Genomic DNA, 72,089 nt, shown 5'->3' with positions numbered 1-72,089 from the left:
GAGAAAACTTGACTGCTACTGGTAAACCCAGGACAATAATCTTCTGTTATCAGCAACCACACTGATATATAATGAAGAATAAAAACCTCCTATCAGGGGGCATGTTTTGAAATCTAAACATATTCATCAAAAATTTAAATTTGCAGGAAGCTCCTAAATCTGTTCCCCCAACTGGCAATCAGCCATTTCATACATTATGTTACCGACCGACATACTTTAATTAGGTCTAATTCACACATTATAATCACTGTCTAAATAATTTCTGATGCACTTCTTATGAAAGACCTTTGCATCTTTATTAAAAAGCAGTTGCTTTAATCTTGCAGAATTCACTAATACAACAAAAATCTCATGTCATGAATTATGGCATATCTGCCTTCCAACTGAGCACTTGGGTTTTTTGAAAGCCACCTGCAAACTAGTAGCCAATAGCTAAAGTATTAAAATCTCTCTTCATTGAATACAATAAAGAAAAAAGGAAGAAATAATACATTTACTGTAAGGACTGGTATTTTCATTTTTTTTAAATACACTTCAACACGATGCAGAAACTAATCTTGGTTCTTTCGAAAAATCCTCTGAGCATACACTTCTACCTTTCTGTTCCCAAAGACATTTGAAACTCTGACTTGTAGGAGTCTGTCTATCGCTGGGAGTCAGTGATATCTAGGCTCTTCCATATGAGACAGACAGCCTGGGAGTGCTTAACTACAATACGCAGTATCACTGATTCTGAAAAGGCAGGAATTTAAAATTGAAATTAAAGATTAACACCCTTTACAATAGCGACACAGGCGTTGGTATTATTAAAGTTCAGATCTCATTACTATACATTCTTCAACATCCGTACCTGATTTCTTCGCATTGTTCCAGGCAGATTTAATACAGTCCAGTTATAATATGCGGAGTTTTATGAATTTGCTGCATCTGATAGGTGTCGTGGTTTAAGCCCAGCTGGTAACTCAGAACCACACAGCAGCTCGCTCACTCCCCACCTCCCCCCCTCTTCTTCCTTCCCCACTCCCAGAGGAATGGGAGGAGTATAGAAAGAATGTAACTCCCACGGGTTGAGATAAGAACAGTTTAGTAACTAAGGTATAACACAAACTACTACTGCTGCCACCAGTAATGATAATGATAAGGGAAATAACAAGGGAAGAGAATACAACCACTTACCACCCACCGATACCCAGCCCGATCCGAGCAGTGACCTAGCCCTTCCGGGTAACTGCCCCCCGTTCATATGCTGAGCATGACATGCTGTGGTATAGAATACCCCTTTGGTTAGTTTGGGTCAGATGTCCTGTCTCTGCTTCCTGCTGGCTTCTCCTCCTCCCTAGCAGAGCATGAGACTTCAAAAGTCCTTGATCAGAGTAAACATTACTTAGCAACAACTAAAAACATTGATATTATCAGTGTTGTCCCCAGGCTGAAAGTCAAAAACACAGCACTGCACTAGCTACTAAGGAGAAAAATGACTGATACTGCTGAACCCAGGACATATCCACCCCTTATTGAATACCATTCACATCATGCTCAGATCCCGCATTTTTCAATATTCCATCATTCGTCTCATATATATATATATATATATACACACACATCCACACATATATATAGAGAGAGATATTCTTTAGTGCATGGACCAATCCCTATGAAGCTGCTGAGTTCATCTGGCTACATCTCTTGTAACAGTCGTTCAGAGCAGGAGAGAGAGTATGCAGTGTTCTATCACTGCCTGCTGATGACACCTCAGAGCTCATCTGGTTACTGCTGAGCTCATCTGGTTTCATCAAAGTTCATTCTTCCTTGGGATGATGGTCAGGGAAGTCAGGGCCAGCCACTGGTGACCTGAAGACATCTAGTTGGTGGGCTATGAAAGTGCTACATAGCAGGCAACAGCATACAATTGAGTTCATTGGCTGTTTTCCCCTAAAATCAAATCCCCTTGAGGTATACATTGGACTTCCTCATCTTCCCAAATTACCCACCAAGTATATTCAGCTCCCTGAGCAAAAGCAATCCCACGAGTGGGTTTGCCTTTACCTGAAGCAGGAATAACCCAGCAAATTCTTTATGTGCACCACAGGAACCTTATTCCCCTCTACAGTATATAAAAGTTCTGACTGGGCTGGGCCAGCCCTGCTGGCAGATCCTCTGGAGCTGACCAACTAGGTGGCTTTTGGCAAACGTGTGTCCCAGTGTTTGAAAGTCCCACCACCCATTGCTCTCAGTGTATTTTTTAACAGCACATTGTGCCATTCAATTTTCCTAGAGGCTGGTGCATGGTAGGGGATGTAATATATCCACTTGGTGCCATGTTCTTTGCCCCAAGGATCTATAAGGTTGTTCCATAAATGAGGCAGTATACAGATAAATTACTGGACACTTTTTTCATTCAGCAATGTCCGAGGACAGCTGGATGGCTTTCACCTCAGCAAAATGACTCGATTCACCCTCTCCTTCAGCAGTTTCTGCAGCCTGTCGTAGCGGACTCCACACAGCTGACTTCCACCTCCAATGCTTCCAAAACACTAGAGGGACCCACTGGACTAGATACTTGCCCATACTATCCCACACACCCTGCCAGTCATGACTGTCCAGCCTCTTGATACTCCTATATTGTCATCTAACCCTAGACAAGACCCAAACCCAACTCTGCTTAACTTTCAAGATCAGACGAGATGATCATAGATAAAATACACTGTGTATGAGTGCTAACATGGTGATCCCCATCACAATCAGCAGGCAGGTCTCAAGGGTACCCAAAGGCCATTCAAAACCCTCAGAAGTCTCAAATGATGCTGTCCATAGTCTGGTAGGGGAGCTGGGAGTGTAAGGGAATGTCTTCTTCATAGGTTGACCATCCAAGGAGAGAAAATAAGATGTGTAATTGCTAAACAATTCCATTATATACCTCCCAAAGTATGGAGGTGATGACCATACTGGGAACGCAAGGCAGATCAGCTTCATGATCAATGAGTCTGTTGTATTACAAGTCATTATCATAAAGTACAATGAAACTAAGAACCTTAGCCCAAGCCAATAAACACTAGAACAGCAAATACTGGCTATAAGTAAGGTATGACATGCCGAAACTCTGAGATCAAGAGCAACAACTTTGAGAGCCAATAATTCAGCATTGTGACTAGAGACTCTTACCCAAAACAATGAATGCTTATCACAGCTACAATTAGACACACTCTGGTCAGATCTATTGTTACCTCAAACTACTGTGCCCCACGTTGGGCACCACAAAGTGGTTTAAGCCCAGCCTGTAACTCAGAACCACACAGCAGCTCGCTCACTCCCCACCTCCCCCCCTCTTCTTCCTTCCCCACTCCCAGAGGAATGGGAGGAGTATAGAAAGAATGCAACTCCCATGGGTTGAGATAAGAACAGTTTAGTAACTAAGGTATAACACAAACCACTACTGCTGCCACCAATAATGATAATGATAAGGGAAATAACAAGGGAAGAGAATACAACTGCTCACCACCTGCAAACTGATACCCATCCTGATCCGAGCAGTGACCTAGCCCTTCCGGGTAACTGCCCCCCATTCATATGCTGGGCATGACATGCTGTGGTATAGAATACCCCTTTGGTTAGTTTGGGTCAGGTGTCCTGTCTCTGCTTCCTTCTGGTTTCTCCTCCTCCCTGGCAGAGCATGAGACTTCGGAAGTCCTTGATCAGAGTAAACATTACTGAGCAGCAACTAAAAACACTGGTGTTATCAGTGTTGTTCCTAGGCTGAAAGTCAAAAACACAGCACTGCACCAGCTACTAAGAAGGAGAAAAATGGCTGCTACTGCTGAACCCAGGACATAGGTGAACCATAATTTCCCTTAAGTAGTAAGAATAAAAAGCAAGCCTGGTGCAGGTGAATAAAAGCTAAAGGAATAGTCAGCACAAAAACTTGAGAAGAAAATCTTTTGAATCACAACCTATTTTTCTCAACAGACCGGCACTACAATGGCTTTATTTGCTGCAGTGCACTTCAAACACAGGTGCTGCTCACTCTGGGTGCTTAGCTGTCAAAAAAATAATAATAATAAAACAGTCAGAATTGCACCTGATCCCTAAGCAAAAGATATAATCTATCTATGGCCTTATTTCACTAACATACCTTTTTGTGCAGAGGCATAAATCCACATTATACCCTAGTTGTTTCCTCTTCTGTGGAAGCCTCATTTGAAAAACTCCATAAAAAAAGATATTTCAATTATTTGCTTACAGAAACTCAGATTTCATGACAATGATTGATTTTCACCAGTCAAGCATCACCAAATATGCACACAAGGGTACTGCAGTCTGGACAATAAGTGACATGTTCAAGGATGACAAGACAAGTGCAAATGCAGGTGCCAGGCACAGCTTTGTGTATGATGCCACATGTAAAAGGCTTATAAGGAGGAAAAGGGAGACAAACAACAACTGATCTGTGCTGAACTCCATGCCTGTCTGCTGCATGCTCTATTTAGTGGCTGTGCACAGGCACAGCACCCAAAAACCTCACTAATCCTGTGCGGCAAGAGCAGCTGAAATGGAGGCAGAACGTGCCCCTCAGTGTAGGAGGAAAATGAATGGTGAGCAGAAAAGCAGTCCCCACACTCATGCCATCAGTTAAGTTTCACCAGTATGTGACCTTTGTTTGCCATCAAATCATCTCCCTAGCAGTCAAATCATATGTTTGTCTATTCATCAGATCCTCTGAGCATTCAAAGCACCTGTTCACAGACACAAAGGCTGTTCGAATTCTTCCTGCCCTCTATTGTGGTAGCTCAATAACTAACACAGAGAGCTCCCAGCTGGGTGTGAGCAGCAGAGAAACACTGCACAGCCAGTGGGGAATGAGATGTCACCAGTGCACAGTAAGAAAAAAAATTAGAGTCTGGAAACTCAGTGATGGGTCATCCCTTTTCTTGTGAGAGTCATAAAAGAAAGATGCTCAGAATAATTGCTACAATAGCAATGTTAAATGTTAATTTGTACAGTACTCCATGTAGCATGCAGTTCTGATTGACATTTTGGCTAGAAAAGGAACATTATTTAACAGTCTCTGTTTGCTGAATTAAAGCACTAATAGAGGCAGTTTGATGAAAATGATGTCACCCTCTTTGAAACCAAGCCAAATGAATTTTTTTTTATGGTTTTGCTCCTGCAACTCAACAGTGATATTTAAACACAGAGATATCCAGGAACTCAGTATGGGTGGATTTAATTCCTCAGAATTAAATATTAAAAACTGGAGGAAATCCCTACAAAATTGTAGCAGCAAAACTGCCCCAGATGAACTTGTGCTGTGCTGTCTGCAGAAACAGCAATGGGTCAGGTATTTGATTTCATCACACAGACAAACATCCACTTAGCTGGTCCACATCTATCACCCTGACCACCTCACCCAGTTGTAGCTGCTTAAAATTAAGCCTCTCATTTAAATTGGTAGTGGTCATCTAAGTCCTTCAGAGGTAAGAGAGAAATAGAGGGACCTCCAATGGGTACTTACCTTGTCCATGTATAGGTGTCTAATGTAAGTCAGAATAATTCACCAGTGGAGGTAATCCTTTTTCTCTGCTCTTTAAATGAGACAAACAGATCACTTAAGGCAGCTAAAATTAGGTGATACAAATCTCAGCATACATGTCTCTGCTATTAATGAATGTATCTTTAAGGTAAGGGAAATAATATCCCTGTATTACTAATGGGTGAGTAGGTTGGTTCTTAAGACACTGAAGGTTATACCTTAAAGGAATTTGAAGTCCATCTGTATGGAATTTAGAAATTTAAACTCTAAAACTATGACCCTGAAAAACCTCTGTGGCAGACACGCAAAGTGTAGAAGGTCTTACTTCTTACCACAGCATTTCCCCAGCAATGAGAGGTGTCCAGAAATGAGTCAGTCTCATGGATGAGCAGCTCAGTGCCCAAACAGTGTATAATCCCTGTTTAAATGCACAAACCTAAAGCGTCCTTGCTCTAAATCCCTATTTAGAAATTAAGCTGTGAGCACACACATAAAAAAAAAAAAAAAAAATCAGAAAGACTTGAAGGTGCTCGGGATCTCCAGACTTAAGGCCACATGGTCTAGAAGAAGGAGTATGGTTAAGGGATAAAGGGTGTGTGTTGCAGAGTGGTGAAAAATAGCTGAGATTGCAAGAAGTCTGCAAAATCTAGGCCCACAATATTTCGAACTGAGCATCAAAAATATTCAGTTTGGTTTATTTAATTCTTAAATGTACTCTCCCGTATTCATTGATGTCTCCATTTCTGTCATCAGGCACAATTACTACAGTGACATCTGCATCAGGATAGCTTGCAGAAGTCCTCATTAAGGAGCATGATTGCCTTGCACGTGATACAAGTTAGAGTAACTTCTACAGAAACATCACAGACAGCCTGTATCTCTGCAAGGATCTAGCCATCTAAGAATAAAAAGAAATGCGTAGAGTAGAAATAAAAATCAAAAGAGGAGAACTGGAAGAAACACTAAGATAGTAACAAACAGCATAAAAAAAGATCACAGCTCATCAATGCTTGTTAAGTGCTTCATGCTTTTACATCACAGAACAGCTCATTCTTAGGGAAACACTGGAATAAGACTCTCATTCTGAAAGAGTGTTTTTCCCACACAGAAATAACATTGAAAAGCATAAGAGCAAAGGTGATGGTGCTCGTGGGAAATGCTGACTCAAGTTCAAAAGAAGGGGACATCACTACAGGAAGGCAGGCAAGAGCCAGCTCTCTAGAGCTCCCAGGACTCACTGGCTGGGCTGAGGCAAGCTGGGATCTGAAACCAGGCATGAGCACCCTGTGTTTGATGTGATGATGAGTAGGCAGATGTGGGCAAGGACAAAACGAAGGAGAGCCTCCAACAGCAGAACAGCTGTTACAGGTCATGCAGAAACACTCATGGGGAAATGCACCATTCTCTCCGCGCATTTGCTCCACACAGTGTAGAGAGGAAGGTCACAGCCAAGAGAGAACCATCACAAAACCTTACCTAAGTGCTCTCTGTAAGGCAGGAGGTAGACACCCCATGGGGTAACAGCACATCACCCCGTAACACTGTGTTGGAAAAACTGAAATTACACAAGCCATCTTGATACTTCTCTCCCTATGACATGAGAAGAGTGCACAGATTGCCAGTTCTTGCAGTCTGAGGGAAAACAGCTTTTGGGATATACTCAGCACAACCCAGACTATACTCCATTCAATATCCAGACACTAACACTTTCATGTTTCACAGACTTGAGCTACTTAGACTGTGTTTATTCTTAGATGGCACTAGTGTTAGTGTCAGATTGTATTTTTATACTTAGGTTGAAGTCTGCTGCTTCCATTTCAGGCGCAGAAAAAGGTTTCTATACCTAGAAGTTTATCTAATTGTTTCTAGTTATAGATGCAAGTCCACAAAATATGTTTTTCTAAGTGCCTGGAACTATTACAGCCATAAGGAAACTACACAATATGGGAAGATACTGAATTTCGTGTCTTCATTTTGAGATTGCCCAAAATGAAGAAAAATGAAGCTACAGTATCATTTAGTCCTCAGATATACACACCATACCCAGAAGACCTATATCCGCAAACCTCTAAGTATTACTCATTTTTAACTACTATATACAACTAGGTACAGAATTTTGAACACAGAGAAATCATCTCGCTCACTCCACTACTCAACTCCACAGGAATTAAAATGAAACAAGAAACATGCTCCAGTACACTAAAAAGAAATTCCTGACACAGAACCAAACACTATACAAAAAAAAACCTAAAACACTGCCAAAATAATTCGATAACAAACAAAACAAGGAAAACAAAAATGTAATTAACATGATAGAAACACCTACTGCCAGCAACAAATTGACCTGGAAACCTTATTAAAGCAGCATCAGATTGGACACAAATTTGGAGCAAAGTCCATAAAAAGGCTATTTCTTGAACAGCAGGCAGCTAATAAAAACTCAGGCCTTTTCAACTTTCAATATTTTTGTGAACCCTAAGTTTTTTCATTAAGCTAATCCCATTATCTCATGATCAACAGGTAACTAACACAGCTGCCAGCTCTTGATACAGGATACAGCATTTGGCAACCTGTGGCAGTAATTTACCTTCTCCTCTGCCAAGTAAATAACTATTAATCTCAAAATGATCTAGTATGTAAGGCTCCATCACTAAGATGAGAAAGAAGCCCCAGAAGCTGTGTGAACTGTATTGTTGCAGAGGTGGCACTTGCTCAAAGGCAAAGCCCCTCTGCCCCAGCCACCTCCACAATCCTTCCCTGTACATGTACATGACTTTTCATACCCTATTGGCATCCAGGGAAGACACACATTAACAGGCAGCTTTTCTAAGAGAAAGGAGAGATGTCTATAAATAAAAAGCATTATACATAGACAAAATACCAGCACATTTGTCTATTGTGCTTCTCTCCACCTGTACAGCATTAGAAATCAGCATATTTTTTTTTAATTTGGTTGAAGAAATGCCTACAAGGTCAGAACCAATCTCCTGCTTTCTATGGATTACGTTACCTAACACCACTGCCAATCACAGTTTAATAGTTCCAAATATAGCCCCTGTATTTCTTTTTCTGAAGTCTCTCAGTGAAGTGCTGGACACAAATTTGGTTGTCCCTGTTCCCAAAACCAATTATGTTCAGTGGCACATCCCTTCCCATACATTCCCTTGCCACCCCTCTCCACTCCCCCAGCCTTCTGTTAGCAGCAAAGAAACAAGAAAAGTGGAGATGACAACTAACATTAGGCACTTTTCAACTGAAGCTTGTTGTAGCATTTTGCCATGAATCTATCAGTTATTTTCTAACACTTATTCATGTCTTCACATCCAGAGAAGAGCCTGTGTCACAAACGGTGCACAAAACCGACAGACAACTGCAAAAGGTGTCAAGTCTAACCGGCTTTGGTTTTGCAGAACAGTGCAAGGGTACACTGGTGAGTGAAAGATCAATCTGATGTTACCTTTGACAGGCTTTAGACATTAAAGGTTGATACACACAAAAGATGCTAGCTCCATCTCAAATGCTGCTTTCTTTTCTGTAAAGAAACAATGTGTCTGCATAGAATCATTTAGGTTGGAAAAGACCCTTAAAATTATCAAGCCCACCTGGTAACCTAGCACTGCCAAGTCCACCAAAGACTGGCATGAGTACAAGTGACTTAAAATTATATCTTAACTGGCTTTAGATAAATTAATGCCGGCGTCTCGGAGGATACATTGAAGCAGCTCTGACTGCAAGATTGTTGTAAGAGGCGCCGTATCCACACATTGACTCCTCTCTGCTCACCCCGAGGGGGCTCTGTCTCAGACAGCAGAGCTGCAGGGGCTGGCACGGGACAGCCGTCTGCCACTGTGGTGCTCCCAGGTGCCTCCCAACCCCTGCATCTTCTCACCGTGCACAGAAATGGTCTCATTAGTGACGCATCATAACCTATTTTTTCTTGACTAAGGCTCATCTTCTTTTCAGTAAGAATGCAGTAATCAGTTAATGAGGAAGAACTGGCACTGTTAAAAGACTGAGTTGTAACACAAGAACTCAATTGGCATAAATGTAAGTGGAACCATATGATCTGTTGTTTAACAGGAGACTTTACAGCTCTTGTCACACTGAAATTTCTGCATTTGCATTTGATGTTACAGAGTTCTTACATTTCTTCGCCTGCCCTTCCTCCCCAGTAATACACACCTCTAAAGGAAGAAAGAAGAAGGGATCCAGTTTCAAAGACAGGTGGAAATTGAATTCTACAAGTACAGAGGAATTGTGAATAGAGTATTTTTACCTAGGTAATATTTGTAAGCCAGAACACTGACAAGGACATATTGTAAACTGGATTAAAAAAAAACTAAAACTAAAAAAAATATTTAGTCCAGTTCTAAAATAGAAGCAGCACTATTTAATTACTTCACTGTTTTCTCTTATGGCAAGAACATCTGCTAAGTAAATAAAATATTTCAGTGTAGAGCTGTGATTCCTTATGGCTCTGGCTTTGGCCAGGGTGACAAACAAAACTAGCATAAACCTCAAAACCTAGGAGGCAAACAGTTATCTCATTAAAGTGCAGCACATTAACTTGCAGCCATCAGCTTTGCTGCATGCTGTGCTGTGAATAAATTGTGAATTCAGAAGAATTTTGGCTGGCTGCGTCTGACAAGCTTTATTATTGTGCACATACCAGCAATCATCTACCCAATTTTGCAGGGAAAAAGCATTAAGGAGGCAAGAGCAAGAGAGTCCAAGTTTATCTTCTCTGGCAGTGGAGTGGCTAAATCTGTAGTGCCAGAGATTGCCTCACATAAATGCTTTGATGGCACATACACAGTTGGAACCAATCTTTTGGACAACCACCAGTGAAGCAGATATTTTTGTGACCTACCATTAGCAGCTTCTCCTTGGAGCCATTCCTACTGAGTGGCTGCTGCTTATGCAAACATAGTCTGTGCTAACTCTAGCAGAAATGTAATCTGAGGAGCACTGACTATGTCGGGGTTTGGCTCATCAGGCACATATCACAGAATAATGTATTGTCCTGAGGCAGAAGGAAATATTTCTATATGTCCTTCAGTCCTCTGTCACTACTTCTTGTGCTCCTTTATCCTGGTAGCATAAAGAGGTTATAACATGTTAGTTGTTTTCACCCATTTGAAATGAAACAATGTTTGACTGAAAAAAAACAAGGATTAACATTTCTTTTCCATTATACTTTGTTAAGTTTTATCCCACTAAAGAAATCAGGATCTGTGACTATCATTCTTTATTTCCAAACACAGACATAATAGAAATTCATGTATTTTAATTAGGCAAAACTATCAGACAACCAAAAGACAATTGAGGGCAAAAGCGAGATAACCATCACTCTAGCTGGCTCAGGTCTTCCAAGCCACAAGCACAAAAGCAAGTGTTCAAGACTAAAGCCATAGCAGATCAGTAATCCAGGATAAAAAAGGAACACAAATGTACACCAACAAGTTTTACATCTCTGCTTACAGGATATGGTTGTTCAGATGGACTCAGTATTTATTTATTAATATTATATGGCCTGAGGCACAAACTCTATAAGATGTTACGTCTGGATTAGCTCAATGGAAGCAGCATTATCTGACTGCAGACAAAGAATATGCAACAGTGAAATTTCAAACAATGGAAGCAGCATTATCTGACTGCAGACAAAGAATATGCAAGTGAAATTTCAAACACTGGCATAACTATAAACAGAAGCACATGACAAGAAAGAAAGACATTGAGGTGCTGGAGTGGGTTCAAAGAAGGGCACCAAAGTTGGTGAAGGGTCTGGAACACAGTTTTATGGAGAAATGACTGAGGGAACTGGGGATGTTTAGTCTGGAGAAAAGGAGTCTGAGGAGACACTTTGTCACTCCTTACAACTACCTGAACAGAGATTGTAGTGAAGTGGAGGTCAGTATTTTCTCCCAAGGAACAAGTGATAGGACAAGAGGTAAGAGCTTCAAACTGCACCAGGGGAGGTTTAGATTGAATATTAGGATTCCTTCACAGAAGGAGTTGTCAAGCATTAGAATAGGTTGCCCAGGGAAGTGGTGGAGTCACTGTCCCTGCGTGTATTTAAAAGGTGTGTAGATTTGGCACTTGGGGACATGGCTTAGTGCTGAACTTGGCAGCTAGATTAATTATTGGACTCAGTGACCTTAAAGGTCTTTTCCAACCTAATTGATTCTATGATTTTCTTCTATTAAACCTAACACCTTGGCCTTTGGCAAAGTAAAATCCTGGAGCTCCATGTTTATTTAAATATGCAGACGTATTAAACCACATAATGTCAAAGCATCTTGGACAAAAGTACGCTGAATTTCAATTAGTTCAGATTGACGGAGAATTAAAAATTAACCTTTTATTCATCAATATTTCAAAGCCCTTTTAGATTCCATTCAGTAGAGAATGTCCTTAGCAGCATCCTACTGTCACAGCAAATCTGGGGGGGATGACAAGTACTTAATTGAAGAAATTAGAAGGACACAGAATTTGCCTAAAGCCTCTGCAGGCAGTGCCCATTTCACTGTCAAGTTTAATTCTACATCTCTATTCCACAATTTGAAAAACAGCCTTACCTCTCATGAATCCTAGCAAACAAGGTTCCTGTGTCCACCTTATTCAGTCTACAGATGGAAGAATTTAATTTCAAAAGCAGAATCATAGTGAAATTAACTGGGATTCCTCCTCAATCCAACTGTTGACATGTGCAGTTACAGAGATAGCATCTATTTCAGCTTGAAATTGTGGTACATATATCCTTTGTAGACTTCTGACTGGCACACAACATACATGATAGTGTCCTTGACTTCTTTGTTCATAACCATCCCATTTCTGAAGCCGTTTAAAGCCACCAGAACACTAAAACTGGAAACAAACTTTGGTATCAGGTGAACATAGTTAACCTGACTGCATCATCTCACAAATTCCAATCTCATTGTAGCAGCTCTCTGAATTGCTTTTAACTTTTACTCCATGCCTCTTTTCTTAAGAGGGGAGTTGAAATAGCTCTGAGTCTGTCTAGAGAAAGTAGACATGCTGCTGTCCACACACAGACACATGTTTGACAAAGGCACACTTTAGCTACCAAGGAGGCTTTGATGTAAGGAAATTGCACTTGACCTGTGGTACCATATCCTGTAGTTTCATAACCCAAGGAGAAGTATCAACACTGAGTTATTTGCAGGGAACATGCTTCAACACAGGGCTACTGAGCTTAAGTGTCATCTTGCAAGTATGTAAGATCAAAGTATGGGCCTTCTATAAGTGCCTGGTAGCTACCTGTAGCGGAAAGGTGGGCTGCCACTCTCATGAAGAGGAGCTGGGGAATTAGGCAGATTATGTACACATGTTGGGAGAAAAAAATGAATTGAGAGAGAGGAAAGAATTGCAATGTATCTTTTAAAAACCTAGGAGATATCTAGACACTACAGCAGGGTGCCTGTGAAAGGATCTGGTAATTGAATCTAAATTCTCTGCAGTAGTTCATATCTTTACCTCTTGTAAACGTAAGCATCCGATAAATAAAAATAATTTGCATTGACAAATACACTCAATTTCTTTGTCAAACAGTACAATAACCACTATTATAAGTGCTTGAACAAACACAATTCATGTATGCTCTCCGAGAGTTCACACATGGCTTCTTGTTAGAGCAAGTCAGGTACTGCTGCTCAACTGCTTCTGCACCACAATGTGGAATGCTTGTGTGCTCAGCACTGCCGCACACATAGAGAACAGAAGAACTGAGAATCTGAGAATACAGTGGTAATGTCTACTCTGAAAAAGGACTGTTTAGCTTCTGAGGGTTTCCTGCAAAGACAGAAGAACTTTCCAAACAAGTTTTGCTTTCCTAGATTGCGCCTCTATAACATTATTTACTTCGTGCAGCTTGCAAAGGAAATTCTAATTTCATCCCTTATGAACTTTCAACAGGGAGGTGTCACCTGAATGAACTAGTGCAGAAAAATATATGTACACATACACAAACAGACGTACCCACATATGTGTTGGAGTCAATGCAATGATTAATGCATGTCCAAGTTATAGTTATTAACCAAGTGATTACTTTAGCATCATATGAAACCTAGATCTTTATTCTTTGCAAAGGTAATCTTTTTCCCTGGAGACAAAAAGTTTTTCAAAAGGCAGACTCCAAAACAATCAGGATTTGGCCCATGATAGTTCTTCAGTTTCTGAGACCTTTACTCTCTCTACACACTCATCAAAGCAGCCCAGCAGCCACTGCAAGATCAAATGTGGTCTTTTATCCTGCTTTTGGAGTTTAGTTTGATTTTGTTTCAGAGTTTTGTTTCTTTTAAAGAATTTGGGATTCTATAAAATTACCCCTGCACATAACTTAAACATACTAAGCCATGGGCAGCTTCTGGCCTGGACGTTGTGCAATCTAAAACAGGCATAAGAGATGGCCAGAAAAAAATGTGCAAAGGAATAAAAAGACAAATCGGTGTAACACTACTGATGGCAGTCATGAATGGAGAGAAAACTAATTTTTCAAATCTCCGTTTATGTTTGTGTCAGGCTTGCATACCTGTTCCCAGGAAATGTAACATGTTTATTGCCAGTGACACTCTCTCCTCTCCCACTTGGGGGGCTGGTCTAACAAAGACCTGACTCACCAAAGTAACACTGTATTTGTCACTAGGAAGCATTTGATGATGAAGCTGTCCCTGCTCATTGCAGGACAGTTAGACAAGATGACCTTTAAAGGTCCCTTCCAACTCAAACTAATCTATGATTCTATATAACTGTACAAATTCAAACAGATTAGGAATAACATGCATCATAACTATTCTTTTCAGCTTATAAGGCCTGTGCCCAAGTCCAGTGCAGAGAAAGCCCAGGCTCTTTATTCTTCAAGCCCTTTGAGTATGCACAGCAGGGAGAGGGACAGGTTGGTCACACCTGCCCCTGGAAGCCCATTTTTAACAATGTGTTTCAAAAAGCTAACTTCCAGCAACTAAGAAGAAACCCCTGTCACTACAGCATCCCTCTGGAGGAAAGGTGAGTGCTTAGTCTTCAAGTCCAGATACAAGTGATACTACCACCTTCATTCAGCTTTGATGAGGTAAGTTAGCTACAAAGCCCTGAGTTCAGCTGGTTACAATATCTGATGAAGAGAAGGTAGTCTTTCAGGTAATAAACACCTCTCAAATCAGTGACACAGCTGGTGTCTAGCACAGAGGTAAGGACACTGAACGTTGCCAGCTCCAACATACCAATTAAGCAGTGATAAATTTTAAGCAGAGAAGTCATACTGTGATTTTAGCTCTTTACCCTGAAGAAAGAGATTATTGAGAAGATCGTTGTAGGTGAAAGCCTAGCTCACCAGCTGAAAAAAACCATGAATGGACAAATTATGTATATATACACATATATAAATATACATACACACATACATATACACAAAGATAAGGTTTTATTCATATATACACATACAAATGAATGAAAGTGCTCATGAATTATTTGAATGAGAGCCTAAAGAGTTATTGCATGTACAGCCACCTTTAAAAGGCTGTGATAGATCCTTGCAGTCATTTGTTACATCCTAATCCTACTCACTGTGCTTTCCAGGAAATTCAAGAATATGTAGTGAAAACAGCACACCCAGTGACAGACAGTAGGGAATGTTAGGAAACATGGTAATGTAAAAGGGACACTGACAAAATGCCTTGAAAACATTAAAAAAAAACCAACTTTGTCCTCAGGGCAACACACATGCATTTACTTAAGGTTCAAATGGGCCATCTTAGGGCAACACATATACAGACCATAGCACTGACCTACTTCTGATTTTTAGAGCATGGTTTCATAAAATCCAGGTGCATTTGAAAATTCACAGTCAAAATTTTACCAGTTCCCATGAGAGTAAATTCATATACACACGTTACCTAAGGAAGTGTCAGCAAGAATTCAAAACTGGCAGGTATGCAGTGTTAAGTAAATTAAATACCACAGAAAAATATTTGCATTCTGTAAATCTCCCCCTGAAGTAAATACCTGGAAGCTTAAAAAATATTTACAGATATAATTTGCTTCTTGGGAGTCCAGTACTTCTGTCAAAAACAAGTAATTAAAAAGCATTTTCATGCACATTACCTCGACCTTTTGTTGATCTCCTGTTCAGAAGGTTCACTGCCTTTGTGTGGCTTACACTTTCCCCCCAATATCTTGCAGCTCAGCTGTTCATGCATCTAGTCTTTACACATTCCCAGCATACAGATTCACGCTTTATATCATGTAGCTTAGTCCACAGGTTGCTTTGAAACCATCTGTTTAACTGGGACTAATAATAGTGTTTTGCAGCTTATTTATCAGTCAGATTCATCACTTTATTCTCCTATGAGTACTGCTGAGTAAACTCCCTCAAATTAGTTTCCCACGCATAATTGCTGCTTGTAAGAAAGGTTATGTGAGTGTTGCTCAGGAAAGTTCACTGGGTCACTGCATTAAGTAGTACCTTTTCGTGCTTTTTATTCACTATATTCTTAATGCTTTTAACCTGCTGAACTGAGATCAGATTCTGACTATTCACATTCTGACTTTTTCCGTTTTGAGGATATGAGTAGGCTTTTAGAATTTGACCTTTTATAAAACATCGAGTACAAAGTTCAACCTAAGCAAGTCTTATTCTGGTAGGGTTATACTTTAGTCAGAAAAGCTGAACAAATACAATTTATAGATGAAAACATGTTTTTCATTGCCACACCCTGCTCTGTCTACCCCAATCCACCCCAAGACAGACTATGCTTATAAATTCGTTCTTAACTGTTAATACTTGAGATCTTATTCTGCTGCGGGGAAGATAAACATCCAAAGGAAAACCCTTACTAAACATTACTTTTTCTGAAAAAAAAAAAAAAAATGAAGACAAAAGAAGCTACCTTATTTCAGTACTACAAAATAATGGTTTGGTTTTTAAAAGATTGAAGCTGAAACATTTTATAACATTTCATAATGTCAGAGACATTCAGAGTAAGGAAAACAAAAATCCTACCAGTCAATGGTATTGCACCATCTGTTAAGTCAACTAATGACCATGAAGAAAGAATTAAAGTGAGGAAAAAAATCTAGTTATAAGAATTTGTTGTAGTCATGATTAAATGCCCTTGATTAACAGCATCACAATTATCAATCCTTGTTCAATCTGGAGAGCAATACTTTGTCAGCCCATGTATTGTCTGCATATCTGAGATATTTCAGACATTGCTGCCTGTTTCTGGCTCTTAAAACCCACATTTCTGCTCCTAAAAGACTAAAAAAAGAGACTGTCCTTCAAGGAAGATACAAGTAGATCAGTCATTTAGCTATCCAGGTAAATTTACTCCTGAAACAGACAGCAAAATCGGTGTTGCAGTGGAATATTGTTCCCTAACCTTGTCAGAAGTAGCCTCTGCCTCTTGACTAGTTTTGATTTTGATTGTGGGGTTTTTAAAAATAAAAAAAAAAGAAAAATAAGTGGTAAGGGGTTGGTTTCTGACAGAGTTCTCAGAAGACTCTGCGAAGTGGTAATACGACCACATTTCCTAGGTCTTGCAAGTAATAGGAAAATAACTATTTCTGTTAGACCTAGATGGACACGTCAATTTCATAAAGTATTTTATCTTACTTAAATCTGTAAGACGTAACTCTAATCAATCAAGCCTTACACATTTTATTATTCAAAAATGCCTGCAAGGTATTATTTTAGAAGAAAGTAATCTTACATAGATGCTTTACAGAACAGAAATACCCAAGGGAATTAACAGACAATATCTACAGATTCACACCAAAATCATATTAGAACTAGACATAGGCTGTTAAACAAAAAACGGCCTACAACAGCCAGCTCCACAAGAGAAGTGGATTTAAGACACTGGAGGCAGAAACTTATTTAGTTCTTGAGTTCCTGCTCATCTTGACTCTTTGCCAAGTTTTTCCATCCTACAAGTCCTACTTCTGATCTAAGTCCACACTCACCCAAACTTGAAATATCTGACATAAGTGACTTAAAAAAAAAAACAAAAAAAAACACCACCCCCCCCAAAAAAAAACAAAAAAAGCCCCCCCAAAAAAAACAAAAAACAACAAACCTAGATTACAGATTTTATAGAAAGGGAAGCTTTCAACAAGAAATCTGCTCAATTTCTTACAATGGCTTTAAAATAGGAGCTTAATATGTGCAGTTTTTGTTAAGTACAGCATTCTGTACAGGGGCATTCAGCTCCCTGCAAATGGATCCTTTACAAAAAATGTCCCAGTTGTAAAATGACCCAGACAGAAGTTACAAAACCATCGAGATCTTCAAAACTTCACAGAATATGAAGCTACCTTGACCTTAGAGGTTTTCAGAACAGAACTAGCTGAACATTTTTTATGGTCTTGAAAAAGCGTGCACCTCTCCATCCAGCATCACCAAAAGATTTAGAAGATTCACAAGTATTCCCATGAAACAAAAGAAAGTTTATGTCACTTTTAGTAGCTGGAAACTGCAAAAGTTCACAAGGGGAGTATCAGATCTGTTTGCCCCTGTTCTTGCTCTTCCTTACAACTCTGCATACAGACACTGCTGGAGGGCAGGACAATGGGGAGAATGCAGTACAGGTTTTTATATGGTGATTTAAACATAGTATCTTGGTTTGAAATAAATCCTTTGGGATTTAGATATCTTTTCATTACTGTGCTCATAAATCTAAATTGGCTCATGACTGAAATAAAACTTTTGTTTTGAATGAGGAAATGCCTATTTTTCCATCCCAAATAAAGTATTGGGGTTTTGTTTGTTTTTGTCAACTGCTAATGAAAAAAAGCATGTGTTACTTTCCAACTTCTGTTCTGATAATATAGAATTTACTGGAAAATAGGCAATGACAGTCTTGTGGAATTTCAGATCATGGTCTTTTTACAGACCTCGAAGTTCAGAATAGGTAATGGTTATTTATGCTGGACTGTTGCATAGCACTGAAGAAACCAGCTCAAGCCACAGAATAATTCCATGCAACAGACTTCACAGCAAACCTGAAACCTCATGCTGGGATGGAGTCCTTTTTCTAGAAAGGACTCTAATCTCACTTTAACAGATTACAGTTCTCAATCTATCAGTTGAGCTAGCAGTCTCGTTGGTAAAAATGCACAGTTTAATTCCAAGCTGAATATACATGGAGTAAAAATTACACTTATATTTCACTTCTGACTACCCCCCTAGAGCAAGCTGTGATAGCTATGTTGCTACTGGAGAGCCATCCTGAAGAAACATTGCTCATATTCTTTAATAAGACTCAGAAGCATTTAATCAGAAACATTTTCATACCATGTAGGAAGAGACAGTTCCATCAGAAATACGAATCTCACAGGCCTCTAACACCAACCTTCTTCATGGTGTTGATGTAGCAAATGGTCTCCTCAGGATTTCGTAATTTCTAGTGTCAGAATAAAATGCATCATTAAAAGCTTTAAAAGGGCAGCTCATGGAGTGATCTATGGGACATCATCTTCAAATGATCCCCAAGGATACTGAGACTGAAATGTATAGAAGCAGCAAAGATTTCAGCCTCTTCTCCTGATATCACCAGCTTCCCTGTCCTCCCTTTGGGTGAGGTAAGGGATTCCTCACCATGTACTTCAGGCTTGTATCTCCTACTCCAATATATTATACAGCAATACCCTTTTCCTAGGCAACCAGAGAATTATGATTATGTAGCACAGCACAGACAGAAACACACTTCTATACAGAACAACACTGCTGCATACCTGAACCTCAAATACTCTTTGAAAGGCATAATGCCTTTATGAGGATAAAAAGAGAATCTTAATAGGGTACCTCAAAGTGTATTAGGAAGGACTGTCCAAATAGTATGAACAGAGTAATAGATACTGCAGTAATAGCATGGGGTTTGTCTTATTTCTTTCTCTCCTTTGCAGATACAGGGACAGCTCAGAAAATTAGCTTTACCCTCTAAAGGAGAAGAAGGTAATTTGATATAATGTGGACTCCTTGCTAGGTATCACAGCATCTGAACACGTACATTCTGGAACTATGTAAATTAAGACTAACAGGATTCTTTTAAAGTATGCATATCTACAAGATAAGCTTCATAAAGGAGACACTACTCATTTTCTTTCCACATCACCAAACCTCCAGTTTGCCTTCAATTTATGGAATTATTTCTTCAACACAGGACATGATAAGTGCCCCAGAACCACACAAGGAGAAGCCACCTTTTCTTTGTGCCTGGATCTTGAAGATATTCTTCCATGTGATTAAGGCTAAAATGCAGGTAGAGCAGTAAGGACAGTGTAGGCAGAAGCCAAAAATAATGGTTCAGTCTACCTAGCTCAAGACTGATAGGAAGCAAGCTGAAGGCAGCATTGCTATCAAGGAATTGCCCTGGTACAGTATTTGGTCAGGTCTGTCCCCATGGCTCAGGGAAAGCTAACTTCAAAGTATTCCTGTACCTTGGAAAGTAATATTGTATTTAATTATTAATATATTTTCTCACAGCTTCCTGCTTTAGATTTTCTTCTAAGACAGAATGTGCTTTGACTCAAACAAATCATTAAGGCATGAATTTCATTACCCTCTGAATTACATCCGACTAGTTAAGGCTAAATGGTGGTTGTCATCCTCCAGCTTGTAAAAGGTTTCTTAAGGTGTAAGCAGTCCTACCAGTGGGTTTCACATAAAAAAATTCACTGGCAAGAGAAAACTATCCAGAACTTGCTTCTTTATAAGGAGTGATCTCTGCATTATTACCAGGCTGTAATTCAATTGGCGAGGCTCTGCCACACACAGCTGTCTAGAGAGAGGCTCCAAGGTCACAGATGGAGCTCTCAGCTCCATCTCTTTACTCAGAAGGAGCTTCTCAGCACAAAACTGAAAAGTCACTGAAAAGGAGTACTGCATTTCAGCTGAGTATAAGAAGCCCCTGCAGAAAAGAGCTCAGCAGGTTGAGCCATGCAGGAATAATCCAGCCCTCCAGTACTTGCCCAGACTTTTTATACAGCATGGCAAAAACAACCTTACCTAGATATTAGCTGTGTCAGTTTTTACAGAGCAACTGTTCCAGTAACTCACCCACAGTCTGCCCTAGCAGCAAACTCTCTGGATTTGCTGTCTAGTAGAACTATAAAAGCACCTTAATTGTTACTCTCTACACTACTTCTCCCAAATATTTCTTGGTAGAAGGTTGTCGTGGTTTAAACCCAGTCAGGTAACTCGTTCACTCACTCCCCCCCCTTCTTTCCCTCCCCCTACTCCCGGAGGGACAGAGAGGAGAGTCGAAAAGAATGCAACTCCCACAGGTTGAGATAAGAACAGTTTAGTAACTAAGGTATAACACAAATCACTACTGCTACCACCAATGATAATAATGATAAAGGAAATAACAAGGGAAGAGAATACAACACCTCAGCACCAGCCGACCGATAACTCGCCCCCTCAGCCCGACCAAGCACCGACCGATACCTCCTCCAACCCTGCAGACTCCCAGCCCTTCCGGCTAACTCCCAGTTACATCCTGGGCATGACGTGCTGTGGTATGGAATACCTCTTTGGTCAGTTTGGGTCAGGTGTCCTGTCTCTGCTTCCTCCTGGCTTCCCCTCCTCCCTGGCAGAGCATGAGGCTCACAAAGTCCTTGGCCAAACCAAAACATCGCTATCAGCTCTGTTCCCGAGCTGAAAGTCAAAACACTGCACTGCACCAGCTACCAAGGAGGAGAAACATGACTGCTACTGCTGAACCCAGGACAAAGGTGATCTCAATTGAAGAGAAATCAATGAGAAATTGATAAACATTTTTTGTCTCTTAAGATTAATTTCCTTGTGTTTCTAGGAGTTTTCATGTAAGGTTCCCTCATGAGTAAGCCAACACTGACATGCTGTCAACCTGCAGCAGAAAGTCACATGCACAGCTGATGACCATATAATCCATCTGATGCTATCCACATGCAGAGTAACTTCTTCAAGAGGCCTGACCATTAAAGCTGCTGGAAGAGAAGGAAGATCAGAAGATAGTTATAGGTGATGGTGAAGATGTGCCAAGCTGCAGCTTCAAGAAGATTGCATAAGCTTCATCCCTCAGAAGCCGTCAAGTTTTTACACATGAACTAATGTGATTTATTGCTCATTACTACAACCAACTCTGGTTGAAAAATACATTTCAACTTAGGTTTACCGAAGATGTGTAAAGGGTGGGAAGAGAAGGTTTTTGAGGTCAGGCAGGACACCCACCTATTAATGTGGTGACTTTTTGTTTCACATTGAGGCACTCTTTTCAATCCATGAGTAAAAGAGCTCAAAGGGATCATACCTTATTCCTTTTTTTTTTTTGAATCACGTGTAAAGTTAATCCACCATCAATACATTCTTTCCAGTTGCTATCACCTCATGCTGCTCTCAGCCTGATTTCCTGCTTTACTACTCCTCACACTGACACACTACCTCAAAGGGCTTTGTACTTCACTTCTAGCTTCCATTTCTGCCTGTATTTCCAGTAACAAAGAGTACCATACCTCATTTACACCCACATCAGACTACCATCTCCATGCTACTCACTGTGCTTCAGAACGTGTGGCTGAAGCATGCAGTGGTGTTTTCTTCCCAGCTGCCTTATCTGTCCAAATTCCAGCCACTGTTACCCTCCAGGTCTCCTCCTGAATTATCATATTTTAAACCCTCCTTCTAAAAAAAAACAGCTGCCTGTTGAATATTTTTACAATTCAGCCCCAGCCTATCAGTTTATTTTTATCCAAATGAAGTTCATTTCACTGTGGTGCAATATGAGCTGCTGTTTTCCTCATGTGTTTCTTTCAATTGTCATTACTCACTTATTTCCATAATGAGCTGGTTCTCATCTAGGTTGTTAATGAAAAACATTAAATGAAACAGGACCCAAACACTGCAGCAGTGAAAAAACACCCTGCTAAGAATCTAGTTTTACCAATTCAATGGAGTCTTCACCTGATATCCATCAAGATTGATTGGATGCTAGCAGTACTACCAAGATCTTATTTTCTTTCGAGCATGCATCATACACAACAGGACAACAGTAAACTAATTTTAACCTGTGGTTATGCCAAAGTCATTCATCAGCTTATTTCTCTGAAGTCTACATGAATTCACCGTGAAGGAGAGCAGCAAGAAACATGTAACAGCAGGCACAGGCCTACTGGCAAATATCATTTTAGGCCCTCAACAATTCCATATCTCAATTCAAATTTGGCACCCTAGAAGTCTTTCATCAACAGTTTTCAATTTAAATACTCTAGCTTGGCACTCCTGGAAAATTTCAATACTGCAAAGTAGCTCAGCGCTGAATAGTCACAACACAACCCCATTCTGCTGGGAGCTCACAGAAACTTTTTTTCTGCATGGTTTACCATCCCTTTAGTTTAAACTTCTCCACAACAAATTCTGTTACTTTCACTATTTTTTTAAAGAAACACCAGGGCCGCAGTGGTATGAAGACAACTCTTTCCTTTCTTTTGAGGAGTTATTTCCCTCCTCAAGAGGTCTTGAGGTCAAAATTTAATAGATAGGGGTATCACAGAGATACATATTTTCAGAACTTACATCAGAAAGACAGAAGTAAAGCAGTCTTTTCAGAGCCTACAGATAAAATTAGCAGCTGGTAAAGTGCATGCATATATCCTCTTATTTAATAGAAAAATGTGGGTTTGCTATTTTAACTTATTTTCCCAAAAGCAGTGTAATACCTAGGCCCACTTCTTCTGCACACCCATTTTCCTTTATTTTTGCTCAAGCCTTAGAAGCGAAATATGTCAGAAAACCACTCTCGGGCTGCACTCTAGGTGCTTTCTGAAGCAATGTTTTGAAAAGAGATGGAGCTAAATCTGGCAGCACTCACCTCCCTAATATACAGGCAAAAATTTTTGGTAGTATCCTAAATGGCTTGTACTCACCTCTCCGTACTTCAGTGTATATATTCCCCTTTTAACTTACTGTATTCTCTGTCTTGCATGATTTTGGGTGAATGCATGAAACTACCAGTGCCTTCAAGCTTTCAAACTGTGCTAAAGGAGACTTCTGGGTCTCACACCTTGTCCCTGCTGCCAGCTAGCATATTAAAGATTATGATGGTATGGAACTGGCTCAATGATTCGTCACTTCAGAAAACAAATCCCACACTCTGATTTTTTGTCACTAAATTAAGACCTATAAAACATGGGTTTACTTCCTACTCCTGTCTCTGCCTCCCCCATTTTAAGCAAGCCATTTAGTTTTCTGGTCCATGAAACATGGAAAACATCCTGTCATAACAAAGAATATGACTCGTTTACAATTTCTGTTTAGGACAGAGGCTATGGAGGTGGTTAAATGATGCACTGCTTTCCATGCTCCGAGTATTTCTCTTAGACAAGCTTTATGTACATGTCTTTGACTCTAAGTCACTTTACTGAATCTGATCTCACATATCCCCCTGCAAGCACCAGCCAAAGCCAGGAGGCCTGTCATAAAACATCCATATTACTGACCATTTTACACACCAATATGGAGATGTGTCTTCTGCATGTGATCTGGGCTAATATCAAAGTCACCCTATCTGGTTACTTGCATGATCTCTCAAGGATCTCCAGCTGTACTGCTCTTCTCAGCACCCAGGCCAGGCATCAAAAATTCTATAAATCCTAACCTTTAATCTGATGCGCAAGTCCATGCAGTGTTTCTGACAGCTGCTTTTCTGTTCTCCCCTTTCACCTAAATATTATTTGAACTACTTGTTTTCAAACTACCCCACAGTTAGCAGCATGACATGAAAATCCAGGCAAGAACAGAGACCAAAGCAAGAGGATTGGTCTTTTGTGAGGTGTTCAACAGTGATATTCAGAAAAGGGACCGATACTGCTGTAATGAAACAACTATTCATAGCATCAAATAAAAAACAGACATTTTTAAACCTTTTCTTTAAGACTGTTTTCTAATTCTACACATAGCTCAATTCCATAGTAATTCCAGGAACAGATTGCTACATTTGAACTGGAAGATTAAAACCAAAAATTACAACCTTCACTTGTCCCACGAGTTCTCCAGAATTCAGTTTGTTCTGAAGAGTTCTTCAGAACATCTTAAAAGATATGTTAAGACCTTGAAAATAAGCTAGCTTGGTTTTGAAATACTTCTGCCTAAATATTAAACCATATTATTATAAATAGATGTTAACACATTTGAAAGACTCATATTTTAATTTTACAGTAAAAAAGAACAAGTCTGTGAACAGCCAGCTGGCTTCAGTATCATTAGAATGCAGCCCAAAATCAAAATATTACTTCGTGGTATTTCAGTAGTGCACTGCCTCAAAAAAAGATTATATGCTATTTCTTCCTCTTTTGTATGTTCACTACAATAACAAACTAAAGGCCTGATCCAGCACTATTAGTCATCACAGTGTCAATTGACTTCAACCTCTAATAGGTGAAATCCAAAAATCATACTTTCTCTATTTTTTTCCCTAATTTATATCAAACATAATGGATTTCTTCGATAAGGCTAAATTGTAAATCTTGTGATCTTGGAATTGAGTCTGTCTTGGATTAGGTTTTGATGAATAAATTGCTCTGATCAACTGAAGAAAGCAATGGTGATAGAATGATGGACTTAAATGTGGCCCCCTAAAGTACCCAATGCAACCCATTTGTCGGAAGGATGAGTGCAAGCTTATGTTGCTTCTACTACATAGCTACGTGAAACAAAAAATAATTGTCCTGGGTTCAGCAGTAGCAGTCATGTTTTTTCCTTTGTGTTAGCTGGTGCAGTGCTGTGTTTTGACTTCTGGTTTGAGAGCAGCGTTGGTGAAGCCGATGTTTTCGGTTGTTGCTAAGTGATGTTTACCCTGACCAAGGACTCTGTGAGGCTCATGCTCTGCCAGGGAGGAGGGGAAGCTGTGAGGAGGCAGAGACGGGGCGCTTGACGCGGGCTGGCCGGGGAGATATTCCATACCACAGCACGTCATGCCCGGGGTGGGGGGTAACTGGGAGTTACCCGGAAGGACAGGAGCTTCCGGGTGGAACTCGTTTTCTTGGCCGGTGGTATCGTATTCTCTTCCCTTGTTATTTTCCCTTATCATTGTTTTAGCTGATAGTAGCGGTGGTGATTTGTTGCTGGACTGTTCTTGTCTCAACCCGTAGGAGTTGCACTCTCTCGATCCTCCTCCCCGTTCCTCCGGGAGCGGGGAAGGGGAGAGCCCCGGTGCAGGGGGGGGGGGAGATGGACACGGACCTTGATTGTTGTCAGCTCGGCACCACTCACTGGGAGTGAGTGAACAAGTTACCTGACTGGGTTTAAACCACGACAATAATCTATCTTCAAAGTGAAAAAATAGACTGTTTAAAATCAATCTAAATAAAAAACCCACTCAAACTTAACTGTGAACTGGGTTAAACTCATGCAAAAAGCTTACTTGAAGCATAATGTTTCCTCCCTCCTGGATCTTTCCAGGTTTCTCTAGAAGTTGCTGGGTGTTTTTAAAACACATAGCTTTGCCTCTTAGATTAAAACAGTGCTCACAAGTTATTATCAAAGACATGATCACTAGCCTATCTACACTTTTTAATGTGATTTCCATGTTAAAAGAATACTTCTTCATATTTCTACTCAAATTCTCAGTTACTCTCATAACGAAGTTCTTTCTCAGGTTGAGGTTGAACTTCCTGTGGTTAAGTTTATGCCTGTTGCCTCTTGTCCTATCACATGGCACCACTGAGAAGAGCCTTGTTCCATCCTCTTGATGCCCTTGCTTCAGATACTTGTATACATTGATCAGATCCCCCGAGCCTTTTCTTCTATAGGCTGAAGAGGCCTAGCTACCTCATCCTTTCCTCATATGAGAGGTGCTCCAGATTCTTAGTATTTCTAGTAGCTCTTTACCAGACTTACTCCAGGAGCTCCTTGTCTCTCTTGTACTGGAGAGCCCAGAACTAGTCACTGTACTCCAGGATGAGATTGCTTTCAAGGCACTAAGTTTATTTATTGGCATTTTTGAATACTATTTAAATATTAAAAAAAAACCTTAAAATGACAACAAAACACCATCACCTAGAATTACAGAATCATAGAATAGTTAGGGTTGGAAAGGACCTTAGGATCATCTAGTTCTGAACCCCCTGCCATGGGCAGGGACACCTCACACTAAGCCATCTCACCCAAGGCTTTGTCCATCCTGGCCTTGAACACTGCTAGGGATGAAGCATACACAGCCTCCCTGGGCAACCCATTCCAGTGCCTCACCACCCTAACAGGAAAGGATTTCCTCCTTATATCCAATCTAAACTTCCCCTGTTTAGCCTCCTACTATTCTGATAAAATTGACGGCCTAGAAAGGCTGTTTAAAGATTAAGAAGCCTTCTCTCTCTTGTTACTGGAAATTGCTGGGAAAGCACTGTGAAAGAAAGATGAATTCCAATTCTAAAACTACATTGCTGGATTATTGTTGCCTGAAGACTTGCTTAAAAAACATGAGGGGCTGGAAAGCGACCACCACAAATATTAGTTCTTCTAGAGCAGCTGTCACAACATATGTGATTCAGAAAGATGTATGTTTCTTCCAGAAAAAAAAAAATTTACATGGATTGTAAACAGTCAGAAACTACGAAGCACTGGGAGAATGAACAGGACATCCTCCAGCCATGCTACTACATCTCTACAGTGGTGGGCATGATTCACAGGCCCCAGGAGACCACAAAAAAGAAACATTCATGCTTGGCTGGGAAGGAGGTGTTCAGGCTGCATCCACTGCCCACAGAGCAAATATTGTTGCTCTAACTAGTATCTAGTCAGTGACAAACACCTAAGCAGTCCCAGAAACAGGAACCTGAACTTGTGACAGTCACATTCTCCCATTACTGAGCCAGTGTCGCAAACCCTCTTGTGCACTCTCCCAGTGCCACACAAACCTTGCGCTCTCTAGCGGCCAAGAAGAATAAAGTCCCCACTCCAGCCTCATTTACAGACTAAGGAACACAGCTCTCCCATGAGAGTCTCTGGAAAAGCAGTCCATCAGGGTTTATACAATGTAATAATCTGAATGCAACCTTTTGGCTCAAGAAATCCAGAGGCCGGAAGAATGAAAGGTTACTTGTGGGAGAGAATATTCCTTTATTCTCACCTTATCTTTAAGCCTTTACCATGACACAGGCCAAAGTAGACACCAGAGCCAAGTGCACATAACTAATTACACCTTTCACCTCCCTCAGCACAGCACTTCTCATCCTATCCTTAAATTTCCACCATTGCCCCGCACACAATGTGTGACCCTGGATACATTTAATCCAATGTTTATTTGCCTGTGTATCAACAGGTCTCTGCTACAAAACTGAAGTCACTTTACAATAGCAAAGAATAATCCTGGTTTGCTTAAAGATGCAACCTCAAAGGAAACCAAGAACTTTGTGTAGACAGTACAGTCAAGATTCCCCTGCTGGCAACTAGAATCAGTACCTACTCAAACATCTCCTCTGCTGACAAAGCAACATCTGAATAGCATTCACATGGCTGGAAAGCAGCACTCCACCAAAAGCTCACATGATCTTTGCAGCCTTTCTCCCAAAGTACCACCTAGGAGTCAATGAAACATTCCGCAATCCATGCAGCACGCTTTCTAATCCAGCTCTTCTCCCAAGAAGAAGGACAGCTTCAGTATCAGTGGTCTTCTTAAGATTACCAACCCCAGTCTACAAAGAGGAACACATGGCAGGGATTATTCCTCATAGTCATACAGCAGCTTCACAAATAACAGCAAACATTTGAGTGAGACATAAGACCAGTCACATCCTGGTTCATTTGGCTTTGGTATGAACATCCTGTCTTGTTGGAAGCATGTATTTTTAAGGATACAGTTTTAACAGAAGGATTTAGCAAAAAGAACTTATTTTAAACTAATATACTTTGATGTCCTAAGGCGTCAGTTTGATTGCATAGCACTACGCATAACTCATCTATTGTACATCCTTCCTACTCTCACTGAAGTCCTAGTTTAGCAACCTTTCATAATTATAAAACCAAGTCACATAGGTGCCAATGTATAAATACATGCCAAACATTTAAGATTAAAAAAAAAATAAAAATCTTCTATTAAAACTCAGATTGTGGATGATAGCATGAAAACAAGGTGATGCATAAAGTATACTATTCATCCTACTGGGTTTTGAAAAAACAAAAGAAAACAAAAAACTACAGAATTTATTAAAAGGCAAGGTTAGTTCAGCAGCCTTTATCCTGGCTTTTTAAAATTATAAGCAATATTTATAAGCCAATAAAATTCATGGATAGGTTTTCACTTTCATAGCAGCAGCATATGTCACCTCTCAAATTGTATGAAACATCCTAAAGTGTCACACACAAAGGGGAGCAAAGCCTGGGATCACAATTAAGAAAACCATTTTTTTCCCCTCCATTTCTCTTCTTCTAGCTGTTCTACAAAATTTTATTTTGTAGCTAAAACATTGAGGTGAAGTATTTAAGCATGAGGTATACAAGCTAACCAGATAAGAAACAAAATGAAGCAAAGATTAAGCTTAATTTTATATGAACAGAGATGTTTTAAAACATGGCAAAGCACCTGAAAATATTTTTAGTGATCTGTTTTAAATTACATCAATGAAAACCATGAAGTGGTTTTAATATAGACAGAAAAAAAAAAACCAAACTTGTACTTCCAAACAGAGAGAACAATATAGTCTGTTTCACCTCAAAAAAAAAAAAAAAAACAGCATTCTTTTAAGTGGCTTTGACATATTGCTACAGTAGAAACAGTAGCAATATGTGAATAGAATACAGTGAATATTCTCTTTAGATACTTGGACCTGAGCTGACAGAAGGCTGAGAACCCTCAGCTTCCAAGGGAGCTGGCAGTACTCAGCACATTTTTGTATTTAGTCCCCATCTACTGAGCACTAAATTACAAGGGAAGAAAAATCTTTCGCTCTGCCTGAAGCATCTTAGACAGATGACAATAAGGAGGGGTTACTATTGGTACTATGAACTACAATTTATATTTTTGTCATTCATCTGTTCTTCCATGTAGTAAATGGCAAAAAAAAACCTCAAATAATTTCTAGTACCCCTTTGCCGATCTTGCTCCAGGAGCTCCTTGTCTCTCTTGTACTGAAGAGCCCAGAACTGAGCACTGTACTCCAGGCAACACCTAAGCAGTCCCAGAAGCAGGGACTAACCACTTAGCACAAACTATTCCTTTACTGCCTATCTATATCCAACAAAGAAACTGAATCGTTACTATAAAAATGTGAAATATTACCTCAAGTGGTCTAGCTGTGCAAACATACGCAGCACTGGTACAGTTTTTTTATGAGAAGCATTAATACATTTAAATAAGAACACAAACTATTCATCATTGAAACCATAGAATTGTAGAATCATTTAGGATGGAAAATACCTTTAAGGTTATTGAATCCCACCATTCCCCAACATTGCCAAGTTCACCACTAAACCATGTACCTAAGTGCCAGATCTACTTATCAGCTAAATACCTCCAGGGATGGTGAATCCACCACTTGCCTGGGCAACCTGTTCTAATGCTCAACAACCCCTTCTGTGAAGAAATTTTTCCTACTATTCAATATAAACCTCTCCTGGTGTAACTTGAGGCTATTTCCTCTCATTCAATCACTTGTTACCTGGGAAAAGAGACTGACCCCTCACAGGTAGCTGTAGAGAGCTATAAGATCCCCTCCAAGACTTTTCTTCTCCAGACTAAACACCCCCCAGTGTCCTTGACTGCTCCCTCAGACTTGTGCTCCAGACCCTTCACTAGCTTCAGTGCCCTTCTCTGTACCTGCTCTAGCACCTCAATGTTTCTCTTGTACCGAGAGGCCCAGAACTGAACAAAAGATTTGAGGCGCAGCCTCACCAGTGCCCAGTGCAGAGGGATGATCATTGCCCTGGCCCTGCTGGCCACACTTGCTGGTACAGGCCAGGATGCTGTTGACCTTCTTGGCAGCCTGAGCACAATCTGGATCATGTTCAGCTCCGTCAATCAGCACCCCCAGGTCCTTTTCCACAGAGCAGCTTTCCAACCATTCTGCCCCAAGACTAATATTGCAGGGGGTTGTTATGGCCCAAATGCAAGACTTGACATTTTGCCTTGAACCTCATATAGTTGGCCACATCCCATTGATATAGTCTGTTTAGATCCCCCTGCAGAACCTTCTTACCTTCCATCAGAACAACACTCCTGCACAGCTGGGTGTCACCTGCAAACCTGCTGAGGGTGCACTTGGTCCTCTCACCCAGATCATTGCTAAAGACATTAAACAGAACTGGCCCCATTCCTGAGCCCTGTGAACAACACTTGTGACCAGCCTTCAACTGGATTTAACTCCATTCATCACCATGGTTTAGGGCCTGCCATGGAGGCAGTCTTTTACCCAGTGAACAGTACACCCTTTCAAGCCATGAGCAGCCAGTTTCTCCAGGAGAATGCTATAGGACACTGTGGTAAAGACTAGGTAGACAACATCTGCAGCCTTTCCCTCATCAGCTAAGTAGTCACCTTGTCACAGAAGGAGATGAAGCTAGTCAAGCAGGACCTGCCTTTCATAAACCCATATAGGCTGGGCCGAATGACCTGGCTGTCCTGTGTGTGCCATGTGATTGCACTCAGAATGGTCTGCTCCATCACCCTCGCTGACACCAAGGTCAGACTGACAGGTTTGTAGTTGCCTGGATCCTCCTTCTGGCCCTTCTTGCAGATGGGCATCCCCCAGAGGAAACCACTAGTGATTTCCATTGCTGGCAGGCTGCTAGAGAAGCGAAAAGAAGTGTTTCATTGCATTTGTTTACATTGATTTACCCTAGCATTTCTGTTCAGTTACTGGTTGATACTATACAGCTATTGAAAGTAATTGGTAAGATGAAACCAAGGTATGTTCCAGTAAGTCAAAGAAACAAGCAAACAAAAAACAAAAACAAAACACCAAACAAAACCCAAAACAACAAAACCCCCAAACATTCAACTTTGCAAAAGTTTAGATTAAAATAAACACTTCCAGATTTCAAATCATCTTTCTTGCAAATTATATTCTTTGCAGCGTCTCATGGGCTTTACTGTAAGGACTGCACAAGCAGATCCATTCACAAATTAAATACCTATAATTTGTACCTACTTTGGAGAAAGGACAAGATGGGCATGGAGGTCATTCTCCCTTGAATTAACTGCTCTTTGAAGAGCATTTGTGTTAAACACAAATCTGTTTCCCAAATCTGAATAGTATTTATTAAAAATATATCATCCATTTCTAATTCAGTAGCTAAAATTTTAATATCTGTGCTAAGCAGTAGAAGAAATTGCATAGCCTTCTTAGGGGGCTTACAAGTTACAGTCCTCATAGCTTTCCCTCTTAGGGGGCTTACAAGCTATAGTCCTCACAACTTTGCCTACTTTACACCTGCATTTTTAATTAATTACACAGTCAAGTGTGCCTGAGCACTTTCAAAGCAAGTGTATCAGCTTGCGTGAAAGACACAGTACAAGTTGTGCTATAGTAAGAATACTAGAAAGTTACCAAACAAAGCAAACTTCAGACACAAAGTTAAAAACCGTCAGAAGGTAAGAGCAGTTCAAATACACAGAACAGTTAACAAGTTTTCAGCCAGGAGATTAAGTGAGGCAGCAATTCAGTGAGATGGAAAGAGAGGAATAATTACAGATGGTAATAAATCCGTTCCCTGTACCACACCTGCCATGGTGGTGGGATGCAAGGCAGGTCAGAGAAGAAGCCAGCTCTGATGGAGCTAAGCTGCAGGAGACAGAGCAGACAGAGTTTGCTAGACTAAATAAATAGCTTCTATTGGAAAACCAAGCAAAATCAGTTTCAAATTACTCTGTGTAACATATGGACAAGTAACTGAAAAGTTTGAACTGTTTGAATTTTACAGCAGCGTGAGGACCGAAACAGCTTCATTTTGTGCATGTTAAAAACATGTCACAGCAGGAGAAATTATGAGGGCCACAGAAAACAGTATCAAACAAATATTTCTGAAGGGTTGGAAACGAGACATTAGCATGTGCAGGGTCAGTGAGTGAAGCACTATTTTGTGGATTAAAGTGATGTAAAAAGACAGCCATCAATTAGGAAAAGAGCTATTCTAAAAAGTTAGGGTCAGATCTTTGTTCATTTTCTGAGCAGAAAATAAAGCATAAAGTACTTCTTTCAGGTAGAAGAATGCTGAAATAGAGTACAGGGTGTGCTGGAAAAGGAAGCAATTCTTCCAGATATTCACATGCACTTCAAAAAGCTAATAGGCAACTTGCATTATAGGTTTATTTATAAGTTTACCTGCATCATCAGTTTATGGTTCTAGGCTGAGCTAGTTTCGTACAGAATCAGACCCCAGCAAGTGAAGCAGAGGTACTCTGTAAACTGCTGAAGGACAGAAACCAGTCTCAAGTGCTTCCTAAAGGCAACCACTTTTCACTTCAAAAACATCCAATTTATGAGCTACTCAAGATCAAAATTAAAGAGCTGCTTCATAACTTTTAAACAGTGAAAAAGTTCCATGTCTACACAACCAACAAGAAATTATTTCTAGCCATTTGTAAGATGAAAGAATTTCCCTGTAGGGGTGAGAATGACAAGTGTCCACTCAAGAAGTAACCATTTGAACATCTGCAAGGTATTACAACTGAAGACAAGGACTGAAAATATTTGAAACAGCACTGTTGTTACCTCAGCAGTGCTGTCATTCACAAAATAGACAAAATATTCCAGCTATGATAACATGCATGCTTTTCTCCAAGTCTCCTCGTACCACCTCAATCTGTTAATAAATCTTTGACCTTAACATGCATACTCCCTTTTGGTAAACTAATTCTCTATGAGGTCTTGCTCTTTCTTTTCAAAGTGTGGGACAGTGGGAAACACAAATTTCAAGTCTTAGAGCCTGTTTCTAAAGACAGGTACCATAAAATTCCATCTGCCAACAGCTTCTCATTTAAAATGACCCATTGTTATTTCTGCTGTGTCTAGTAATTGTTTTCTGGCTGATGGACAAACAACTTTATAGGTAAAAATATCTCTTCTGAGAAACAAAGAAGCCCGTCAGGTCCTGTACATTCCTCTTAAGGAAACATATTTGCCAAGATGACATCACTGTGAAAATAATTTTCACAGAGAATTGTATTGCTCATGGTGAACAAGAGCACATACTGAGGCCACACATTTTGTTTGCTTAGAGAAAAATTCCTCTGTGAAACTAAAGGTTGAAGAGTCCCAGCTCTCAAAATTATGCTCTCAAGGCAAATTCATTCAGAAGATTTTAATCTAAACTATATGAAGGACAAACACATCCTTCATCAAGGCTATTCATATGACAGATCTTAGCACCAGTTAGGGTGGAGGGATTAGTTTCTTGAAGAGGAAAATACTTTTTTTCCCCATCACAAATTGTTTGTACAGACTTCTCAGAGGTTTAGAATATTACATCAGGGGAAAAAGCAACATGAATTACACATTTATCTGCTCAAAAACTCAGACTGATATAAAAAGAGGTACATATTTACAGATTATCAAGAAAGTTAATTGATCAGTACATGGGACAATTCATAAGGAAATGCTGCCTACTGATGTCTCTTGTACAGCATTGCACATAGCTCTTATCCTCAACCTGGATTGAGGAGGGCATTAACACAGCAGAATACACAGGCTTTTTATACCTCACCTTCTAGCCTCAATTCAGAGGCACAAAGATTTCAGTTCTCGAAGTGTACATTATCTACAAAAGATCCTATTTCTTATCATGGTCAAAGGAACACAGGCATTGAACAAAATCATACTTTACGAACTACCAAAAGACCATTCTCCCAGTAACAAAAATTACCAAAAAACCCACAGCTCTCTTCTTCATAGTCAGACTGTTGTGAGTTTAGCCAGGCAGACCTTTAAATATAAGGGGCAGTTTACAGACACTAGGAGACATACCTGGATCCAAAATCCTAATAGTATGCCATTTCATTGCTGTAGTTCTCATAGGAATAGAAGATTAAATATGCGTAATATTTTCTGGAAGCAAAGAGATTATTCTATTTTCAAATAGCGTATACTATAATTTGCTACTGGTATTTCACTTGGGGAAAATCTGCCACTTGCAGTTCACAGGAAAACAGACATAGCACAATGAAAGAAGAAAATATCATACTATAACACATCATCCTCATATTTGGAAGGAATCCAAATGGAAAAGTTTCAGATTGATAAAGCTGGCACAAGTTATATTAGGTGTCTCTGCCTCATCTACTGGATTCCTGGTCTCATAAAAACAAAACCTGGCTTGAACTACAGAGAATGAAACAAATAAATAAATTTCCTGAAATACTAAAAAAATCCAGTACTGGCTATGGAAGTATAAGAGGTGATAAACAGTATGAATCTGTGTCTGCATAAGCTTAACAACTGACCTTAAAAAAAAAAAGTATGATCAGACTTGTTTTTAAACATAATAGAGGCATAACAGAACTTCAACAGTATTGTTTGAAGTGCCATAGTAGCAGAATAGAATATTATGTCCTTAATATATTAAGGACACAGAACTGTTGGAACAAGTCCAGAGAAGGGCCACAAGGATGATCAGGGGGCTGGAGCTGAGAAAGTTGGGGTTGTTCAGCCTGGAGAAGAGAAGGCTGCATGGAGGCCTCATAGCAGCCTTCCAGTATCTGAAGGGGGCCTATAGGGATGCTGGGGAGGGACTCTTCATTAGGGACTGTAGTGATAGGACAAGGGGTAATGGGTTAAATCTTAAACAGGGGAAGTTTAGATTGGATATAAGGAAGAAATTCTTTCCTGTTAGGGTGGTGAGGCACTGGAATGGGTTGCCCAGGGACGTTGTGAATGCTCCATCCCTGGCAGTGCTCAAGACCAGGTTGGACAAGGCCTTGGGTGACGTGGTTTATGGTGAGGTATCCCTGCCCATGGCAGGGGGGTTGGAACTTGATGATCTTAAGGTCCTTTCCAACCCTAACTATCCCATGATTCTATGAATATTATGGGGTCTGTGCTTCTTACTGCGATAGTTAAAACATTACCTGCATGTCTGTGCAAAGTGACACAGTGTATCATTTCAGTTCCAATACTCCTTCTAGAAAATTGGAAATTTACTTATGATTTCTAATAAAAGAACATTTTCCCCCTAATATAATGGAATGTTCTCTGTTTTGGATAAATGAAAATACATTCAGTTGGAAAATTCATTCTAATGTTTTCAAGCTAGTAGTTTGTTTTATTCTACAATGAATTTATTCATTGGACTGTTACTCTGGCTCCAGAACTGATTTCTATCCTGCTGAATTAAGGTCAAAATCAGTATTCCTACAGAGCAAGGGAAGATTACATCCTGCTGGAAAAAAATAAAGATGTACTGTTTGTTTGTTTGTTTTTTTTAAGAAAAAAGAAAAAAAGCAGCAATGGAAACACAATGCAATTCACAAGGTATATCAGTAATTCTGTGACTACATTAGCAAATAAATGTTAGTTTGCAAAAGAGAAAAACACAAGTTAAAACTATGAAGATTTGACAGATGACGTTTTAGATTCTACACATTCCTTCCATGAACTACTTGAATAGCAGTTGTATGTTAACAGTTATCACACACACACACGCATGCACAACATATATGTTCAGCTCTGGTCATATGGGAAGGAACCTCCAAATAAGCATTATGAGTGTCTTAAAGGTTTTTTCTTCTTAAAAGACAGAGCCAATTCCATGTTTGCCTTAGTACTAATACTGTATATTTCCACATTGTATGTTGAATATAATAATAAATCTACTGTTAGAAGATAACATATATAAACTTCACAGACCTACAGTCTGTGCCAGGCTCTCCGACAAATTCATACTTAACATATTGCCTCCTTCCCCATAGGGTTCTATTTGCCAAAGCTGGCATTTTAAAAGTGAGAAAGGCAGATAAAAGGTATATGTCAATTTACACTAGCAGAACGGCAAATTTCAAAGGTCTGAACACTGTGCCACTCACCTCAGGGAAGTTTTGCTGCTAATCTCATAAAAAACAAGACTCTGCATGGCTGCTACCTGAATGACACCCTTCTGCCAATATACGGGGTCAGGTTTCACACTCACAGGCTGCAGAACTTGCCCATTGCTTAATGCTGTATTTTGGGTTTTTGTTGTTTTTTGGTTAGTTGGTTTGGGGTTTTTGGTGGTGGTTGTTTGGGTTTTTTACTTAAACATGTTAATGAAGTATGAAAGCTTATATTATTACTGTCAAAGCTCTGGGAAAAAAAAAATCCATTGTGAAAAACTGTCCTATATTTTACAAAGAAGCTATCAGAAAGTAACTAAGAGATCTTGGTGAGATAGATGCACCAATAACAGCCTTATGATGCTTCAGTCAAGGAAACCAGTTAAAGGTAATGCATATCAAAGGCGATATCTGCATCATGGTCTCCTGAAAATCAATAAAAAGTCTCTAACACAATACATTCAACCTGTAAGAGCCCAATGAATCATTGACTCACTTCTCATTGTAGCCCATGTTCAAGAACATTCCACAGTTTTGGGGTTAATGGAAAGTTATTAACAAATCAAACGCTTTTACAGCTCCAACATAATTTGACACAACAGTTACGGATGCTATATTCTATGCCTCAGAGGCATGCAATTTTATACAAGATATATTCAACCAATATCAAAAACCAATAGAAATACTAGACATAGTTTCATAAATTGTAAGAGACTGAGATGTGACTTTAAAAGGGCATTTTCTTTAAACAAAACAATGGAAAACACATTCTAGCAAATAGCTGCTGCATTTACAATGTCTTAAAAAGTTATTTTTAAGTAGTGCTATAAAAACTGTTGTTACACAAGCAGCTGCTACACACAACTTGCAAGAAACGAGCACTTCTCAAAAGGAGCCTAGTAAGAGACATTGCTGTTTGAGCATCTCTGAAACCTCCTTTACTGCCGTCAGACTACTCAGAGGGGACAGGGTGCTGGTAAAGAGGTCTTGCAAAATGAGGTGCTCCCTCAAACCAGGAATCATCTGAATCGATCACTGGTTTGGACTCTGACTTGCATTTTGTGTAAGTCTACAGGTGCAGTTAACACCTTCCCAAGAGAACGCAGACAGCAAGGTAAAGAAAGAGTTCATAGAGTACCGTGAACTGCCATTTCTCATCTGACTTAAACTAGTGTCGGGTCCGAATGTTTTCCGGGGGCTATAAGCAGTGAAACCGAATGTATGCGCGTGACCGCATGGAAGCCCCGCGCCCGCCCGGCGCGCCGCACGAGCTTAAGAGGAAACGGGCAATACACGGCACTGTGGTCGTGGGTGAGGTCTTGTACAAGGACTGCTACACCAGCAAAGCGGTACAGAGACACGCTACTTTCCCTCAGAAGCGGCGAGTGCAGCCTCTGCACGCTGCCCGCCAACGTCTCCGAGCTGGTGACAGCCCGGGGCCGCCAGAACCGCGTCCTGCCTGCACCCCCCACGCCTCTGCAATCCACCCCCCACACCTCACCCCACCCCCACCCCCCCGGCCTGGGAACAGCGCAGGGGACATGGCACTTCGAGGGGAGAGTAGATCCACCCCAAGCAGCGAGGGGACGGTCCGCTACCTTTTCAGCGGCACTGGCAGTGAAATGCGTCCAACACCCCGCTCCCCTCCCTTCGGCGCATCACAGCCGGGGGGGGAATTGGGAGTACCTACCAGGGATGGCCAGGTTGGTGAGTGAAATGCGGTGGATGCTGCTGGGCAGAGCTGCCATCCAGTCGGAAAACCTCACATCGTACTTGCCTTGTGACGAAGCCATGCCACCTCCGTACCCCCACCTCTCTCCCGCTGTTGCTGTCTGCGCCGCCCGCTCCAAACCACCCGGACTCAGTCCCGGTCCCAGCATTAAATCCTGTTCAGCTCCGCCCCACCCAGCACCGCCCCACGCCCACTCTCCACGCCTCCCCGAGCCCTCCCGCTGTCCTCCGCCGCTCGCTTGCGGTGCCGGGTCCCTTGAGACCCCCTCAAAGCTCCCGGTGCCGCCTCGTTTCCCCTCAGCGGCGGGTGTCGGCGGAGCCGACGGCGCCCGTGCTCGGGAGGGTGAAGCCGCCTCAGATAACGCCGCGGGTTGCGGGAGGGAACAGGGTCCGGCCCAGGCCCTCGGCGAGCTCCGCATGAGCACCGGCCCCGCGTACCCGCAGCATAGGCCTCTCTGAGTCTGCCCCACCGCCTAAATCCTGCTCCGGGGGTGGCTGCAGCTCCCGCCCGAGAGCTCTGCTGCGGCCACGGCGCTGTAGACGACCTCTCCTGGGTTCGCGTTGCGGGGCCCTGGCTGAGTTTTGCTCCCCCATAGCCCTGAGGCCCCGCAGTGCCCTTCCTGCCCTTGGCGGTTGACTGAATGTGGAATGCTTCTGTGCTGGGACGTGGGCACACTTTCGCAGCCGATGCCTCCGGCCCCCTCCGAGACAAACCTCTCCTTTTCCAGTGGTGTTACTCACATTGAAATAACACTCTTCCTTACTTGAACACTTCATGGACATCTGTAAATTTTGGGGTGATTATTTTTCATTGTCTCCTGAGGATAATCCAGGTAGTACTGTTGCAGTTTTCAAAGGGTGATGACTCCCTTTTCACAAGGAGTCATCTGGAAAACAAAATAGGGGCGATAGACACAAATTAATCCTGAGGACATTCCTGTTCCACACAAGGAAAATTTCTCACAATGAGAGCAATCAGCCATTGGAAAACTCTCCCCAGGGAAGTGGTTGACTTCCCAGCATTGGGTACTTCTAAGATTCAGCTGGACAGGGTGCTGGGACATCTAGTCTAGGCCAGGAAAAGTTGGACCAGATGATCCTTAAGACCCCTTCCAACCTGGGATTCTATGATTCTAGTATCTTTCATTCTCATATTCCACCCACTCGTCTTTGGGGAAGCATTTTAAATGTTGACATTAACAAAACATTTATGTTACCGCCTCCAGATCAATGAAGGAATGAACCTGATAAAGCCTTGTGAGCCATCTTGACTGCCTGTTTTTTTTTTTACTTCGGCATAACTGTTTGTTTTCTTGTCAGAGTTGCTCGCATATGCACGAGTTCACTTGGTAGATCTGACAAAAAAAAAAGCCTGGAGAGAGCCACACCTGAGCTGGGACCAGTTACCAGCTCATCTTGTATTTCCAGAAGGGTCAGCTATAGTCCTATAGCTTCTATTCTCACTCAACATCATCTTTAACACCTGGGTTTGGGAATAAAAACACAGGGAACAACTAATAACAAGCCACTTTACTCTTTCTGTCCAAGTTTCCAGAGCAAGTACGAACAAAAGCTTTTCCTTCAGCCACAAAATAAAGGATTTTTTTTTTTTTTAAATGAATGAATGTTTCCAAGGTATTTGAATAAATGAAATTTTGCTGACTCGCTTTTTGCTATAGAAATAACTCTTAGGGTGGATTTTAAGTGGGGCAACATGAACAGATGGATGACCTCAGGGGGGTTACTGAATTGGAATCAAATAGTAAATTAAAAAGGAGGAGGATTAAGCTGACAGACACTGGAGAAGTTTAATTTTTGCAGTGCTACTTCTTGGCTATTAGGGTGCTCATCTGTCCATTTCCAAAATCACTACTACTAGTGAACATGGGAAGAAAAAAAAAAGACTAGTCCATGCATTGTACGCAGAAACATAAAACGCACTAATAACCCAACGATGAAAGATGTTACTTTACATCACCTTCAAAGGACAGGTAGAAATTACAGCAAAAAATGTCAACATTTTAAAGAGCACTCAAGTAAGGAGCAAATAATGTTTTTATCGACATGATTGCCAACATCTGAGTGGCAAAATAATTAATGGATTGCACTGGTTACCTGGAAAACTGCTGTTGAACTTTTACCTGCTCCACTATTTGCTCTATCTTTTCTGAGATAAAACTGAAGTATACAGCTTTTTGACAGATTAAACATGTTGTTAATACTGTTGTTGACCTCCTCCAGTCTCTAAAGCTTTGGGTGCAGCTCAGAGCAAAATATATAGCTGCAAAATCCTGTCATTTTAGAATGTATTATTATGTATAATAACGCCGGAACACTCTGGTCATTCTAGGTCTCTCAGTAATGTTTTCCACTTTACTGGACAACTCAAACGTCCTTTTCTGCACTGGCTAGAAACTGCTACCACAACTGATTATTTTGGCCTTTGCTTTGGTGTTTGCTTCCACAACTGAGTTTGTTTGGTTTTGTTTTTTTTTTTTTTCCTTAATGCCTAAAGTAAGATTCTTCATAGCCTGGATTTTCAAACCATGGCTACTCTGCTTTGAAAAAACCAGTCTCCCCTAACATGTCTCACACTAATTCTGTTTGAGCAGGTTTGCCTCTGTTTCTAATTCACTGTAATTGCTAAGATATCAGGCTTAAAAGCTGCCAGTGGGTCTCTGTGAACTTGGAATGTAGGCTTAAATAATTCGGAGGGAAGTGGGATAGGAGAGGAAGCTTTTATGGAACAGAAAATAGGAAGCATTTGTACAGCAACCTGAAGAAACATTGATGAGGAAGATTTGATGTAAAACAAAAAGGTAACTTCTTGGAGCTTTTCGGTGGTGTGAAGCTTCAGCATTTGTCTGTGTATCTGCTTGAGAAGAACTTAATAAAAAACTCTTCTTGTATCTGGATTGAAGAGCAGATTAATGTGGTTTAGTTTGAACCTGCCATTTTACTAACTTTAACTGATTTATAAGCAATGGAAGCTTATAAATCAAAATCTAGGTATCTGTACAACCTTTTGTTCCTGTTTAAAAATAGTAAAAAAAATAACATTTTTGGCCAAATTACTGAAATCCCTACACGTAAGTCTGAGCTGTCAAAGAAAGTGAATTTCAGGAATCAAATACTTTAAAAGCTCAAGAGAGACCAGGTACGTCTAAAATGAAAGGCAGTGCCAAGATACTGAAAAGACCATCTTTGCTTTGATTCACAGCTATGCTCAACTCACTGAAGAAACCATGAAGAGAAGGAAAATTGAAATCGTACTATCTGTTCATCATATATTGTATTCTTTCCAGTCTGCAGGTATAACAGCATGGATGAATAGTGACATCTCTGCTTCTGTGGAACAGAAAAACAGACTAATTTTGCCAGTAGGATTGTCTCTTCAGCACTGAGAGTGAATTTCATCGTTAAAAAAAAGGCTTTCCATAGTTTTTATTCTCTTAAAAATTAACATTTTAATGATAAATATTCACTGTTACACTTTGTCATTTTAACAGACACTTTGCCTTTTCATATGTCCTTGGCATCTATTTTAATCATGTGAATAACAAAAGAGTAACAAGATCTTTTTTTCTAAATTACATAAAGTACATTTTCCTCTCTGGTGAAAGAAAAAATGGCTTAATAGGGTATTGTCTCTCTCTGTAATTTTTCTATTATATCTGATTTATTTAGAAGGTACTCTAAATCTGTTAATGAATTCAAAATAAGGCTTTGAACAGAAGAATTACTATTGTTTAAATAGTTGAAGTTTTTCAGTGCATTCTGCTTCTGATATTTGGTCTCATCCTCTTTCTTACTGCCCACTTCTATTAATAGCATTTTTTTCAGAACAAATCCTGGGTCCTCTCCCATGTTCACAGCTCTCACAGCTTTAAATGACTCTATCAGTCACATCTGGCCGGCAAAGCCCTTCCAGTTGCTTTCAGCTGAGTTTCCAATTATCTTCTTGTTACTTTAGAATGCAGTGGATCCACAGTATTCTCAACTTCATTACTCCTCACTGCTAACAGGTGTAAAAAGTAATTTTTACCTGTAAGACAAGCACATTAATCCCTAGAGGGTCAAAGTAAGCAGATTGATGGAACAAAAAAAGATTTTTTTTTTTTTAAATGATTGTATGGGTGAATGAAAGAGGTAACAAGTATATTTGTTGCCAGTTCATACTTCATCTTGCTACTTCGACAATCTCACCTTGCGTTTATTAAGCAATCTCTATTGAGCAGTATTTTTCCTGTCAAAGCAACTTATAAAATTAGTAGACAGAAACAAAGCCATGTAGAAACAAATTAAATGTCTTTTCTTCATTTTATGGGAAAGAATATGTCTGTTTCTGCTTTTCAAGCAACAGAAAATGTTGTTTATTCTGCTCTCAGATTTGTTACTCTCTGCTAAGAAAATCTGAGCATCCTTTACTGGTGCTGATACTGAAATGGAGAAGGATCTGTATTTATTCTAGGCAGCTGAAAAATGTCAGGGTATTAATGTTATCACTACTCTTTGTTGTTGTGAACTAAAGAGACTGTGAACATGATGGGTAATTTTTTTTTTTTCTTGTATACTTTATAACCAAAGCAGAGACATTACAGTAATATACAGAGGACTCAAGGGAGCATATGTGTCTTAATGCAAATAAAAATCAAGTCCAAAATGTATACAGTACATCTACTAGAACAAAATAAAATTATTAAAGTGTATGGCAAGACATTTTTAGTTAACCAAATTCTGGAAACTTGAAATAAGAGGTTAAAAGGTGAATGAAAATTTTTGTACCTAGTCCTTGAGAGGGAATCAATCTCACCTTCTCTCTGAAGAGTGTTTTTCAGGTTTCTATAAGAAGGTTAGTATTGTTTTGTTTATAGAAGAAGGTTTGGTTTGTTTTCTGATTTTTTAAGTTTGTCATGCAATGTTATGCTGTCTTACCTAAGATGATGGCTTAAAAACAAGTGGTTACCTTTTTACCTCATTAAAAATAGACAGGTTTGGTTATGTTGGCAAAGACTGAGGGCATTGCAGAGAACCGTGATGGCAGAACATGCAAACCCCTATATTCTAGGCGGTGCTATAAGATCACAGCAAAGTATACAACTTTGGTACAGGGGAGAATGAGAGATTGCTTTTTATTTCTAAACAGACCTGACAATGTTTTAAAATTTTCTGTAGAAGCCATGAACATTTTGTCATGAACAAGCGTCTCTGTGGCTGGAAGGCCCCAAGTTTAGCTTGGAAAAGAACTTGTAGAGAAAGCTTGATTCAAGCATTAAAATTTCAGCACATTCTAAAGGCAGAAAAAAAAAGTTTTAACAAAAACAAGAGCTAAATGAGTTACTTTAGTGGTGAAATTACCGCAGGCAGTTCAAAAGCAAGCTCCAGTACTGATCATAATCCGTGTAGGCACCCAATGTACTGTTGATGTGGTCACAAAAGACTTTATCAATATCAGTATATCTACTTCAGTTAAAAAAAAAAAAACAAAAAACCAACAAACAAACAAAAAAAACAAATAACCAACCCAGAGCTGAAAGCCCCAAACCAAGCTCTGTCCTTCTAATTTTTAAGTTTTCCAGGAACAGCAAAACAAGAATGACAAGTTTTAAAGGCAGTCAGATAGCCCCATGACTCAGATTTGTCATAAAACAGAGCCCTTTGAATAAACAGAAGATTCTGATCAATCAACAAAAAGTCCTCACTAAAAGTAATATAATAATATATAACACATTCCAAAAGAATTCAGATTATATAGTACTATAGAATCATAGAATAGTTAGGGTTGGAAAGGACCTTAAGATCATCTAATTCCAGCCCCCTGCCATGGGCAGGGACACCTCACACTTAATTGCGTCATCCAAGGCTCTGACCAACATGGCCTTGAACACCGCCAGGGATGGAGCATTAACAACTTCCCTGGGCAACCCATTCCAGTGCCTCACCACCCTTACCGTAAACAGCTTCTTCCTTATACCCAATTTAAACTTCCCCTGTTTAAATTTGAACCTGTTACCCCTTGTCCTATCACTACAGTCCCTAATGAAGAGTCCATCCCCAGCATCCCTGTAGCCACCCTTCAGATACTGGAAGCACAGCCTTCTCTTCTCCAGGCTGAACAGCCCCAACTTTCTCAGCCCATCTTCATACAGGAGGTGCTCCAGTCCCCTGATCATCCTTGTAGCCCTCCTCTGGACTTGTTCCAACAGTTTCATGTCCTTTTTATGTTGAAGACACCAGAACTGCACACAATACTCCAAGTGAAGTCTCACAAGAGCAGAGTAGAGGAGCAGGATCACCTCCTTCGACCTGCTGGTCTCTTTCCTTTTGATGCAGCCCAGGCTACGGTTGGCTTTCTGGGCTGCGAACACACACTGCTGGCGCATGTTCATGGATGGATGTTCATATGGATGCTGAGATCTTACTTTCAGATTTGTAGCTAGCATAGACAAAATGTGAATGTTTCAGTCAGTGTGAAACCTGCAAAAAAATGCAAGACAGAACCAAGTAAAGAAAAAAAGCCTATTTTTATTGACTATTTATTATGCTACCACATAGAGGTAAGAAAAGAAGAACCCATATGCAGAAAAATCAATGAAGGTAGTAGAAATTAAATGGATGATCAGAAGTGAATATTGCTTACAGGATTTTTACAGTGGACCACCAGAAACAGAAGATGAAATCAATTTGTATGTGTCAGAAATTTAGAATGTAGTTCAGACTTACTAGGCAGGTTATTTAGCAGCTGAAGGAGAAGAGGAAAATAGTATTTCTAAGTAGGTAGTAAAGTACTTCTAAATTTTTTTAAATATGGAAATTAAGTGCTATAAAAAGGGACTCAGATTTTGCAACTGTTTCTTTACCATCAAGATATTAAGCATGACATCTTATGATTGATCTTGGCTATGACTGAGAGGCACAATTATGTAGTTTCCATATCTTTGCTTTATAAAAATAGTGAACATCGGTCAAACTATTCATGTTCTGCAGTAATTGTTCTTTAAAAGAAGCTAAAAGAAATGACAACTGCATTGAACAGGAAAATAATGAAAGCAAATAAATGTATAATGTCTGCTAAGAAATGAAAATTAGTAATAATATGTAAATTATTTTTATTTCTGTGCTTGTTGGAGAATAGCCCAAAATCAGTGAAGATAATTAAAATACTCCACTGAATTCAGTGGGATTTGAACCCCCTGGATGGAAAACTAGTATCAGTTGGTTAATAGTTGATGCATCTACTGTGCTCATACCCTAAGTCACTGAAGATGAAAAGTCTTTTCTATTTTCAAATAGAAAGGGTGATAGATGACACAGACTTTCCAACAGGAGCTGCAGAATGTTTACAGTGGTCAGTTCCACTCTTGGTAACTGGAATCATGTTTCATGAAATTTGCATTTCTGACTCCTGGATGAGGTTTTCCGAACAGGCCCTTTTTTTTTTGCATGGTAACGAAGTACTCCCAAAAGGTGTTGAAAATGGTGATCAGGACTAATCAGATTTTAGCACACTGTTTGAATTGGTATGCTAGCCACAATTCACAGGTTGCAGTCAGTGCAGGCTGGAGGGATAAGAGGTAATGTTCCTTTTCAGTTATGCACAGCCTGTGAAAGGTGTGACCAGTGAAGTTGTTCCAGCTTGGCATTTGCAGGTCGGGTAGTACGTGATGCAAGGCAGTGTCTCAACCACAGAGAAAGGAATGGTACATCTGCATTCTCTAGAGAAAAAGGCAGGAGGAGGTCAGCATGGACGCTAGGCAAACAGAGATGACAACCAGCTGTGGGAAGTTGGTATTTCCATGGTGTTCCCCACTCCACCTTGTGATATGTATGCCTGCTATGTGGTCATTGCTCAAACGTAATATCCTATCCAACAACATAAAGCTCCTTACTTGAAACCAGGCATGTTTCTTCTTCCAAGCCAAGAAAATTATATATGAGAGAAAGAGGGATATAACAAGAGAATGGAAAACATGGGTGGTAACAAAGAGAAGGGGAAGAACACCCTGAGGGCATGGAGAAAGTGGATATCCAAAGGTGTGGTATCACCACGAGGTTAGAGACCAAATTCTGCTGCTTATCTGTACCCCTGGACCTCCATCATCTAGGGTAACACAGGGAAAAGAGCTGGTCTTGCTTTTCCTTCAGAGAGCATCTGTCCCTCTCCCATCCAGATGCTCCCGATTCCTGTGGATTCGGCTCTGTTTCTCTCTGCTTTGAATTGCTGCCTCACTCTTGACATATATGCCAAATTAAATTATGCACCTAACACCTTAATTGCCTGAGAGTGCTGTACCTAATGAACCATTTCAAAAGGCTGTAAATATTTCTAGCTAGAGCTTGGAAGTCAAGCATCAGTTTCCAAAAGAATTTTCTGCACACAGGATTGGGCTCTAATTGCTGTGCATCACGACTTGCTGCCAGAATGAAAAGTTGTTACTAACAGTGTTATTAAATGCTGTGCAGCTCTAGATTATAAAGATAATTAATTTTGAAAATGTAATGATCCATATGACACCATTCAAATGAATCATATGAGGAATTCCTAATAAAAATGAAATCCCTTTAGATAATTTATTTTTTTTTTTAATATAAAGTCACACATTTTAATCCCTATGGCTTTAAAATGTTTGGCTAATTCTCTTGGGAAAGACCAGGGTTTAAAAGACCATCAGAGGCTCCTCCATATAACCCGCAAGCGCCATAATCCAACACAAAGTTTCCGTCTTCCTCCAACCAGCCTCCTCTCACTGCTGTCTACCAGAAAGAATTGCAAACTTCACTGTGCTGTGAGCACTGCAGCACCTGCGGATTGCAGCTTTAATGCAGTGCTCATTACTGTAGGAGCCAGTATTTTAGTAGTGGTTTCCCATTTTACCCACTTTTAGCTATTTTTCATTGGAGGCAGTAGCTTGAAAATCAGAATAAGGCCATGATCCACTGAAGCACCTATATCTAATTGCAGTCTGGCAAAAAGGGTATCAGCACCTGCATTTTGGATTCAAGACCTTTAAGTGCGGTCATGTTTTGCTGGTATATCCAGAGTCCTGTTGAAAAATACACGTTGGCCAAATTAAAATCATCCTTCAAAAGTTGTCTTTTGCCATCAACTGAATCAAACAGGGGGAAGGGAAGACACATGCAAGTAGGACAGTGGTGGGAGGGATGTGCCATTCAGGATGAGCAGCTGGGCAAAAAGGCAGCTTTCACATCCTTGCCAGCAGGACCAGTGTTGGGGCTGTGAGCACCACTGTTCATGCCTTAACCTCACAAGGTCCGCTGAGAGCACTAGAGGTCATCTGTTTGTTGGTTTTTTTTTTAAGGCGAGAAGGATGTCTCATCTAAAGTATAGTCTGAATTCAGAGTGTTCTTTGCAGATCCAGGACATCACTCTGACAGCAAAACAAAGCTCCAGTGCTTTCCACAATAGCACTGAGCAGCTCTTATCCTTGACCTACAGCCTGAATTCAGCATACCATCACTTTGCCTGAATATACATCTAATCTTTTAGCTCTTCTGCTTTTTTTCAGGTACTTGGTCTTCTCATTACCATTTTTGAGGACAATGGGGAAAAGCAGTTCTTCACAGCAATAAATATTCCCTTTCTGCAAACCAGCTGCTTTCAACATGTGTTTTTGCAAGGGCTTAGTAAATTAGAGCATGACTATAATCTGCACACAGATACACCAGCTTCACTGAAATACCTGCTTTGTGCAAAGCAACAGATTTCCAGTTCCTGCTGCTGTGGAAAACGGAAACTTGATCCAGACAGTGCACGTTATTTTCTTTCACCTAAGGGGATATGGAGGGTGTTTTCCTTGTGGTAATTACAGCTTTTCAAACCACATACCTGAGGATGAAGCTAAAATAGACATGAGATGAGGCTGGCAGGAGGGGTGCTGGGAATGTCATCATTAGTGGGCTGCCATGGAGAGAAAGCTCCTCTGGTACTGGGGCTAACATGGAGCCTGGTCTGGAGAGCCAGGGAATGGCTGGGTTATGTCTACAGCTGCTCAGCTGCTGTAGACTGTGTCTACAGTCCTGAGCACTAGCAGAGGCACTGGGAAATGAAGGAGGCACTGAGAGACTTGGAGAAGAGGAAGAAGCCAGAGAGGAAGAAAGTCTGATGGTTAGTTTCATCATTCTCTGGACAAAAGAAAAGGCCTTGCTAAGGAGAGCACAATGGCAGTACACAACAAAGTATTTATTATTACACTTAATTAGTGTAATTTTAAGTGCTAGATTCATTACCCCTTTAAGTAGCCTTTCTTATTAACAAGATTCTTCCTCATTTGAAGTGTGGTAAAATACAGTTCTGTGTAAATCAACAGACCTGTGCAACTGTAAGCATATGTAAGCATATCAGAAGCAGACATTATGCATTTTTGAATGGAAGAAAATAAACATCAATTAGCACATAAGTATTTTTGTTGAAAATCTCTGTGTGGAAATGATATCACATATTCATAAGCAGCTGAATTGTAAATACCAGCTGATAATGTCTCCTAATCGTTAAATTAAGTATATGCCACCTGAGAAACAGCAGCATTGATTCCACTAACCATATGAAGTAAAAACGCGAGAAAAAATGCCCCATTTTCACGATTTCATTTTTGAGTTCTCTACTGCTGAAAGCGCAGTGGCAGCAGTGAATGGTCTGTGTGATAAACAACTTGAATCACACACAGACTGAGCAGACACAGTGGGAAAAATTCTCACCCCTTTGAAGGCAATGTTAGGCTTGGCACAGCACAGAACAGAGACAGCCTTCAGGAGCACTGTTTTGGCTTTCCCTGGGATGTTGCAAGAGCTTTGCAAGTTACAGTTGGCTAAAGAAAGAGAGTGTTGTGGAAGGACTGAAAAAGCATGAACTACTTTTTCTATTGTAAATTACTGAGAAATATGCACTGATTCCCTGAATCATTCTACTTTCCTGGAAACTGGATGAAAATTCCCTTCACCTGTCTGGAGGCAGATGTCCTTAAAACCCAACCTAAAGGCATACCAGAGGGTGAATGAAATACTTCGAAACACTGTTGCCTCCAGGAAGAGCAAAGCTGTTTTGTGAAATGTGCTTCATGCATGCTTGAAGTTGGAAGTCCAGCTGGGACATGGGTCATCACCCACACTAGATATTTCAACACTCTGAGAGAAGAATACCTAGTAGTCATCACTCCAACTCTCTTCCCTAATACTTCTTACTATAAAATAATGTAAAAGTTCTCTTTATTGTGAGAAGCTGTTTGAGCAACTTTCCGGAAGTTAGAGAAGTTCAGCTCAGGTTGAAGCGCCACTTTCTTCTGCTGCATGGAGAGGAGCTGTAGGACAATGGAGGAGAGTAATTAAGAAAAACATGACAGTAAAGGATTTCAAACACTCTGTGTGTGCCATCAGCGGATAAATGGTTTGCAAACGAAGGAATAATATCTTCAGAAAAAACAGTCCTCATGAAAGTACATTGGTATAATCTGAATGTTTTTTTAATGCGCAACCAGAACTTGCAAAAAAGGAAGTCTTGCTAGATACAGGAGGAATTTCTGGCATTTTATGTTACACACACAAAGAAAATATTTTAAAATGTAAGTATGAAAAGGCAATGAATCTCCAGCTGGAACTGCCTGTGTCTGTGGAAGATAAGAGGTCAGGAAAAAGCAGAAAGAACAGTAATTTCTTTAAAATTCTTCTTGTAATCCACTTACAGCATAGCACTTACAGAACACCTTGCAATGGTTAGGCAGACAGCTGTGGCAGCAATATGTGCTACCCTGACCCTAACTATTTCCTCATTTTTCTGTCTCCTTGCAATTCATTTTCTTTACTGTAGCAGTGAATTCTTCAGCTCAGGGGTTGTTCACAGGTGCATGCTAATAGGGACCTCTACTCACTGATGCAATACAAATTAATAAGCTGCAGGACTAGGTAGCATACAAGCATTCAAGTGGATAAATGTGCATGTGAAAGCCTGGGTGGATTTTTGCTTTGTCATCCCTACAGCTCTCCTCCATGGCTCCCACAACTCCAGAGTTCCCCGTGGTGAGGAAAGCTGCAGGACCCACTACCCACCTGACCCTCTGGCACCCATCACGAGGGACATTCATGCCATCAGCTGTACCCTACATCAGAGGGGAGGTATTACTGGGAAAGATTTGTATTGCTTGACATTTTTATTTTGCCTAAAGAAAGGTATTCTGGCCAAGACTTCAAAGCCAGCTCTGTTTCCTGAATTTTGAAAGCAAGATTTCTCAGGAGGATAAATGGTGGGCATTTTAGCTGGGGTCTTTGAAAGATTCATAAGAGGGAATAAATGTTGCTTGTGGTTTGTTTGATAAAGCTTGGGAAGTTTAAGATGCATCTCAAAAGTTGAGAGGAATGCTTAGGGACAGGGATGGGTTTTTCCTTTATTGGTTGTATAAGTCAAAAGAAACAATGAGACATAAAGAAATAATTATGAGACCTGCAAATCAGTGTCAGTAATGGTAACAGACTCTAGGTGTTTAGGTACCTATAAACTTCTTAATACCTCTCAAGAGTAAAATTTCCAGGGATTTGTTTCCCTGTAGTGAAGAATTTTGTTTTCCACACGATGCAACATAAAAATTTGTTACGGTGTGATAAGTAACTTACATAGGTTTTGCAAAGGACAAAAGATAAGAAAGTTTGTCTGTATTGAAAAAAGTCAGAATAACACACAACACACACACACCAAATGCTGTGAAGTCAGGTTTATAAAAAGAGAGCTAATTGCACACAATTTTCATCAAGCGCAGAGAATAATTCAGAGCCAAGCATGCCCAATGCCTTCCTGTTGCTCTGAGGGATCATCAGCAGCAAAAGGTCCATGCAGCCAGCCTTCGTACTTGCACCACTTCCCACTTTTGTCTCGGGGAAGAAGCCTAAGGGAAAGGTGGGAGAGGCTAAGAAATGTGCTCACAGATTCTCTGTAATTCCCCAAATGAATTGCTTTAGTTAACTTTTAACAAACATTTTGTCAAGGACAACTGAAGTATACATCTGTGATTCTTTATTAGCTTGACAAATTTGTTCATTTTGTGTTCTTCCTGAAGAAAAACTAGTTTTTCAAGTCAGATTTTCACTTTTACAGTCAAGCTTTTAGCAGCAAAAATGGTGGTGGGTTTGCATTTTTTGTTTTTTCTTTTTATTTGAAGCTCCCATTAGGGTGAGCAGCAGGCACGACTCTGCAAGTTAAAAAACCTCCAGAAAGTTTGTTGAGTTTTTATGTCCCAAATCCTGATTTTGTCCAGTTATTCTCCTCCATCACACAATGTGTTTGTATCCTGCACCCGCAGTAATCACCTCCAGAAGAAAGAAAATTCAGTATTTGTTCTCCAGGAAAACTGTTACAGATGTGTGTTACATAGTTTCCTTTTCACTTTTGGTAAATTAAAGCAGTATTTTAAATATCCTGAATACGAATTTTGTTTGCCTCTCTTATTACAAAGCCTGAAGGAAAAGCAGGAGACGGTCTTATTTCCTTAGCAACAGTCAGGTGTGATTTATGCCACTGAGCGTCCCTGCAGCTGTCTCCAAGCAACAAACCAAACTGCAATGCCAACTGTTGTACGCACAGTATACGGAGGGGGCTGAGAGTGCAAATACCTATCCCTGGCATTGAGCAGGAGGGAAGACTGAACAAACATGGGATTATCATAGAAATGGAAATCAATGAAATAATCTAAGCATCTTAGTTCAGCCTGCCAAATGCTCAGCATGCAAAGAATAATCTATTTTAAATCAGGCAGTGCCTAGATGGCAGCTGTAGATGTGTGTTAATACTTTACCAAGGCTTTGCCTTAGCTTATGAAAGTGGTACCACTGTGTCTGATGCTCCTGAGCAGATCTGATGGAAAACAGAGTATTTGTGTAGCAAAAAAAAAAACATATTTTGAGTAATAATTCACTCTTAAAGTAGTTTCCAAAATTTGCCCAACTTCATTTGCCATTTCAAAGCTGTTTCCTCTTTGAAGTAAAGAAACTTATCTCTATGATAGTATTATGTTGGCAAACATTGTGCTTCTAAATAACAACTGTAAAGCTAGCGAGGCTTGCCAACTGCAGTCATGAAAGATAGCACTGTTTTCCTGAAAAAAAAATATATTGTTTTAGTTAAGGTGAAATTTTCTCTGGACGCTGAGCTTTTGCAAGCATCAGTCTGCCTGCACCGATGTTTTCTAGGTGCTTTTCAGCTATAAGCTGAAAAAAAGCTAGGTGCTTTTTCGGCTACAAAAAATCGAGCAAGTTTGCAGTCCCTCCTGCCAACTTTTTATTCCTACCCCTAGTTTACTCTTACTGTAAATCCATAAAAACTCTGAAATAACTGTGTGGATTCTACTGCTGAAAATTCAGCAATTGTGTACGAATTGCTGGGTGCTGTAATCAGGGGAGACCTGCTAACCAACATGGTGAGGATGGAGCATGGAAATGCTGGGATCTTTCCAGGGGTAACCACCCACTGGTGCTGGAAGCAGTGCTCCAGTGTGTTTCACATCCCTGAGCACACGCTGCCCATGCCAGGCTTGATGAAGAGGCAGAGCAGGCAGAAAGCTCTACCTCTCCCTGGCCTTTCTGCCCTATGAAATGTTTTTTCTTTCAGTGCTTTGCAGCATAGAAAACATCCCCAGGCCACCTGTGTGTCTTGGGTGCAATGCCAGCACCTACAGCCTGGAAATATAGCCGCTCTGTAATATAGCCACTCTGTAAGCAGAGCGGAAAGACATAACAAAGAACACCAGAGCATCCCTCACTTTAGGAATCAGCTCTGAAATTACAACACGGGTTGTCTGCTGGTCTCCAGAGAGTTGGCTGGCTGGGATCAGGCTTAACACCAGTCATGGTATAACTCAGACTGGCTAATCACAGTTCCTGTCTTGAAAAGGCAGGAATTAATTCAGCATGATCCTTCAAGCTTTCAAATTTTCACTTCTTGGTGTGCTACCTGAGTGGTTGTACTCTGAAACCAATCTGATTAATTTCAGCACGTTAGGTAATAGCTGTCTTGCCTTCTACTTGGAAAAGTTTCTAAACTGATTGTGGTTACTTTCACTTACTGCAGAGCATTTCCCCCACTTCACAGAATGGAATCGTAAATGGTTTGGTTTGGAAGTGACCTTAAAGTTCAAACCCCCTGCTCAAAACCCAATCCTGGCCTTGAACACTGCCAGGAATAGAGCAGACACAGCTTCTCTGGACAACCTGTGCCAAGGCCTCACCATCCTCAAAGAACTTCTTCCTCATGTATAATCTAAATCTACTCTTTGTCAGTTAATCTATTCCCCTTGTCCTATCCCTACATGTCCTTGTATAAAGTCCCTCTACAGATTTTCTGTAGCCCCCTTTAGGTATTGGAAGGCTGCTATTAGGTCTTCCCAGATTCTTTGCTTCTCCAGGCTGAACAAGCCCAACTCTCTCAGCCTGTCTCCGTATGAGAGATGCTCCAGCCCCTTGATCATCTTCATGGCCTCCTCTAGACTCATTCCAGCAGGCCCACATCCTTCATATGTTGACGGTCCCCAACATACTTCTTAGGACATCCCCCTTTATCTCATATTTTTGTGGAGCTTCTCTAGGAAAGCTCTTACTTCACAATTTTTATAATCTACTAAAATTCTCATCAACTGACAGCTGTTCCTTAGTTTTGAGAGAGCATAAAACTGTAAGGTATAATGTTGACATTTTTTTACAACATTTTGCCCTGTAATGGTAAATTCTTGCAGTAGCATAAGCTTGCATTTAACTTAAGTATTGAGTTAAAAAAGAGTTTGGGATTTCTTATCTGAGCTGCAGATACTCACTCCTGTTGACATTGCTCCTTCAGATCAGGTCTCACTGCAATTTTGAGTATTTAAAAAGAAAATAAAATTGATCTTTGAGATCTAATGCAGTACCAAAATCAAGCTTGTTCTCCTATTGCCCTTTTTAACCCAGAATAATCAAACACAGATTTTTACATCAAAAAGCAATTTCTCAGAGGTTCAGGAAATGCTAGCTGCCCCAGTCATTACAAAATAGTTAAACAGAGGCACTCTGCTTTCCCTTGTGAAGTAGAACAAGCTTCTAAAATCAAGGAGCAGATAACTTTTAAAACAAAAGGAAAGGCTGCCTGGGTCCTTCTCATCTGGGCAGCCAAAGGAATTTTAGGTCCTTCTGGAAAAATGAAAAACATGAAATTCTATCATGTATATGTAAATATGCAGATGTAAGTAAGGCTTTTCTGGTATAAAACCATTGCAAAATGAGAAAAAAACCTGTGGAAAATACAAAGCCATTTCAGTTGGTTTAGCGCTCACATGCTTATTCTTTGTATATGTATTTTCACAAATTTTTATATACTTTTAGTATGAAGTTTGAAAGGATCACAATCTGTATTTTATGCTTTGCCTGAATTGCAGGGGTTTTATACTTGAAAGAGCAAAAAAATGGTTCAAGGAACTTTTTTTTTTTTACATGATACCGCTTCCTTATGAGTATTTAGAGGATGAGCTAGAAGTGTCAAAAATTTTATTATCCATCAGCACTCTATCCTTTCTATTAACCATTTTATCTTACGTGTACTTGTTTGCTTCTGGCAAGCTGATTTTAAATGACAAAACTTTATTTCCGTTTGTTAATTAAAATAAACACCCTGTGATTGTTAGAAGGTTTTGCCTTAATCTTTTACCCTTTAGGTTATTCACAAATATCAATTTCGTCAGTATCCTACTGAGGCTGCTCATAGTTTCTCAGGGTATATTTAGTGCTGCACAGAGAAGCAGACAGACTATGGGATAATAAAAGACTGATTTTGACACTGCCTTGCATCAGTCCTAGTAAAACTAATTAAATTCGGAGGCAAACCAGGCTGTTAGTGGGTCTGCATGTTGCAGTTCCCTTAGAGGAGTTGAAGACTGTCTTTTTCATCAATAACTGCAATACCACCCCAGTTCTAGGAGTAAGTGAATGCAAAATAGTAATGACTAAATTCATCATTGGAGAAGCCTGGGAGGAAGATGACTTCAAAGAAACCCAGACACAGCCATGGGTTCTTTATGGAAATGGGGACATGAAGGGCTGGACTGCAGCATCCCAGGATCTGAGTACCAGTCAGTGACTGCAGGTGGGTGGATGCCCACTGCAGAACTGCGTGTTCTATGTATCTCCCCTCTCCTCAAAACTCCTGAAACAAATCTAAGGTCCGCCGGGCACCCTCCTGTCCCTAGAAATTCACAAAACAGTGTGTCACAAGGAAAGAGGCCAAGAGAAAAGTACATAGCTATGTCCCCTCTCTTTGTTGAACCAAAAATGTCAGGTGGAATGATAGCAGACTAACACTCTCCCAGAATGACTCGCCACACCTCAGGAAAGAAACAGTGGACAGGCTGTGCTGCTTGACCCATGTCTTGAATTCCACACTTTCTGCTTTTCCTTCCTTTCTTATTGCCATAGAAAAAGATAATCATCTGTGAAATGTCTAAGCTTGACACTTCTGAGATTAATTTTCTGCCCCCTTACACCTCTTCCAGCAACTGTTAAGTGTGTGTCTGGGGGGTTATTAATTTTTATTTGGGTTTGGTGTTTTGTTTTGGTTTCCATTGAACTGTGTTACACATTTGCAAATTTCTCTCAATGACATGTATATTCTCTCTGAACATTTTTCTCCAGCCTATGTGACTTGAAAAAATGCCTAATGGAGTAGTCTTCCTTGCCTCTACTCCACATCATAAACACACACATTAGCCTCAGAAGTACCAATTCCCAATTGACATGCAAAACACATCTGCAAGAAGTTCCTGCATCTTTACTAACTGTATAGAAGAGTCATTTCTCATTCCCTGATGAAGTTTTAACCAATAAAGTAGCACAATGGCTCTATTTAAAATTTCCCTAAACAGCAACAAAATATTATTAATCCCTGCCTCCTCTCTGGTCCCAGATCGCTAACAGCCATCATAAACAGAGCAAACTGGGCTATTTGTCTATGTTTCATCTTATGCAGGAATTTTTTTTTTTTTTTGATTCTTCAATCAGATCTGCAGACTTTCCATCAGCTGCTTCTTTTATTCTCAACCCACACAAGTCAGTATTGTCATCTTTTAAAAGCAAATATTGTACTTCTTGTTTTCATTTAAAAAATAAATCAATAGAGTTTGTAACTGATAACCAGATTATGATTGCTTTTAAGACTCTGGTATCTTTCCCATGAGATAATCTGACAGCACAATAAAATACATCTATTTATTACAAGGAACATTCACATATTCAATGGTCCTGTTTTAAAAGAGACCATAAATGTGATTTAGGATTTTTAAGCAGCCTGGATTACTTTCATTCCTCTTAATTTCTAGCTGCTTTATTTTTATATGTCTTTCCTCCATGAGAAGAGCTTTTAAGAATTATTCAAGATTTTTAAATATATATATATTAAAAAATATATAAAAACATATATATACACACACATTTAGACACCTACACCCCTACCCATATTATAAAGTAAAAAACTTCTTTATGTGCTTCTTTCACAAAAACTAAAAGTGAAAGACTTTGTTCTCTGCAAAACTCATCTGATGTTCCTGTCTGCATTGTCCCTGTTTCCTTTCTACAACCTTCACCCCCAGCCCCAACACACACACTCGACACCTGCCTCAAGAAATTGTTCTGCAGTCCTCCTGAAAGCAGAGGCAAAAGCATTACTACAGTAATCATATCCAATAGTTCCCCAGCGCTGTTTGCCTCTCAGTGTGGGGGTCTTGTATTTTCATAATCCAGGGAAAATGTTCTTTTCACTCTGGGGTTGGAACTGAAAAGTGTAACATCTGCCTCACACCCTGGTACATAGCGTTATTATGTTTCATGAGCACAATTACTTCCCAGGTGGCTCTGGAGTTACACTTCACAACTAAGAACATGCACTGAAAAAGCAAACCAGAAGATCACTAACAAGGAACGGCAATTGGGGAAAAGGTGGACAAGCTGTGTCTGTGTGCTCATGGGCAGCACTTCACTCTTGGGAATCATAGGCATGAGCCCTCACGAGTGGGAAAAGCAATCCCAAGGGAGAGGCACTCCCTGGGCTGGCAATTTAAACTTTTTATTATTAAGTAAAAGTTACCCTGTTTGGTAATTTGAAATGGTCACATATAATGGTTAAAATCTCAACAAGATGGAGGCAAGTGTTATCAAGTAGGGAGGCAAGATCTCCAGCATCTGTGCCCTGGAGGATATGTATGGAGAAGAAAGGTCTCTGCGGAACAGTAGCAGCTCCATGGTCCATCTTGAGTGAAGGTGCAGAAACTTGTGTGCTGGAGGAGGGCAGCAGCAGCCAGCTTTTCTAAGTGTTTAGGCTGCTCAACAGGGGGGGGAAAGCAGCCAGAACCAGGCTTGAGTGCTATTACCAACACATAAACAAATAAGCAGCAGGTATTTGTGTGTACCTAGTTATGCTGTTTATTTTATGCCAGCATGAAAACATAAATAAGATGAAGCAAATATTACTTGTATTGCCAGATTTAAATCCGTTTAGTATCCTTATTCCAAAAGGCCCCAGTATTGTGGCTGTTGCATTGGAAATCTGGACACAGTATGGAGGAAATAAGCTAAACCACACTTTATTTCTTTATGTTTTTCAATTTGTGAACCTATAGGTGGTATCAGACAAAATAGTCACACACTATCTTCTAATGTAAATGCAATGACAACTTAAGAAGTTTAAACTCCCCTTATTGACACATAAGCAAAGCCTTATATGATGTTAATTTTCAGGTTTTCATTGATCCTGATTTTTGAGAAGATTTTAAATGTTCTGAAATTACTGTCTAAAGCAACCACTGAAATTGCAGTCAGAACCAGGTTAGCAACTGCCTAATGCAAAGGAAAATTCCAAGAAAAAACAGGATGTTACCATCTAACAGCCAGGTATTCCCCAGAGTCCCAGCCTTTACCCCATTTTGGTGCATCCCTCAAATGAGTCTTTCCTGCCCATACCTGAGCATCTCTCAGAGTCCTCCAAAAGCAAACAACCTGTTTGAGCATGTCCTCTTTCCTGGCCAGTAGACTGTGCGGCCAGCATCCACCACCCTTCACCTTCCTCAGGGGGCTCCATCTTTGTGTGACTCTGGGACCCAAACATCACAGGTCTTTGAAGAGAGGCAGATACTGCAGTTGAAAACCAAGTTGGGCTGCTGGTGGCTGCAGTCCCCAAGCAGGGTAGCTGACAGGCTGCAGCCTGCTGTGAAACCAGTCAGGGTATTCTGAGTTTTCATGCTGTTGTGCGTGAAAGCCTAATTTTAACGTCAACTTTTTTCCTAGACTATTTAGAAACCATAACGGTATGAAAACCTGATGTGTGCAAATATATTTTGAAAAAATTTCCTGTATCTCTTTAAAGCACTGTTCCCTGTACATTTCTGCTTGTCTTAAACCCGAGCAGATTCATTTGCTGAGGATTTTTGTTACAGTGTTAAGTCTGAAGTGCATTATTTTTAATGCTTTGATGCTACAGCATTGCAATGATGGAGAGACTCAAGTGGTGACCTTGTATCTGTGATTATCTGCTGCCATGGCCACAGGGAGTCTGAGTGGAAGTATTCACTACCTCTTCCACATGGCCTGTGACCTGACAGTTCCTTGAGCTCCCTGGCAGGCATAAACAAGGTGGCTGCATGGTGCTGAGCCATGTGCTTGCCAGGCACAGTGTTTAGTGTTAGCAAAGACACCAAGTGCCAAACTCCTGTTTTCACCTGCTAACCTTCCTGGAAAGACATGGTGCTGTAAATGGATAAAGATAGGAAAAAAATATATGGCAAAAACTCTTGATAAGTTTTCTTTTCTTTTCCTCCCTTACATTTTGTTTTCATGACTGTAGATATTACTACAACACCTAATCAAAATTAGGTCAATCCCATTACAGTGGGAGCACTGTTTTAATGTTAGAAGAGGCCAGAAAGCCACCCTTCAGGAAGGAGGAGATTTCCCTGGAATGAGAGACAGCCTTAATGCCAGAGACTGCATGACCCCAGAGTTAAGCCACTTACATCAACTCCCTGTCCAGGAGAGGAGCAGTCAGAGCACACTGTTGTAAAAATTGGTATCTGTATGTATTAAAGCAATCTCAACGCTGCTCCGTGGCCCAAATCACCCTCTTCAGTGTCAAAACTCAGGGGAAAGCAAAGGCAGTATTGCTGCCAGCTTGCCTTCTGCATCGCTGCCTGGGACTGCAAGGACATTGGCCTCATTCAAGGCTAGAGGTACTTTATATCCACAGTTTCTCAGAACTGGTTTAGTCTGAGAAGGATTAGGGTTAGTTCTGCAGTTTTGGTACTACTTCTAGCAATCTTCTATCATTGTAGACTCAGACCTGCAATGGTTTCTAGCAGAGCCATTAACCCAAGACAACTCACATGTGCTGCAGCACAAGCTGTGTGCTTGCTGTGCTGTGGGCTGGGAAATGCAGCTCCCTGAACTGTGTTGTGCAGGTGAAAACGGACATGTGCTCAAGCTCAATTAGCACCTTTATTCCAGCAACTTCCAACACCTGTTTTTCATGCTGCATTGGCTTTTCTGGCTCCTTAGCAACAATAGGTGCATTTCACTGATACTCAGCAAAGCCAAAACTTCACCAGTCTGTTCTGGCTTTAGCATATCTAACATTTCATAATGCTCAAATCACGACTCAAAAGCCGGACCTACACTGTGTTTTGGAGATGAATTGATGTAAAATACCATATCAGCACCACAAAAGATGTCCTCATTCCTGTTGTTGTGCCTTTTAGTCTTGTTCTTTTTTTATTTTCCTAAAGAAAAGTTGATTTCTGTTGTGAAGCTATAATTATATGCAAATTTTCAATTGCTATACTTGTCTTAGCTTCTCTAGTTCTTTCATTAGATATCATAATTCTTCATAAAACCATGATGTATACAGTGTCTTCAGAAGATTAAGTAAGACAATAATTGTGTGAAGTTATATAACCATTTACAATCCAATAGCTGCTTACATAAATGTAAATAGCAAATGCCCTCTCTCTAAGAACTTTGCATTTGTGGTATGTCAAAGCAACACTTAGAAGAAAATTAGAGGTCAGCTAAATTACATGCAGGAGAATTTAAAAGTAGTATTATTTGTTAAATAGCCTTAAATTTGCTGGACCCATAATAAAAAATAAGCTTACCAAATCATATTCTACTGTAAAAGGTTATTTATTAAAAAATATAATGAACTGAAGAGATTATTCCTGGTGACTGTGCCCTTCAAGATTTTAGAACAAGTAAATTTCATTTCCAGACCTAATTTTTACTTATAAACTGGAAAACAAGCTTGTTTACTTTTTTGCTCCCAACTGGATTTTCATTTTTGAAGGAAACCATCTTGGGTAGAACTACTTGAGAAAAATAGACTAGTCTCTCATCCAAGATCTCTGTGGATGCAAAACAGGATATTTCAGTCAAAAGTTTGTTCATCATTTCAAATTTTTTTTCTTTTCTGATGCATAGTCAGTGAATAACATTTCAGGATTTTGACATGTTTTAAAATGTTGACAGCATGCACTGCTTGGCATTATTTTTTCTGTGTGGAGCAGAGATGTAAGCATACAATATATGCTGAAGTAGAAGACAGGTAAGCGATTCAAGATTAAGAGATGTCATCTCTCTTTGTTTGTCTCTGAGGCTACAGGGATAGCAAACGAGGATAAGATGATGATAGGCCATTTAGACCTCAACATTTCATGAGATCAGCATCAAAGTTAAACCACAAATATATTCTTTGCTTTTAAATCTGTTTTTCCTTCCTCATGCTGGTGTGCTGATTTTGTAACAGAAAAACCGTTACCCCTTCAGTGAGTTTTACAAGAACGTCTGTCTGATATGGTCTTTTCATACCAGTGCAAACATCCAAACTAGAGAAATGTGCAAAATCAGCTTCTTGGTTCCAGTTAGTAAAAAATTTAACATTACTTAGCTGAAAACATGGAGCTAGATTAAAGGAGTCATGCAAAACAATATGATTAAACCGGAAATGTAAAAGTTAGGACCTCAGAAAGGATTTTTCATCACCTTTATGTGAGCCTGTTCTTTGCTCCATGGGACTGCCCACAGCTTCCTTCTCACCAGGTGAAACCAAGAGCTTGGTTCAGCTCTTCCAGACTTCTCTCTTTCACCAGAGTAAACTAATTCTATCACCACAATGCCATAAGGCAATTTACAGTAGTATAATAGACTTTATCAGCTCAGACTATTGTCCATAAGACACTTTGATCATTAGAACTATTTGAAATAAAAGCTTCATTCCTGTACGCTTGACTTTGTCTAGAATTGGAGGTGAGAGTCTAAGCCATTTGGTAGGAACTATGGCCAAATCCCTGAGATACCAAATACTCAATTTCCCATTGAAATTAGTGGTTGATTAGGTGCTTTGCCACTGCTGTTGATCAAATCTGGTCCCCATCTGTTCCCCAGCTTCCTTTAAAGATCTTGGTCTTGCCAGTGAAACACCGCACAACACATTTCTGTGTGTGGCATACATACACACAGGTGTATATGAGTGTGCTATCAGGTTAACTATGCAGTGCTGTCCGGGGACTAGTCCCACTCTTTTTCACCATTGCGAACAAGCAATAACCATTCTTTATAATGAACATGAATTTGGGAGGCCCATGCAAAAGTGACTCTTGCAATCCATTATAATTCTGTTCCTTTTTGCATGGTGCTATGTTTCCCAAGATATTCATAGAATCATAGAATACTTAGGGTTGGAAAGCACCTTAAGATCATCTATTCTATTGTATTCTTAAACAAAAAATACCGAACATGCCACTTGTAAATAAAGCAATGTAACTTGATGTGCTGATCAGTTATGTGCTCTTTCTACCACTGCTGCCTGTGCTCCAGCTTTAGCAATGACAGGACTTTAGCTCTCTTGCTGCAAGCAGTTATTATTCTGTTTTTCCCCTTTAGTTTTATCTTAGCCCATTTCACTTCTGCGAGTTACAGCTTCTCCATCTTCAGATTAGTTTTCTTGCTATTAAGTAACTTCCATTTAAGACAGTGAATAGCCCATTGCAGATAACTGTGCATAGCACTCTTATTAGGTTAAGCCCTCTGCTGCAGGAAGACTTAGGTCAGACATTGGCCCTTTTCAGTCCAAATGTCATTTCCAAGAATAATTTCCCCTGGTTGCTTAGCAACTTCTCTTAATCTTTCCTTTCTCTCATTCATATCAATATCCAGTCCCTCAGCCACATCGCTAAGCCAAAGCATGCTGCCTCCGGCTTGCTGTTTACAGTGTCCTGGTAAAATAGTAAGAAACTCATTGATTTTGTTGTTTTGCTTCTCAGTATAGTTGCTTTTATGGTTGATTTGCCCAAGGAATATATCAGGCATGAGATTTTCAGGCATCAAGGAAAGAGATCTACTGCTGCCTTTCTGCACTGGGGCAGAGGAATGTGAGTCACATCAGTTTTGCAGTCCTTGAGGAACCCCAGGCTGGACAGAGGTTGCCTCTTGCTCCATTTGTAAGTAAGCACCTAAGGAAATCTTCACACCAGCATGTAGGGATAAACTTCAAGCTTCTAAAGTGTTCCTGAGCTTTTTATTTTTCTTTCCTTTCACTTTTCCTTTTCTTCAATATCTTTGTCTGAATTTGGCAGAACAGCAGCATGGCTCAGAAGGAAGATGCTCAGAGTTTAGAGGAGTAACAGCATCAGGTGTATGTGATCTTTTTCCATGAAAAAAAAATGCAGGCTGTCATTTAAAATACATAGCACAGTCTTGCATGATCGAAATGTAATTTTGTTTCTGCAGAGTAATTTTGGCCCTTGCTGGTTTATACTCATTTACACACAATTCTTCCCCTTTCTCTTCTATGCTGGTCAAGACCATGCCTCACAGTTAATGCTGCAATATCACTGCTTACACAATAACCATGGGTCTAAGCTTTTCTCATACACCCAGTTGCAGCTCAGAATTCAATGCAAGTGATATCATACATACTTAAAAGAAGCAGTTATTCAAGCCCCTCCCTCTGAAGGAAATATTTTCTCTGGATGGTATTTAACAGTCATTGACCAAATATAGGAACTTCCAATATTTCTCATCTCTATGATTGCACTGGTTTATCCACTGGCAAGAACAAAATACTAAGAAGTATCACTATAGTCTTGTATGGTTTGATTTTTAACTCTGCTAGCATCTCTGTGTTTGCTTATGCATAAATAACAAAGATATGCTCTGCAGTTTTGTGGTAACCCCACTGGTACCTTGTGTTTCTCAAGCTGTAGGAAAAAAAAGTGACCTTGTAGTTCTCAGCCATACCACTGAGGAAACTTCAACTAAGGCCTTTATCAGTTTGAAAGTGTCCTTTACAAAACTAGGCAGATACCAGTGTTCGTCCAGAGCAAATGACCCTTTCAATACGCAACTAATTGAAATGTCAAAATAAAGTCACTTAAAGTTCTTGGTGATATTCAGGACTACCCACAAGACTGGACAAAGCCACTATTTTCCTACATACCCCGGTGTCGTCCTCATGTACAGTGCAGACTGGAGACTGCTCTCCAAAGGTAAGAAATAGAAATATTTTTCAATGTGGCTGGGGACAACAGGTGGTTACTGGGTTGTTGGCAAGTCACATGCCAAGAAATCTGTCTGTGAAGAAGTTAAACTCAGCTTAACAGGACATAACCTGCTAGTCATCCTTGTAGCATGAAGCAAGTATCAACAAGAGAAGTTCTTCACCTATATCAAGATTATAAATAACAGTTGTCAATGTCATGATTATACACCATTCCTTTCAGTGGCACAAGAACAAAAGGATAGTTTGTGCTATCTTTTTTGGAGGAGAAAAGCGCAAATCCTCACTTTTCTACTTGAACTGCAGTAATCGATAGAATTATGAAGACATCCGGAAAACAGCTACTAATGATGATACACCCTGAAACCAATATCATATCAAACAAAGCTAGACAGATGTGAGAAAAAAGCTTGTATCCATTTCTTCTGCCCCCAAGAGTAGAAGAGAAAAAGGTAAAAATAATGGAGACACATCATTATTCATATTAGTGGAGAGAAATGGGTTTTCTTTTTTACAGATTCTTAAACAGAAGAGTTTTTCAAAAGACGAGGTGACCAGTATCTTCTGTGTCACAGCAAGAATTATTGGGAATGGAGGCAAGCACAGCAGTAAAGGAAGTAATGCTTTAAAAAATAGACGGAATTATGCAAAGGAGACAAATATAACACAGACATTAACTCAGCAAATCATGAACAAATTGACCTAAAATGACAGAAAAAGTGAAAAGAAATATCATCCAAATTGTTAGATCTTGCAGTAAGAAGCAAAAAGAGTTGGAAATTTCTCATTTACAAGATGACATTTAATATAATTGTCATTACAGAAATCTAGTGGGAGGAATTGCATATCTGGAATGTTCAAAACATTGCTTTTAACCAGGTTAAGAGGAATAAAGCAGGTATAACATAGGTAGAAGTATTACAACATATCACAGGCGCCATTGCTCAACTTAGGGGCTTGAAGTCCAGAGTAACAATAACAACAATATTAACTGGACTGGACAGAAACTTGAAAGATGGTTATACCACCTATGAGTTGGTTTGCTTTTCTGGTTTTTAGCTCCTTTTTTTCCATATTTGACACATACAAATATCTTGAACACAATAGACCAATTAGAAGATTATATATGTGGACAATAAGACTGGTCTGAGTCAGTTTGCTGTTCTAAAATTTGCATCTTTGACATGGATGCTGCCTGGCATGCTGCTAGTTCGTATCCTTCTCTGTTCATCCCTTCAGACTGCTAACTGCTGTTTCTGTGGGGTCTTTTTAAACTTTCTTTTAATGTTCTTGAATTTTAACATTAAAACATAATTGAACAAAGCTGATTTTCTTCTAAAAGTTTCATTATTTACATTCCCACTTAGTATTCTGTTGAGGTCTAAATGTTTTACCTCCTCCAGTTCTTAAATTCTGTAAGATTCATGGATTAACATCAGTACTGATAAAAAGGAGATAGTTCTTTTCTTGTATGTGAGGAAAGTTTTAGGCAACTTCACCTGAAAGAAAAGATCAGACAAAAGAGAAGGAATAAGAATAAATTAGCTCTTTAAGAAAAGTTTTATATGGTCAAAAATCTACAGTCAAGGCAGAGAACTTTTTTTGAGCAAAAGTTCCTATTGGATAAATGAGGGCCAACTAGACAATAGATATCTAATAAGGAAACAAGGAGGAACAGGTAAAATGAATATGATGTCCAGTTCAGATTGTAATGGGAAGGTGTAATAAGGCAAGTTAATGACGTTAGATAAAAATCCATGGCAGGCAGGGCAAAGATCAAAGCAAATTCCTTTTAAGTGTTTTAAGAAAAAAAAGAGAAAAGAAAGAAAGGTGGGCACCCAATTTTTTAACAACTCTTTCTACCTCATTAGTAACAGCTTTTCTATAATCATCTACTGCTTTACATCTGGCAAAAGGCAAGATGAGGTACTAGATGAAGTATTTTCATGACAGTGGTGAAATGATTCCCAGGCCAGCAGTAACCAAAGAAGCACACCAAGCTATTGGTAGGGGACAAACTCTTGAGTCAGAAGGGCCAGATAACTTTTTCACAAGTCATGAAGCAAATTTTCTAAAGAAGAGTCTAGACAGTTGATTTCCTCTATTAAAATAAATTTTAGGAGAAGCAAGAGAAAATACCTGCTGGAAGAGTTGCGACATTGTCCACACTTCAGTAGGAATAAACAGAATGACAGATGGTGGCTTAATTTGATAGCAATCTCAGACAAAATAGTGTGAAATCAAACAATCAATTGTAGGAGATTCAACCCACAGAAAATGAGTGATCCTACATCTGCCATGGCAACGCATTTGCCACTGCTGATCTTCATTGTGCCCAAACATTTATTGATGGTTTTTGCTCTGTAAGCAGGAAGATACAGCAAATCTCAAATGTTAAGGACTTTTTGACCTAATCCCCAGCTTTCTGCCTTTTCTGTGATCCTTGGTAACCTTCTTCCTTTTTCCTGACTCAATGTTCTTTAGTTGTAGCTGGAGAAACATCTTAGTAAGCCTTTGTTGGCTCCTGTTAGGCAGAGTCTATCTAATCTGTCATAGGATTTAATTAATAAAGAATTAGAGGAAGACAATAATCAACATGACTCAATGTGATTTTATGGAAAACAAGCCTTGCCAGACTGTTGATTAAAATTTATTGAGTGGTTGAAGGTGACAAAGTCTTGAATGGTGTTGACATTGTTCTTCACAAAGTCATGATTGAAAAATGAGTGCTCTAAAATATCTTCAAAGCACATGAACTGGCTAATGAGTTGGAATGTTTCTTACAAGATAACAAGGAAAAATGTTGCTTGAAATATGAAAAACCATCATCAGCTATAGTTTCTAGAACTCCAGTGCACAGCAGCTTGCTTATAACCCAAGCAATGAGCTAAAACATGAAACAAACTCAATTATGTAGAAAGTCTGCACATTAGCAGCAGAAGACTGTAAATAAGGGACAATGCATCTGAGAAGTCAGTAGAGAGCAGATATACACAATGGAATCCTCACCAAGATAAATCCCAGAGCAACCACCTGCTCGTAACAGCAGCTGCAAGAATGTTAGTCCACATGGCTTGGTGCTTTCTCCAGCCCCATCATGAAAAGCTCCAAGAACACAGACACTACGCTTCTCTTCACAGTCTGCTTCACCCTGGACTGTTCCCACATGGAAAAAGGTTTCCCTTTATATATGTTGTGGGTTGTTTCTGTTTCATCTTAGACCCTCAGTCTGCTGCCTTGCACTCCTGTGGAGAGCCTGGCTTCATCTTCTTAGGGACCTGTCTGTAGGCAGAAGGCTTCTCTGAGGTGTCCCCAGAGCTTTCCCTTCTTCAGGCAGAAGTAGCCCTGTCTCTAAGGCTGCCCTCCTACCCTTGCAGGGCAGATGCTCCAGCCCCTAAGTGTCCTGACTGCCCTACGCTGGACTCCCACTACCTAATCGATCTTTTCTTCAGGTTTTGCTGTACGATAAAAGGCTACAAAGATGCTTCCATTAATATTCCATCAGAGATTTGTAATTAAAATAAACTACTGATTTAATGGTATTAGGAGAAAGACATTTTTGTTCATTACTTATACAAATCCATATCAGCTCCATTGTGGGAAGCCTTATACTGTGGTTCGACTAGATCTCCAGAGGTCCCTTCCAAACTCAACCGTTCTGTGATTCGGTGACCTGTATCTTAAAAAAGACCTATTTAATGATGAAGGAGATCAGGCTGTTACTGATTGGGGATTGAGACAATTTTTGGCTGGATTTAGTCCTCAACTGCTTTTTCTGAACTCATCAAACTTCCACAGAGGAGTGGGAAGGATCTGTTTTCTAGCTTCAGAAGTTAATCAGTTAACCTGGGCCAAGTACTCCTGGGAAAAAACAAAACAAAACAAAACCAAACACAAAACAGAACACTAAAACAAACCAAAACAAAACAAAGCCAAGCCCCTATCTGTAAGTATTCATTTAATATTTTACAATAATTACAATATTTTACATCAATTACTACGATGAGGTTTATTTGTATTTGTTTCTGTGAATATTCAATGAATTTGCTCTGTCAGCTGACATGAAAAGCACTAATATTAAGTTGTTTTGAGTTCCAAATTCGTTGACTCGGCAATTTACATTTAAATGTCATGCAACATATGCATTAAATAAAAACAGACCAATATTTATGGTTTGGGTTTGTTGTTTGTTTTTTTTTTTAAACTAGCTACTCTTCAAAGCAATTATTTTTTAAAAAATTGGTTGTAAATAGTAATTTAAAGTAAAAATTAAATCAAATATCACCCCATTTCTGGACATCAGAAAGTGAAAATATTTGCTGTTCAGATTACATGTCATCTTCTTCCAAGTCACATATGCAAACGTCTGTCTCTGAAATATCAGTTTCCCTCATTCATCTCTACTTTTTATACCCAATCCAAACACTGATCCCACTGTAAACTGCTTCTTAAAAATTTGCTTAAGATTAAAATAATCCATAATCATCACCATGTTTTGTTTTGCAGTGTTGGAAACAACAGACACATGTCAGTAGAGATGTTAAGTTCCCAGAATACATCCTCTTAAACGAGAATCAGATTCATCCAGAATGAATAAAGCATGATGATGCAATGCACATTGTTCTCAGAGAAAGCAGTTCTCTTCCACTTTGAAAGGAGCTTTATTAACTAATTACATAGTAATAATCAGAACATGCTGATCCCAGGGATTAATGACCAGAAGGTTGTGATTGTTTCTGTGCACACCTTGGCACATTAGCTCTCAGCAAGCCCCTAGTTATTCATCCTCAGGAAATTGCATTGTCCTTATTGGCATATTAAACTGCATATGAAAGTAGAGCCTTCAGGCTTATGGATAGCTTAATTTTTATCGGCTAGTATATGAATAACTAGTATGTACAGCAAAGGCAATGAATATCATGTATATCAAATTAATTGGGAATAATCCCTGAACCTTCTAGTAGCTTGATAATCACCACAGATTTTCCAGTAGCAATGTGGCTGATTTCATTTCGCACCACTGTACTTCCTACTAGTACCAATGAATTTACATTACCACAATTTTTTTTTTTTTTTAACATAAGTATATATGTAATTTGACAATTTGGAGCTTACTGATTTCAAAATAGTAATTGCAGTATTCACAAAATTACAAAAGCTTTGAAGAAGGGAAGGAAAGGAGTGATTTGATTTTTTTCCCTCTTCAAGCAGGGTTTGCTGACTCCCGTTAATTAATAGCAGTGAGAACCGTGACCGCAAAGCAGTGCAATAGCAAGTCCTCACAGCCAACAGCCCTCCTTCCTAAGGGAGTGTCGTGATTTAAACCCAGTCAGACAGCACGTTCACTCACTACCCCCCCCCCCCCCCCCCCTTTTTTTCCCTCCCCCTACTCCTGGAGGGATGGAAAGGAGAATCGAAAAGAATGCAACTCGTACGGGTTGAGATAAGAACAGTTTAGTAACTAAGGTATAACTACTGCTACCACCAACGATAATAATGATACAGGAAATAACAAGGGAAGAGAATACAACACCTCAGCACCAGCTGACTGATAACTCACCCCCCTCAGCCCGACCAAGCACCGACCGATACCTCCTCCAACCCCGCAGTCCCTAGCCCTTCTGGGTAACTCTCAGTTACACCCCGGGCATGACGTGCTGTGGTATGGAATACCTCTTTGGTCAGTTTGGGTCAGGTGTCCTGTCTCTGCTTCCTCCTGGCTTCCCCTCCTCCCTCGCAGAACATGAGGCTCACAAAGTCCTTGGCCAGACCAAAACATCATTGTTATCAGCTCTGTTCCCAGGCCAAAAGTCAAAACACAGCACTGCACCAGCTACCAAGAAGGAGAAAAATGACTGCTACTGCTGAAACCAGGAGAGGGAGACAACCATTAGGAGAGGGCACAGCTTATTTCTCATAGAATATGTTCTTCCATCAACATACTTTTCCACAACATAAAATATAACTGCTTTATTAAATCCCAGCTAGACTAAGTAATTTCTTACAGTATGGTTTTCTAAGACAAAATAAAAGGACCTGAACATCTCCCCAGACTTGAGCCACACTGCTAGGGCTGCTACACTAGATCTAACTGCAAGTTAGATCTAACCAGTTTTTTTCTGACAAGCAGGATGGAGGGCTGGCTTTTTCAGCTCAGCAGTTTCTTCAGCATTAGCTATTATTTGAGGTATAATCAGGGCATGGACTGCTACTGGCATAAACAGTTTGATCACATTTGTAACATGGCATGACACCACTGTGGTAACTTTTCAGAAAAGCACAAGTGGAACATGCGCTCTGGACTTGTGTTATTATGTAGAAAAAAATGGTCTTACTTAAGCAAGAAGCAGGATCAAACCGTCATATATGCCTTCTAAAGAAAGCACAGTTGAGTGAAAAAGAAGGGAAAGCTCAAACTTTTCAGTCCAGACTAGAAATATGATAATGAGTAATTTTATGGCCACTTTCACCCAACCTGCTCCAAGGGCTTTGATTAAGCATACCTTTAATTCTTCATTTGTCCGCCATTTGTAACTTTAGAAAACAATCTTTTATAGTTATGTTATGCTTGATTTTGTCAAAGTAGGACCATAAATTCAAAAGCAAATGGTATTTTCCCCATCATCATATTATCCCAATCCCTTATGTTTAACATAATCTCATTTTATCTGGATAAAAGACAAAAGCAGTATTTAAAGCCATCATTTTATAGGTGAAATAGGAAGGTCTAGAAAGATTTGAAAATTGGGCAGAAGTGGCCTAGAGATAAAGCCTGGGGACAACACCTTGATCACAGCTCACCCCATCTTCCTGCTTGCTCGGACCATTCCCTTGCCCTGCTGTGGGGTGTGAATAAATACATTTTGGAGGAGGTTAGGTGTCTTGTTCTTCTTTTATTTCTTTTAGCATGCATTAGAATCATAGAATGATTTGGGTTGCAAATGACCTTAAAGATCATCTAGTACCACTCTCCCTGCCATTGTATATGCTTTAGTATCAATCTCTGCTCTGAAAGAAGAATGTGCTCTTTATTTCACAGTCAGGCTCATGCTCAGCTCAGTCTCCTCTTTCTACAGGGATACTCAACTGAAGATGCCCCTTGCAACCAAAAAACTGTGCTAGAAATATTATCCTCCCCTGAACATGGAGCTTTCCCCATCTCCATGGAGGATGGAGAAGTCCTAAAGCAGAGTATTCATCATTATTCCATCAATGACTTTGAAGATGATGAGGAGAATTTTTAACTCTGTTCTGAAATCAAGGAGGATGAAACACGGTTAGCAAAGCACAAGTGTGAATTGCTTGCATTGGTTGTCATTCCTTATGAGGCATGTAGCTGCATGCTGTACAATTTCAGGATTCCTATAGCACTCATACTAAGACAGAGGAAAAAAGGAGTTGTAAGAGTCTATACTAGAAGTTATAGGAGTGTGGATCAGTACAGATATCTCCTTGCTGGGAAAAAGAAAAAGGTCTCTGGACCACCTGCAAGCTTCTTGACCAAAACACAAAATGTGAGCACAATTCTATAGCTTCAGGATGCTCAGTCTTGATGAGAGAAGTTGAGCTTTGAAGTGTTACATAATACTGCTACAGAACTCTTTAAGCTCATGTGTTTCTTGGCTGGGTAAAACTTCCATCAATTGCTCTCTGACAGTCAGTTTAGATTTTCCAAGTTTTGGAGTTTCTGCAAAAAGAAGGAAAGGAAGGAAAACCATTGCTGTCTCTACAGAAGTATGGCATGAAAGTCTTTTCTCTCAAGCTCCCCGAGGACAAACAATGTGAGGAAGGGAACAAAGGGGAAGAAATAGAGTCTGTGTGTCTCACTAATATACAGGTGTACATAGCCAGAAGTATCTGCCTAACCAAGATCCAAAAAGATATATTCAAAGAGTTCTACAGTTCTTTGTATAAGGTCTTTAACAGCCCTTGATATCAAAGTCCTGCCAGAAGCCTCTCAAAGCATCTGCTTATGTTGCTTGCAGTTTAAGGCCAGCAGCAAGTTGCCTGTAACACCAGCAAACCCTCATCCAAAGATAAGGGCTAGGACCCTGAAGATGAGCATTCCTGCAGACCAAGCTGTCAATACAGCAGGGATGACAGCCTGGCTCTAGGCAGTGGCAGGAGGTCATTGGCACCAGCTGTATACCGTGACAATCACAGGTTTGAAGATGGTGGGTCAGTTGCAGCTTTCCATGGAGGTGTTGGTACCCTTGGTCACCTGGGCCATATGACCTCCTTGCTATGAGTAAACTGAGATTCAGTACATCAT

At 40.0% G+C, this 72,089-nt stretch overlaps 1 long non-coding RNA gene across 1 annotated transcript; it reads right to left on the bottom strand.

The window, feature by feature from the left end:
- Positions 1-41,688: 41,688 nt before the first annotated feature.
- Positions 41,689-65,309, bottom strand: LOC130600277 (uncharacterized). Its single transcript, XR_008972423.1, has 2 exons — positions 65,173-65,309; positions 41,689-42,310 (listed from the first exon to the last, which is right to left on the bottom strand). It is a non-coding gene; the product is annotated as an uncharacterized LOC130600277 (long non-coding RNA).
- Between the last annotated feature and the right edge of the window lie 6,780 nt (positions 65,310-72,089).

This window comes from Pezoporus wallicus, unplaced genomic scaffold, assembly GCF_028554395.1.
Source record: "Pezoporus wallicus isolate ANWC-B61680 ecotype Strahan unplaced genomic scaffold, APGP_CSIRO_Pwel_v1 contig_13885, whole genome shotgun sequence".
In the NCBI taxonomy this organism is placed as follows: domain Eukaryota; kingdom Metazoa; phylum Chordata; class Aves; order Psittaciformes; family Psittacidae; genus Pezoporus; species Pezoporus wallicus.
Note: the sequence above shows the minus strand (reverse complement) of the source record. Positions and strands in the feature narration are given on the sequence as shown.